This window comes from Andrographis paniculata, unplaced genomic scaffold (assembly GCF_009805555.1).
Source record: "Andrographis paniculata isolate CXL003 unplaced genomic scaffold, ASM980555v1 Contig9END, whole genome shotgun sequence".
NCBI lineage: Eukaryota > Viridiplantae > Streptophyta > Magnoliopsida > Lamiales > Acanthaceae > Andrographis > Andrographis paniculata.
In genome coordinates, this window is record NW_026137639.1 from 3,519,070 (window position 1) to 3,591,158 (window position 72,089).

At 36.5% G+C, this 72,089-nt stretch overlaps 1 protein-coding gene, 1 long non-coding RNA gene and 1 other non-coding gene across 3 annotated transcripts; 1 reads left to right on the forward strand and 2 right to left on the reverse strand.

Moving 5' to 3' along the window:
- Positions 1 to 19,236: 19,236 nt before the first annotated feature.
- LOC127244291 (uncharacterized) lies at positions 19,237 to 26,521 on the reverse strand. The gene is made up of 5 exons (XR_007837143.1): positions 26,340 to 26,521; positions 24,781 to 24,906; positions 19,815 to 20,144; positions 19,575 to 19,746; positions 19,237 to 19,477 (listed from the first exon to the last, which is right to left on the reverse strand). It is a non-coding gene; the product is annotated as an uncharacterized LOC127244291 (long non-coding RNA).
- A 528-nt stretch (positions 26,522 to 27,049) lies between these two features.
- On the forward strand, positions 27,050 to 30,263 carry LOC127244214 (E3 ubiquitin-protein ligase RSL1-like). Its single transcript, XM_051264649.1, has 3 exons — positions 27,050 to 27,671; positions 28,154 to 28,926; positions 29,832 to 30,263. The coding sequence occupies exons 1-3, from the start codon at positions 27,090 to 27,092 to the stop codon at positions 29,938 to 29,940; spliced, it is 1,464 nt and encodes a 487-aa protein (XP_051120606.1). The 5' UTR covers positions 27,050 to 27,089; the 3' UTR covers positions 29,941 to 30,263.
- A 30,744-nt stretch (positions 30,264 to 61,007) lies between these two features.
- On the reverse strand, positions 61,008 to 61,114 carry LOC127244475 (small nucleolar RNA R71). The gene has a single exon (XR_007837199.1). It is a non-coding gene; the product is annotated as a small nucleolar RNA R71 (small nucleolar RNA).
- Between the last annotated feature and the right edge of the window lie 10,975 nt (positions 61,115 to 72,089).

The window sequence follows — 72,089 nt, forward strand, 5'->3', positions numbered from 1 at the left end:
ACTTCGTGATCAAAAAAAAATTTGGACTAATTTCATAAGGCAGAGGGAGTATATTAAATTTTTTTAATATAAATTAATTGATATTAGTTATAGACATATAATATTTATATGTATTATATACTTCATCCGTTCAAACTTAAAGTACATTTTTTACTATTTTTGTCCATCTCATTTTAAATTATTCATTTTCTATTTTAGTAAAATTAATCGTATATTAATATCAAAATACTTTTAACTTTTACTTAAATTACAAACATACTATTACACATTTTCACTAATTAGTAAAGTGCTATTATTTTTTCATTAATTACAAAACTCCAAAAAAGGTCTCTTTGGAGTGAGCGGAGGGAGTATAATTATACACTAGAAAGTAATATTCCCTCCGTCCAAACTCAAAATACAATTTTATTATTTTCTTCCGTCTCACCGTAAAGTATCAATTTTATATTTTAGTAAAAATAATCATACACCAATACTAAAATACCATTTAACTTTTACCTAAATTACAAGCATATTATTACATATACAATTATTTTTTACATAAAGTCAAAAGACAAAAATATCAAAACATCTTACATACCTCAACCTCCACTAATTAATAAAATATTATAATTTTTTAATTTACTATAAAACCCCAAAGATTCCTTTGACCGACACGGAGGGAATATATTTTAAAAATATTCATTGAAATATAATTTTAAAAAATTTAACTTGTATTCCCTTTTCCATAATTTTTTTTTTCTTTGTTATTTTTTTAAAATATAATATATATTACGTGATAAGTAGTGTATGTTTCTTTTGATTTAATTTGAAATTTTTTTATTTGAGTATGATATTAAAGTAATGTATTATAAAATATTTTGTGATTTTTTTTTAAAGAAACACAAAGTTTAACTAATAGGGTTTGAGTGCAAAAGAAACACCACATTGACTACACAAAGTTTTTATTTCAAATGGTGACTGAATTTCTAGGAAGTGGATTCGATGCTGATGGGTGCCTCATGCTGATAGAATATAGATCGTCCATCACAATAAATAAATTTAGATGGTTTAGATTGAAGAGGGTAGGATTGTCTTTTTAAGTCTAAAAAAAAAATTGAAGGCTGAGTTTATATGTACTTAAATATCTCTTTCTTTCTACTCCATCTTCCTCTCTTCCCTTCCCCTTTCTCTCTCGCGATCGACCGAATCGCATCGAAAATCGCCATTGCACAGCGGTGGCAGCGCCACCCTCAGCCCTAGCAGCAACAGCCATATTCTTCTTCTCTATCTATCTCTTCCTCCCTTTCTTCTTTTTCCTCCGAACAGTTGACCACCAATTGTCCAGATCGCTACCGAAAACCGTTGTTCTTCCTCCAACCTAGGACCTGTCATGAACCACCACCGTTGTCCAATTGACCCGCCGCGAACCGAAGTTTATTTCGGCATTTTCTAATCTGGTATTTTGATGCTTCATTTTTGTTTGGATATTAGTTTAAATCTGCAGCGTATATGAAAACATATTTAGAGTGTTTTTTTGGGCAATTTCTGGATAACACTCATAATGTTTGATAATACAGTAACATGCTAAATACAATACATAGAGATGCCTGTTCATATTAAATAAAATGTTGGGTTCAGAATATCTAAATGCTTATTCATCTTTTTTCTATTTGTGTTAATAGATTTTGGAAAGTATGTTTAGAATTTATTTTTTATGGTATTTTCTAGATAACATTTATAATATTTGATAATATAATAACATGCTAAATATAATAAACAAATATGTTTATTGGTATTCAGTAAAATGCTTAGTTTAGTATATGTAAATGCTTATTATACAATGTTCATAATACTTTGCAATTAAATCATGTGCACAAAGACTGATATGTTGTTGGAATTTTTTCCCTTAGTGCTGGAGCCATAGTCAAATCTTGATCCGTAAAAATAATTTTTTGTGCATGACCACCCATGCACTTCAAAAAATTATTGAAAACTTACTTGAATGAGTCTTGTGTTTATTCATACAACAATGTTACCTCAAATATAAATGTTTGACTGTGATTATTGAATCCTACGAAAACACCTGATGTTGCAGTATTGTTACAATCCAATATATGAAAACACCTTACGAGATGCTTACGAGATGTTGTGTACATTGTATCAAGATGCTGATTTATAGAAAATGAAATGCTGACTATCGAAGTATTGTATTTGATGCGGATTGTTTTTGAATAATGGACAATTGATTTTGTTCGTCTCTATCAATTTCATCTATTTATTTTGTTGGAAGAGCCTTAGGGATTTTTCTACATGAAGAGACGAATGAGAATGTAGGTCTAAGTTAGTTATAAAAGTTAGGGAAATTTGATAATTACTATTAAACTCCTAAATTAATACAAGTCTTAGAATTAAAAATTGTAATCCAGTAATTAATATTGAATCAGCATCATGCTGAACTTTATAGTTCATCACCTAATCCCAGCCCAAATTTCTAACTCCAATATCAAACAAAAACCGCCAATCCTACATTTGTGGTGTGATTTTTCTTTTTAGTATTTAATTTTCACTAAAAAAAAAAGTTGTTTTCTTTTTAGTGTGTATTTTATGAGATTTTGATGGTTAGTTATTAAAAATTGTAAAAGTACTTTTAATAATTGTAATATTATTTTGGTCAAATAATTTTATCATATTTTATATTTTGAGAAAAAAAAATATATAAATAAAATTTTGAGTTTATTAAAAATGTGAAAACAAAACAACAAACTAAAGCATTCTACTGTCTCTATCATGGGTGCATTTGTACGAGGTTTGAATTTTGAATTGAGATTTGAATAGTAAAAATTTTGAGTTAGAATAGTTGAATGATGTGATATAAATAAATGTTGATGTGATATTTTGAATGTAAAATTATTTTTTAATATTAATATAAAAAATAAAAAATAAGTATTTGATTTGATGTTTTTGAGAGAAAAAATTTGATGAATAGTAAATTTTGGGGAAAACCCCCCAAGCAAACACACCATATACATAAAAGTGTTAATTGTTAACACAAGCATATTGTAAGTCAAATTTACTAGCATTACTGATTGGATGATTCCTACTCGTGGGAGCGGATCTACGATATATCCTATCGTGGTATATGGCTCCAGTTATTTTATTCTATCAAAACAAAATTTTATGATTTAATAAATGTGCAACCACTAAAAAATTTGAAGTGCTCCGCTTAAAATACGAAATATAATCATTATCCACTAGATAATGTTATCGAAAACGACAACCTCACATCTCATATGTTCTCACGTTTGTTTTCATTTGGGGCCATGGAAAACAACTTTTTATTCAAGTGCTTCAATTGAAGTGGTCCTACTTCGCACTTGCATAGGTGACATCTCAAGAGTATCTTGCCCGCTTCATTAAAAACTCAACATTTAACCTTCACCATTGATAGGAAAGTCAACACTCATTGCCCGCTTCTTTCTTTTGCGAGGAATGGTGGAAAACGTGTCTTTCAAGTGTTGCGACGTGAACTTCTGTAGCTTGGTTTTTCCATTGAACCAAGTTTGTAGGATCTCCACTCATCATGGTTGGCTCCACTACATTTGTTCTCAAGTGTGGTTTTTCAAACTCATTCCTCCGAGCAACTTTAGAAATTGATCTCAGTTTAACCTTTTTGGTTAGCGGATCCGCTAGGTTATCCTTAGACTTCACATAGTCTAACGAGATTATCCTTGTTAGATCAATTCTTGCACGGTATTGTGTCGATGATGTATGTGTCGTGACTTACCGTTGTACATCATATTCTATGCCCTTTCAATAGCCGCAAGACTGTCGTAGTGTATCGTTACTGTGGGCACAGGTTTCTTCCAATATGGAATCTTTTGTAACAGTTGTCGAAGCCATTTTGCTTCTTCTTCTGCCTTGTCCAAGGCGATAAACTCATATTCTATGGAGGATCGGGCTATACACATTTGTTTAGTCAATTTCCATGACACAACACCTCCTCTAATTGTGAAAATATATCCACTTGTGAAAAATGAGTCACTTCGATCCGATATCTAATAAGTATCAGAATATCATTTAAGCACTAGAGAATATTTCAAATAACATAACCCATAATTTTGAGTATGTTTAGATGCCTCAAAACCCTTATAATAGTTGTCCAATGATCCCTACTTGAATTGCCAATGTATCTACTCAGTTTGCTTAATGAGTACGCAAGATTATGACGAGTACAATTCGTCAGGAACATAAGCACTCCAAATTATCCTTGGGTATTCCTCTTGAGCTACAGGATCATCCTAATTTTTGCTCAACTTAACGCTTGGGTCAAGCAGAGTTTTCGCTGTTGGCTCATCATTGGCACCAAACTTGGTCAATATTTTTTTACACATAATGGGATTGTGTCAGGATGATTCCTTCTGGGTGCTTGACTATTTTGATCCTAAGAATCACTTCGGCCAACCCTAGATCTTTCCCGTCGAAATTTCTTTTCAACATCTATTTCGTCCAAACAATGAGTCTTTGATCATTTTCCATAATCATCATATCGTCTACGTAGAGACAGACCAACACAAAGCTATTGGGATCCCCATATATAGTAAACACATTTATTACACTTATTGTATCTGAATGCATTCGACAATATGGTATTGTCTAATTTCAAGTGTCATTGCTTCGGTGTTTGCTTAAGCTCATATAGAGACTTGACCAATTTGCATACCTTACCTTCTTGGTCAGGTACTAAAAATCATTCGGGTTGTTCTATATAGATTTTTTCCTCTAGGTCACCATTCAAGAATGTTGTCTTGACATCCATCTCATGAATCTCTAGATTGTGCAGGGCAACAATCACGAGAAACACCCTAATTGAGGTGATCCTAGACACGGGAGAATATGTGTAAAAGAAGTTATCTCCCCCATTTTGATTAAAGCTCTTAAAAACCAATTGGACTTTAAACTTCTCGACCGAGCCATTGGCATTGTATTTTCTTTTTAGGACCCATTTGCATCCTAGGGGCTTGCAACCGTTTGAAAGATCGATCAAGATCCAAATGCGACTTTACATAATCGAATTAATTCTTTATTTATTGTTTCATGCCAGAATTCAGCATCTGACCCCGACAATGCTTCTTTCATTGTCCTTGGCTCATCATTCAACATATATCAATATAATCTAGACCAAAGTCCTTGGATATTTTCATCCTCTGACTACGTTTCGGTTCTTTTGAGGAATTAGATATGGTAATCATCTCTCGTGTTCTCTTCTGATAACATTCAAGAATGCCGTCCTTATTTTTATAAGGGAATACATCTTAAAAAAAAATCATATTTCTTGATTCCATCACCGTCCCTTCACTAATGTAAGAGATTTTTTAACTTGTGAACGAGAAAATGACACGTGCTATTGTTAAGACCGTAGCCTATGAATGCCCAATCAACCGTCTTTGAGCTGATGGTGACTTTGTTTGGAAAATGTATTTTTACCTTGGCCAAATACCCCATCACCTTGAGGTATCCGTAGGAAAGCTCATAGTCTTTCACAAAATAAAAGAGATCCATATCCTTAACTCTTAGGGAAATTTTATTAACAATTTAACGTGCCTTCGATAAGACTCCCTCTCACATGAACTAAAGCACTTGTTGGAAAGGCTTGCAATCTTTCCACAATTCATAAAGAATTACATCCTTACCTTTTGGGAATATTATAACTTTGTCATCAATACGGCTTTCCCCCCCACATGTCCTAAGACAATTGGTGGAAGGCTCAAGAAGATTCTACAACAAGTAAAAATCATCTTTATTTTTATGAAAATTACTTGCTGTCAATAGGCTTCTCTTACATGTTTTTGAGATAATCTAGATCTTATCAGTAAGACAGTACATTTTTGTAAAATTATTTTTACCCTTTATGTTTTAATTTGATGTGCGGTGTTAATGTAAATTAAACTAGCAAAACCTAGGTTTTATTTGAAAGTTTTGTTAGATTTGGTTGATTTGAATTTGAAGTTGGATATTTAATTTTAAATTTAATTTAAATAGTATGTTAACAATATAGAGACAATAATTAACATTCTATCCCAAAAGATTTTAAATTTTTTTTATTTTTATTCATTCCAAAATAAAATATTTATTTTATTTTTAATAATTTTACTATTTACTAATATTATAAATGCTTTTATAATTTAAAATATAAGACATAAATATTATTTTTTTTATATTACACAATACTAATATAAATATTTAATTAGTATCTATTAATTTGTAGTACATTAAAAAAACTTATATGCAAAAAGTAAACAAATATCCTACTTTTAGATTAAGAAAATATTATTTTCGTTCCGTACAAATTTTATCAATGTTTCATAAATTTTTAAAGTAAGAAAGAAAATGATATAATTTTAATAAATGAAAAAGAAAATAAAACTATATTTTTATTAATAATACGCTTGCAACTGTAAATTTTGCTAAAAGCAAAATCAAATACCGCTATATCTTACACTTTCTTTATTCCGTCAAAAGTGATCTCTTTTGTTTTTTTGTCTTGTAAAATATGACTCATTATTTTTAGTAAATTTATTTATTTTAAACCTACTTAATAATATAAATTAATTTAATTAAATTTTTAGCCTTTATTTTACAAGTAGGATCCACTTTATTTTTATCATTCTCCTCAATAAACAAATATTTTTATCAATATTTAAAACTTTTTTTTTTTTTTTTATAAAATTAGTTTTAATTTAATTATTAATATATAAATATTTTTTATTTATTTGTATTATATAAAATTTTATATTTACAAAATAAGATCCATATTTTATATATTTTATTGAGATATAATGCTAAAAATATTTAAAATATCAACAACACCATTTATATAAAAAATAATAAAATTACATAATAACTTATTATTAATAACTTACTAATTTATACAATTTAAAATACCGTGTCTCAAACAAAAGGGGTCATATGACCCCGGATGGAGGGAGTATAAAAGATAAAGGGGAAATTATTTTTTTAGTCCCGTATCTGACTCCCTTTATCATTTTAGAACTTTAAGTGAACCATGTTTGAAAATAGTCTCATAAGTAAAATTTTTCCGCTAAAATGATCCTCCGGTGCCGGATTCGCCACGCTGGCAGCCGTTGCTGACATGGCGCTGAGGTGGCTGACATGTCATCGGCACGTAGATGCTACATCGGAGGACCATTTTAGCGAAAAAATTTTACTTGCAGGACTATTTTGAAGCATAGTCCACTTAAATGTCCTAAACTTGATAAAAGAGCTCATATAAAGGAAAAATATTCCACGTGTGCTGATGTGCTATCTACATGGCGATGACATGTCAGCCGCGTCAGCGCCACATCAGTAACGGCGGGCCAGCGTGGCGAGTCCGGCACCGGAGAACCATTTTAGCGAAAATTTTTTACTTATAGGACTATTTTAGACAGGGTCCACTTAAAGTTCTAAAATGATAAAGTGGGCTAGATACAGGACTAAAAAAACAGTTTAGCCAAAGATAAAACGTGTGTTTGGATGTGATTTAGTAAATAATGACTTTGTTTACATAATATATTTTATAATTTTAGCACTATTTACTTTTTAAAAAATATAATATTAAATATATATATTGACAAAATATTATATTATATATTAATTTTTTACATTTTTTATATTTTTAAAACATCGAAACCCTGAATACTTATAGTTGAGACATTCTTGTTGCATTCGATTTGGGAATGACGTGGTTATATTTATATCTATATGTATTATTGATATCCTTGGCAAGTTTGCATCAAATAGCAGTGGATGGGGATGGCAGGATGTTTACTTTAGCATTTTCTGGTACGTAATTTGATATTAACTACGGTTGTCATTTTGTCAGAGTTGGGTGTAGCTATTCTAGTGTAGTGTTCTTCGGAGCCGCAGGTTATATATTAGGTTACCGTTTACCCTTAGACAACTTTGGGTGTAGTATTTTGTTTTAGCTATTTGTGTGTGTTGTTCCCATGTGATCTCTTTGTTGTTAAATATATACCCGAAATGTTGTTTCGAATACCCTTAGAGCATTCCGATATGCTCTCTTTAGGCACAGATGTACCATCGTACGCTGGAAATATTTGTGCTTATTTGTGTTCTTATTTGCTGACTTGCAGTGGTGTCTACGGAAAATGATAAAAATTGAGAGTGGTTTAGCTGGAAGCTGCAATCTGTCTTGGAATGTGAGGGTCGCATGGATTGAAAACAATACACATTATTCTCGGATAGACACTCGGGTTTACTAAAGTCAAACCCGTGCGTCTTTCCCGGAGCAATCATGCGTACTGTCTCTGACACTTAGTGGACAACTTCCGTACCCATGTATATGTACGTCAAAATTAATTTACAATGAACATCAATAGTTATGATTAGACAAGGAAATTACTTTTTTTAAGGTTATGCGGAGATACTCAATGCATAATAAGCAACGATGGACCGTTGTCTTCAACAAGGCCGCGTATGCTCTGTTGAGGAGAGATTTCAAGAACCACATTACTTCTGTGGTTGAATCGATGCCATTGGCCCGGGACTTCATTACCCAATCACATCCAGAATGTTGGGCAAATTCACTATTCAGAGGCACTCGTTGGGGAATAATATATAATAACATTGCTGAGACATGGAATAGTTGGGTGAGATCCGTGAGGTCAATTCCATTTGTGATGGATACCATTAGAAGACAAGTGATGATAATGATAAATGAACACCGTGAAAATTCAGAGGTAATGCATGAGAGGCTCTGTCCAAAACAGGAGAGCAAGTTGGCACTGTCGTACATAGCCTCACGATGGCTACAGTGCAGCTCATCCTCTGTATTCAAGGTAACAGTTGTAACGAAAGATACACAGTCGATTTGGAGGCTCGAAAATGCTCGTGTCGGGAATGGTAAATGTCCAGACTGCCCTACAAGCATGTCTGTGCTTGCATTGAAAAATCTAATATATCGATTTATGACTTTTGAAATCCTTACTATATCATTGAATGCTATAGAAAAACGTACAAGAACTAGTAAATCTCGTACTGATGCACGACATGGACACGATTGTTGAAATTCAGGGGGACCCAATTCACCCTCCTTCGTACGTCCAACTAGGCTGTCCAAAGAAGCGATGATTTGAGTTAGCAGCTAAAGCATCCACAAAAATATGGTCGATGTGGACATCTCGGATATAATAGAAGAAGTTGTAAGCATCGAATAGGTTAGTGAATCTTTCTTTCATTGTATATATTTTTGGCATCTAGAGGAATATATTAATTCAATAGGTATGTATTCAATGGGTATTTTGTAATTGTTTTATGTGTCTCTAGGATGTAATTGGTTGGAACCAAAAACTTATTTGCAGTAGTAAGTGCTATGCAACTCTCTCACACAGGTATATAATGAAGTCGTGGAGGTTTGTAAATATACTCTGCAAGTATATTTTTCATGTACTGAGGCATTTGATGATGATGCCACTCTATAGGGACGAATGGTTAATATAAGATCCTATTGTTTCCATGTTATATTATCATGTTCCAGGTCTCCTGTTGTTTCTACCATATTTGAATTGTATTACCGTGTAATCACTTTGAGTTCTAGTATTGATTAAAAGTCGGCACACAACAAAGTACCAGACTTCCACGTGCCACAGAACTGTATTGTTGTTATATTATCATATCTACTCCATAGTATTTAAATTTAATAAACGAGTAAACGCTTAAAGTTTTATTTGTAGCCTAAAACACGCCATACACGTTGGAGTTGATGGGAAATACTACCATGGTAGAGCTGATACACGGTTAGCGCCATTCGGTGAATATTTCAAGAGAAAAGTCCGGGTCCCCACCCACAAGTTACCAGAGCATTTTAAATTGTAACGGAAGTATAATAGTTATTGTTGTAAGTACATAATATATAATATAGGGTATTTATATTTATGACTCCAGTATGTATGCATGTGAGCCGCATACCAGACTCGCTGTACGAGGTATATGAAATGAGTTCGCTGACATTAGATGTGTAGTTGCAGGTATCCTAAAATGTAGTTCATTATTTCGGTCAATTATACGTTGCGGGTCCTATGCGTGAACTGGGTGCGAGCACTTTCTCTCGCCAACTCGGTGGACCGGATGTTGTTTAGTGTGTTGCGCGGTGTATCAGTGGGGCTAATGTGTCCCAATAACTAATCACTCCATGTGAGGAATGTTATATGAGTAGCAAACCATAGTAACTATGTGTTGTTTAACACTTCGTAGTAAGATAGTAGATTATCATATGGAGTTGTAATAGTTGATTACAAGTTTTCACACAAGCAACTACTAGACACACACGTGCCACACAAATATTTTACTATTTTATTATCACGTTTCCATAGTGTTTGATTTCAAGTAACCGCTTGTAGTTGTACTGTTCGATTAGAATACAACATACACGAGGGGTTTACGTGAGACATTGACACAATTGAACTGATTCAGAGTTATCGCCATTTCAGTTATTAGATCAAGAGCAAAGACCGGTCCCACAAATGCAGTTACTGGAGCATATTATATATTCGTGGAAGTATATATTAGTTTATGGTAGGCATATAACACTATCAATGGGTATCTACAATTATGGTTTGAGTATAAAAACATGTGAGAAGAGTACTAAACGCGATATAAAAGGTATATAAAATGATTTTAAGGGCATCAACAGTGTAGTTTGAGGTAGTATGCTGATGCCCCTAAAATCATTTCATATATCTTTTAATCGCGTCTTCGAGTCGCGTATTTGACCCTCCGTGTATAATTGACCGAAATAATTATATGCGGAGGGTCCAATGCGCGAACTTAAAGAGGGCTCTTCCTCTCACGGACTAGGTGGACCGAAAGGGGATTTGTGGGAGTAATAGGTCCAATTATTCAATTGTCGTATATGAAAAACAATTCATTTTAAATCTAAGATTGTTTAGCAATCTGTAGTAAATAGTTGTTGTTGAGCAATCCATAGTAAATAGTTGTTGTTTAGGAATCTGTAGTAAACATGTGTTGTTTACCATACCATAGAAAACATGCGTAATCTACTATTCCACACTTTAGGGTGTGTCAGGAACGTGTTAGTGCCCATTTCAGTACGATAATACCCCATTCCCAAACCATAGATAACTAGGGTATAGATACAGGTTATTGGAGCATATGAAGTTGTATTGCATGGACGTCATAACAACGTTGAGGGTATTACAATAAAGTGTTGGTGAGTTAAGGCAATCCATGAGAGCATTCCCTTTGACAGTAAGACAGACCCATTTAGCAGATAATTCGGTGCCGAAGTAAGACAGTAACCAATTCCAGCACCTCCCCACACAACGCAAGCACTTGCCAAATCCATCCAAATTCATTACATAAGTTAACCTATCTTGTTTTTTCCATCGGAGTCTACGAATCCGATGGGGGACCTTTTAATATCCTAGCCGCAATCGTGCCATGGTAGCTCTTCACATCGCTGAAGTCCTCACCGATGATGCCCATGAGATTGACATCCAGACCCGCCTGGGCATAACACTCTGCGAGCATGCAGACTAAAGGTCCGCAGTCCAACGTGTCGCCATGATGTCGGCATCTAACATACTTGGGCACGTCGCTTAGCATAGGCCATAGTAGTGCGTCATTCATGTACAATGATAAAAATCGCATCTGCAGAGATGCTTGAGATAAAATACCCTGGTTTTGTTGGTATATACTATGACTAATCATCTATGAACCTTGGTATATATTTTATGTGCTTGTATTAGGTAATGTTAAAATCATGTAGCTATGCAGCGGTGTTCTTCGAAAATGATAAAAAATGGGAATGATTTTGCTAGAGTTTAAGGTATGATCTTCATGTTGATGGTCGATAATTGAAAAGAAGACACTCGAAACTTCTAAAGTCAATTTCTGTCTTATTTTCCAAAGCCCACAACGTATACTATCTTTGGCACCTAGTGGATAACTTTTACACTTAGGTATGTGTAAAGTCTATGTGTCATTTATTATTATATGTACAACAAAATAATTAAATTTCATATAGGTAATGCGGAGATATCTAATGCACAACAAGAAACGATGGACATCCATTTTCAACAAAACCGATTATGCCCCTCTACAAAAAACTTTTGAGCAGCGCATAACATATGTTGTGGAAGAGATGCCACTTGCCCGAAACTTTATTGCACAATTGCAGCACTAGTGACGGACGAATTATCTATTTCAAGAGACTCATTAGGGAATAATAAATAACAATATAGTTGCATTGTTGAATAGTTTGGTGCGCTTAGCAAGGTCATTACCTTTTATCGGGAGGCTTGTATCTATCCGGCAATATGTGATGTCTATGATGAACCCATTAACTTGATGCCGACCCACGATATGGATATAGCGCGTAACAACCTGTAGACAAAGATAATTTCTCACACATCATCTGTCCAACCAGGCCGGCCAAATAAATTGCAGTTTGAATCACAACAGGTTAAACAAACTAAAAAATATGATCATTGTGGTCATCTATGATACAACCGAAGAAATTCCATGGAGATTTTATCGTAGGTATTTCTTGTGTGTTTCCTATGACTGGAACTTTCTTTTGTTTATGGAAAACTGTACATTGAATGTAAATTTATATATGAGACCATTATTGACTGATTTGTAAACTTGATTATATCTCCTATATATTACAGGGCGTACACAACTATTATGTCAAGGTATATATCTGTCCAAACTAATTCTTTCAAAGTAGAAAACAATGGTACGTGAATTCATAACGAAAGTGCATTACAGGTTATTAAAATTATTAAAATATGATTATGAGTAATAGTTTTTAACAACAATACATTATACAGGGATTTGCTTATTAAATTCTACGTAATAATTGAGATCTTTTATGTTCCTAAAGTACTTATTACGGTATAACATGGTCCATAGTGTTATATATGGGACATATTGAATCCTCCCATCCTATGAGAAATGTATTAGTCATTGATGTGTACATAAAATGTATCCATCAGTGCTTTCAAATTTTTTGGTGAATACATATTTTCTCAAAATGTCGAATATGTATAAAATTATTTATAAAGAATATCTCTCAATGCGAGTATATCCATTCAATTCAGAAGTATGTAACTTAGTGAAATAAAGGAACAAATCTCATCATTGGGGATATGTCGCTTCCACTTAAGGGTCTCTCGACTTGCTAGCTTAAACAGTTATAGGTTGTATATATCAGTGCAATTTCATTGAATATTGGTTTCTATCAAACAATAAAACTGAAATAATTATTGATCATTTGTTCATGTATTCAAGGATGGATGTGAATGTCATATAAGATATGTTTGACATAACATATGATGTTGTGGATTATGATAAAACATATCGATGAATTGGTGGATAACTTTTGAGTATGTCTTGGTTTCCACACTCTTTATTGGCTTTGTCAATGTTAGCGTTTTGTAAACTAGAAAAAATATCCCAACGAACAAATATATTAGAATATATGAGGAGTAAATATTATGTATGCGACATATTAGAACTATTCACATTATAAGTATTTGTCATTGAAGTGTACATTGAACGTGTCCATCAGTGCTTTCAGGACAATATGATGAGTACACATCTTTTCACCACATGTCGAATATATATATATATAATTATTTATAAAGTCTATTCTTTAATAAGAGTACATATAATTGTTTCAGAAGTATGTTAGTTAGTTAAATGAGGAATACATGTCTTCATCAGGAGTATGTTGTTCAAATTTAAGGGCTTCTCTACACCCAACAATGAAATTTTGTACACCAAAGTATATTTTTTTAATTGTTTGTGTATGTACCCCTAATTCAAACAATCATACTTATAGAGAACCACACACATCATAAGTTAAATTAGAAACTATGATAATTCTTAATAATTTTGGCAATCATTGGGCATGAACAACATTTAAAACACATACATAAGTCTGTAAGAGTATATACGACACAGATTCAAATTTATGACATAATTATATAGGTATGTAACCTTTTTATAGAGAAACATCAATTAAAAACTAGGACACACATTATATACCATTTATTGTAAGTAAAAGCATTGGAAGTCATTAACCTATAATAGTAAAATAAACAGAATTTTCATAAATCGACAAAATAAATACATGAACAACCAACAATGTGATAGGGGTATCAACAAACACCTTCAGTACTTAAAAAGTCATTCCACATTAGAAAATCAGTTGTAGTCGCAATTGATGCCAATGTAGTTTTTTTTTCGGACAATTTAGAAAATACCCAAACAGTGTGAGTTGCAGATCTTTTAGTTGTTTATCATTAATCCAAACTTTAAGTTTAACGATCTTTTTATAGAAGAAATATATAAAAAAAATCTAAAGATAAGTCATTTTTATTCTTTTTCGGTCTGACATCATTTCAAAATAAAGATATGTCTTCATGAGTATACCCAACACAAATACAAATTTATAGCATAACTACAAAGTAAGTAATCTTCTATTTTGAGGCATATAAATTTACAACTAGGCACACCAAAGGCAATGGGAGACACTCATAAATAATATAAAGAGCAAATAACTTATTAATCGACAAAATAGATACATCTATGATCAACGCTATGCCAGAGATATCGTCTAACACCTAATACTTAAAAAACATCACCCGACAGAGGCACAAGAAAAAAAATATAGGAGCATATCAAGAATTAGAAAAAAAATACAAAATTGAAATATCAATTCTAACAAAAACAATAAATTTTAACTTACTTCTCGGAACTCTGTTTTGGAGATGAAACATTTTCGACATTTTCGAGTAAATAGCGTAATTTGGTCATATCTTCTCTTTTCATCTTTGATGCGAACAAGTTCCCTTGCAACGGTGTCGATGGTATTTAGGGTGATGTTCAATAGCAACGAACTGAAAATAGGAGGTGAATGATTTTTGAAGAAACAAAGTGATTGGAATAGTGAGATCATTGGTATTTTTTTTTTTATTATTATTTTTGTAACATATGGAAGTATATAAATAGAAAACTCATAGTACATTACTTCGAAATTATATTTGTACAACGAGATAATTTTAGAGTAGGTAAATAAAAGATATAAGTTTATGTAAAATCAACCGAAGTATATAAAAAAATTATTACACTAACTCATTATTTCATGGGCTAATTGGGTAGTAGGAAGTGCAGTATAATGTAAGTATTATATAAAAGTAGGAAGTGCAGTATCCTTTATTAATCTTGAGGGACTGAATTTAAATATTTATTAACTGACAAGGATTTAAATCAAAGTCACCAAAAGATATTTTTATTTTCCTTTTATTTTTTTTTTGCTCGTGTGACTCGTACATGGAGGAAAGAAAGTATCTGAGCAGTAAAGATACCCTATTGCTAATGATCTTATATGAACGAATCATTAATTATATTATTTTTTATTAATAGACTATTATATTAAAATTAGTTTGTAACTCGTACTAGGTATAAATTATTTTTATATTAAATTATATACCGATTTAATATTTATTTATAAATAATACTTATAATTTATATATTCTTTTCGTCCCATTGAAAGATTATCATTTTCATTTTCGTAAATATCCTTTTCAACTGACACTATATTACAAAAATATCATTACTTTTATATCATAATATTTTTATTTTTTACATTACAATCTAATATAATACTAATATTAAAAAATCTACGTGCAAAAAGTAAACGGTAACCTTTCTACGGAACAAATGAAGTATATAATATTACTCGAATTAAATTAATTTAAAAAATAATATATACAATAAAAAATTTAAAAAGAATAATTTATAGCAAATAAGAATAACATAAAAGAATAATTTATAGCAAATAAGAATAACATAAAGATAATTATATATATATACAATAAAAATATGTTAAAATTTTTCGTAATTTAATATATAAATTTCCAAAAATTTGAACTTAATCTACAAAATTAAAAAAATTATTAACATGTTATACCAAAAACTAAATCAATTTGAAAAAAATCATATAAAATAAAAATGAAACAATTGAGTAGTAAAAAAAAAATACTACTGCTATTTCGAGACCGTCACTACCAAAAAAATGTCTTTTTGTAGCAATCAAATATTTGTAACTAAAACTCATTTTTCGTGCAAAGTAGCTTTTTGTGTCGACTTTGTTACGGATTCTGACCGCTACGAAAAATCGCGGTACAAAAAGTTCGTGTCGCAACAAAATCCGTAACAAATATTAGGTGGTCAACTCTCAAAATAAGCACGTGTTAATTATATTTGTTACGTTTTTTGGTATGTAACAAAAACATCAATCATGTATTTGAACCGACAAATATCCGACACAAATACTGCGGAACAAAAGTTGAATACTGTCAGAAAAATATTTGTTACGACATATGTTCGAATCAAAAAATGCGTTACAAATGTCTAATATTGTCAGAAAACTTCTTGTTACAAGATGTGTCCGTAACAACAATACATTACGAAAGGACTGCCCTGTAACAAATAAGTTATTTGTTACGAAATTACACCGCAACAAAAAATCATGACAAAAGTCAGGCAACCATTCATTATCATTTGTACTGGCCACTGTCCGTAACTAAAAATACGATACAAAAGACGTCCCTGTGTGGCATATTAGTTTTGTCGCCATAAATAAATTCCATTAGTCTGTATTATTAATCTGCGAGACAAATAATTTAAAACTTAATCTTATCATAATTGTTTCTTAATCTATCCAAATACTACACATGGTCATCAATGCAACGATGTTCATAGTCCAGCGAAAAATAAAATATTAGTCGTCAACGGTGCTAACAAAACATCCCAACAAAACACCAATCCGTACACCAACATAACAACCTACTAAATAACGATACGCAAAACCCAAAAGTAATACGTAAATAGATAATTATGATATCATATGGAAGTACGATCTTAAGGGCAACTCATAAACACTACTATCAATGACCCAGCTAGTCGAGTGCAGAATCATGGAGGCTGCAATCACGGGCGACGAACCAACTGCAATGTGTTTTTAATAATATATAAGCATTTATTATCGAAATTGAAGTAATTTAATTTCGAAAAGAATAAAGTAAATAAAAAATTGCGTACATCCTGGTAAATCCACTCGATATTATCTCCATCGAGTACGTCACCGAGAATTTTCGCTCCAGCATTAGTTGGGAGGATAAGTGCGGTCTCCGGGACCATTACAGCTGTAACATACACCTTAACAATGGCTAGGGTATCACCTATATAAATAGGTTGAATGAGCGCTAGTTACGAGGATGAATATAATACAATAAAACTTACGCTTTAGCCTGATCTAGGGACCCAAACTTAGGAACAAGTATAATAACAAATAAACTCGAAATGCACTAATAAAATAGGCTGACCCCTGAACATTATGAAAATAAATAACACAACATGGACCATAGGGGCCAGCTCCCCTTACACATACACTAATAATTATAAATCACCGCGATCATAGATGGGCAATCCTTCAGTAAAAAAAACGAACACAGCTCCCCAATAGCAATAACATAACCACCAATCAAGCCCAAAATAACGTTCAACCTTACAACTATCTTAAACCCAAATAGACATCTCCTACAACAATAAAACTAGATGCTAGATATAACAATCTTACACATGATCAATTTTATGTCCATTTCACACCGTACAACTACACAATCAAAAGGCAACTTATCAAGAGCAAACGAACCTGGTGTAGGGAGGCTTAGCATCACTCCTTCGCCGACCACACGTTTCTCCAGTCCTCGAGAGAGCAAACGAACACGTGTTCCAATCTACGCCATAACATTTCTCACTATTATCAACATTCCTTTGTGTTAAGAGCATGAAACAAATTAAAGTTTACCGTAAACCCATTATACGACATTATTGTAGACATCAATTATATTAATAACACAAACCGTCATCAATTCAAGTGAACTAGTGCCAGCTGACTCGCCCCTCCTTCCAGCCAACCGGATAGTTCCCTTCATAATAGACATTGGATTCACATCAACTAGTAGAGTCGATATTTTTCCCCTATGTTACATATAGAGTTTACCATACTTACCGTGGCTTCTGGAGATGGTCCAATAGAAGGAGGTGTCCACGAAGAAATTTATGCCTTGTACATAGTCACTTCATCTCTAATAGCTTTAATTTCAGACAAGACCGCCTTCATCTCAGCAATACCATTGCGAAATTCCTCCATTTGTGATTGCATGGCTTCACTGTCGACATGGCTGGCAGATTGAGTCTTGGTTTGGGCAGAGGTTGCTGCGACATCAACCGCCGTTCGCCGTTTTCTTTTCCCAGCAAGCGCTCGTCGGTATAAAGATTCACGGACAGCTGGTGTTCTCTGATCTGTTGGGATTTTGTTGAGTTCAGAATTGAGATATTCCTGCATAACACAATGAGTTTGAAAACAAACGTAACAACATTACATGAGGGTGAAAACACAAAAAACTGTGTTGCTCTTAACAAATAAGTGTTGTTACCAAAATATCATCAGTCTCTTCATTATCCGCGTGTTGTCCCTTGGTGCGAGATGCCATCCATATTTCCAAGCTATCGGGTTCTTTGCCTTTGGCCTTTATCTGCAAGCATTTATCTCGGCCTTACTAAAAGTGGTCAACCAAAGAAAAATCTGAAGCAACAACATATACATGCAATAAGATTTGTAATGATAAGCTGGAAAATAGAGCAGAGACAGACTTCCTCAGCCAAGGCGTCAAATGATTTTCTGCCCGTTCTATGTGGAAAACTTCTTTTCACTGCATTGGCGGCATTTCTGCTAGCAATATCCTACAAACACCATTCCCGTAAGCACTTGATTGGTCGGGTAACAAGCCCTAAGAAAAAGTGCACTTTGTCGGGCACATACCTTTACTTTTTTTTCCTTCCAATACTGCACTAGCAATGGCCACTGTTCTGCAACAACACACTCTTTCGGAGCTATCTTCAGGGCCTCTTCATCATCCTCTATTGGTGTGAAATGTGATGCCTTCACATTGTATTTCCAATGGCGCCAGGCGTCTTTAAGGTCAGAGAGCACTAATTTCTCAGCATAATCAGGTAGACCGCAGTTTTTCTAAAAAACATTGACCCCGTCAAATATTTAAAATCCATTTAAGACTCAAAGATATTGGAGTGATGCAAATTTACGTGCAGCGAATATAACTTTCATTGTCCACAACATACCTGTACCTCAGCCATATCTCCTTTTTGGTTGTCTCTGGGATCTGTTGAAATGTCGGATAGTGGAGAGGAAGACGTAGTCCGTTTCTCGCAATCACCCCGAGAGAACTCTTATATCCATGAAGGTCAGTACCTATTATCCGCTTGCCATCATCGGACACAAACACCTGAAGGAATTTGTCACCACCCCAACCACGGGGCATCTTTGCGGCACCTCATCCAGTTTTCTTTTTCGAAAGAGGGCCTACAAAAAATACGTGACGGCCGAAACAGTTGTATGTAGTTATATATTCATATGAGAATATATAAACAAATCTACACAATATATGAACAAGCTGTACCATCATCCTGCATTGCTGTATCCTCTTCGCGAATGTCATTGCCCAATGTCTCCCGGAGTTCCTCAGCCTCTGCTTCATGTGCTCCACCTTCGTCATCGAGATTGCAATTAGTCGGGACCTAATCTTCAGTTGGACCAATCATTTCATCATCTTCCGAGTCATGGCTGTCCAGCTGTGACAATAAAGTTAACAATTTAAATAATAGTACTTAAAAAAATAGAAAAGGGAATAAGGTTGCACCTCTTCCTGATCTGGTGCTTGTGATTCCTGAAGAAGACTCCGTCGGACTGTGGATGGAGCTGCTGCTGAAGGCGACCTGGAATCACGCTCTTTTTCCCACTCTTCAGTAATCCTGCGTAATCGGTCCATAAGAGGTGATACGTGTGCCCCTGGCCGTTTACTCGTATTCTTCTTTGTTGGAACCACTGTTGGCGAAGAAGGGTTACTTGAAACAGCCTTCGCCGAGGGTGATGGAGTGGCACGTGCAAGTGACCTAGTGACACGGCGCAACGGTGAGTTGACAAGATCCTGAGATGCATTTGCTTTTCCTCGAGTGGTTTTTGCCATTTCCTGAAGTCAAAGATGGTATATACATTTATAAGCAAACGAATGTCCTTGCAAGAGAATCTATAATGCGTAAGTAAAATGGAAACACAAAAAAAACACATAAAGCATGTAGATGGAGGAACATCCATTATAACGACCTTGTAGTGGTAATAAAAATGACTGACAATATAACAACATACACAAATAATATGAATGTACCTGAAGTTTGGTTTAGGAGATTGGAGTATCCTACATGTACTACGTAGTTATTGCTTCCCAACTCTATAATTCAGCCAAAAACCCCAAAAATGTGGGAGGGTTTCCAAAAAGTCGTCAAAAACAAAAAAGACTACACTCTATTATAAAGAAACGCAGTCGGATTCTTCGGAAGAATCCTCTTCAACCATCCCTGGTACGCAAGTGCCTACATTCATATTGGCTTCACCTTCCACTACTACCCCCTCTACATCCTCCCTCGGCCAATAATCAGCCGCTCCTCTAGATATGCAACCATCGTCAAGGTTAAACCTTGTCCTGAAATTATCATCTATGGTCTTGTAAACATCATAGGTATCTCTCCTAGACATTGGAACAACAATACTCCAGTTTTCATCTGCGGGATCATTGATGTACCAAACCTGTCTTGCTTGCGTAGCTAAGGTAAATGGTTCATCTGTTGGGAGATTTGTTGTGTACATCAAGTGCTGAAAGTTTACCATCTTATACTTGTACTCATCATCCTTAACACCCTTCTCTGGGTCAGCCCAATCGCATTTAAATAGAAGGAAGCGGATTTCATTACTGTACTCCACCTCTATAATGTCAGTTACTAACCCGTAATATGCGACCGAACCTGCCCGAGAATTTAGGTCACTTGCACTTGCATAGCTAATTGTCTCTGCATTGACCATCACACCAGCACACTGAGTCTTTTTTCCTTCGTCCCTTGATTTAACTCGAAACCGGATTCCAGAGACGATGCAAGACGTGAATCTTGTTGCATGCGTGTAAGGTCCTTGTGCTAGTGTCTTCATGTGCGCAGTGATTGTGCCATCAACATTGTCGGTAGGATCCTCTACCTACAGACAAGTTAAGTGTATTTACTTTCGCAGTGAATTTGTTATTGACTATAACCCCAACTCTAAATTGTGATATTTTTGTACCCACATAGGTTTGAAACCACCCTGGAAATTGTTTGATGTGAATCTGCTGCACTTCTCGGGGGCTTGCATTGGGTCGCATTCTCTTAATACTTTCAAGATGCACACTGCGGATGAACAAGGGGAGTCCCCAAGGATTTTAGACATGGTAACCCATAATAAGACAAAATATCCTTTATTGAAGATACATACCTTCTGAGTGGACCAATAACTTCGACATTGCCTAATATGTATCCGTGTATTTGTTGCAAAGTGATGGAATCGAGGTTACACCGGGACCCAAAAAGACCACGCCCCCTTATTTCTCCAAGATCGTCATGTCGCACAACACGATTCTCTTTAGTCTCTAAATCCCCAAGATATCTCGAACAGAATGTCATACACTCTTCCACGAGGTATCCATGTGCAATTGAACCCTCCGGATTCGCACGGTTCCGTACATATCTCTTGAGAGTACCTAAATACCTTTCGATTGGATACATCCACCTATACTGAACAGGTCCTCCAAGCATCGCCTCCTCCGGTAAGTGAATCGGAAGATGTTCCATGACATCAAAGAAAGAAAGTGGGAATAGTTTCTTTAAGTGACATAGCGTCAGAGCAATTTTATCTTGTAGCTTCTCAAGATCCCGTACTGTGTTGTTTGTTGAACACATTAAGTTGAAGAAGGTGCAAAGTTCCATCAACACAACGACAACGTCTTTGGGTAAAGCCATACAAGAATAGAAAAAAATCATCTCTCACAAAGTCATGCAACTGTAGTGCCAATAGTACAGAACGATGGGTTGGGTAGTGCATAATGTACCGTCTAGCTGCAACACCAAGGATTCGCTGCATTAGAATGTGGCAATCATGGCTCTTCAACCCCCATATTGTTTGTTGTTCTATTCTGACCCGACGAGCTAAATTAGAACTAAAACCATCTGGGGGTCTCAAAATTTTCAAAACTGATAGGAATGTTTTTTTTTTGGAACACGACATGGTGTATGCGGCTGCCGGTAAGTAAACCCTACCATTGGGCTTGGAAACTGGATGCAAAGAACTCTGTATATTCATCAATTGCAAGTCCTTCCTCGTACTAAGGTTGTCCTTTGTCTTCCCCTTAGTGCCTAACAATGTATGCAAGATATTTTCACAAACATTCTTTTCAATGTGCATCAAGTCCAGATTATGTCGTATATCATGATCAGCCCAATATGGTAATTCAAAAAAAATGCTTTTTTTCTTCCATGTGGATGATTGTCTTTGTTCTCCCCGACGCCGTTTTCTAGATTGTTGCTCCGCTTGTTGCACAACCAAATCCTCCTTACGGTAGGCAGTAGGAACATCCCTCAACTGATCATGTAACTCGGCCACGGTTATGCGTGTGACGCTGGGCTCAAAGTTCATCGTTCCATCAAAGGAATGTCGATCACGTCGCATCCTGTGCCCATCAGGTAAGAAACGCCTATGGCCACAGTAGCAAAATTTGTGCCCATTCTTCAAATATGTAGAGTGCGTCCGTACACCACAATTTGGACATGCATTTCCCCCGCGTGTCGGCCATCCAGATAACATAGCATAAGCTGGAAAATCACTAATGGTCCATAGTAAGGCAGCACGCATTTGGAAGTACTGTTGACTTACTGCGTCAAATGTTCTCACGCCAATGTCCCACAACTCCTTCAACTCAGCCACAAGAGGCTGCAAAAACACATCGATCCGATCTCCCGGCCCTTTAGGACCGTCTATTATTGTAGAAAAGAGGAATGATGGTTGTTTCATACATAACCATGGGGGTAAATTATAGATCACGAGCACCACTGGCCAAATGCTATAATTAACACTCATGTTACCAAAAGGATTGAAGCCATCGGACGCCAATCCCAATCGTACATTTCGAATGTCATTGGAAAATAATGGATTTCAAAGATCAAACCTTTTCCATGCCAAACTATCAGCCGGGTGCCGCAAAACGCCATCATCAACACGAGATTCAGCGTGCCACCGCATTGACGCTGCTGTTTTGGAGGACAAGAACATTCGCTGTAAACGGGGAATTAATGGAAAATACCTCATCTTTTTTACAGACACGGTGGAGCTCCCTTCGACAAACCTCTTTCCACCGCATACAACACATGCCTGAAGATCTGCATCCTCTCCGGTGAATAACATACAATTGTTCATGCATGCGTCCACAGTCTTACAAGTAAATCCCAACTCTTTTGTTATTTTGTTTGCCTCGTAGTAAGTCTTCGGCAACACCACATCATCGGGTAGAGCATCCCTCAACAAGGCAAGCAGAAGGTCAAATGATTTATTTGACCATTGACACAAAACCTTCAAATGCATAAGGCGTGCGATAAATGATAACCTACTCAATTTCTTAGACCCCGGTATTAGGTCCTTTTGCAGATCTTCTAATATGTCTTTCAATCCCTTCTTACCGCTCTCTAACCCCTCTGCAGGATCCACATCATTTATGTTTGCATGACTGTTCTCTGGATTTACGTCGTGTGAGAAAACACACTCGCGCAGAAGCAAGTCTAGTTCATCTTCCCGTTGCGAAGTCATCTCATCTTCAACCAAGTTGCTAGTGGTCGTCTCACTCCCCGCTTCCCCATGCCAAGTCCACACCTTGTAAGAGGTGTCAAACCCGTACCTGATACAATGGAGCAAGATCTTCCTACGGCTATAACTTGCACGATTGCCACAAATTTTACAGGGGCAGTGCACAACTGATTCCAGTGTTTTTCCGGTGAAAGCATAGCTTAAGAATTGGATCACTCCGTCAAAGTATCTATTGGAAGTGTAGTCGGATTCTTCTATCCAAATCCTATCCATCTAATAAACAATTTTGGAAAGAACCCAATCAAGCAGCCACCAACGTAGTTACGGGGTAATGACAACACATTATATGCTAGTTATGTATGTATCGGTTGTGCGACAATAATTTGACTTATCTGTTTCAACTTTCAATTATATGTGGATATGAAGATGGCTATCCTTGTAAGAAAGCTTGCATGTTCCTTAGACAATTCATAACTCATCAATATGTTCTACAATAAAACAACCGGTAATGTAATACAATGCATAGTGTGTAATGTATCAGCAAGCAAATAAAAAATACAACTGCAACAAACTGAAAAACACCGCCCTTGCATTAGACATGCGAAAAACATCGTTATGAAACAAATATTATTTAGTTGTTATGAACTAACTAATGAAATAAGACTAACCGGATCAAAAGAAGACACTAGATGAAAATAAAGAACCAAAAATAAGACATATGCCTCCAATGGGGCCGAATTTAAAGTATGAAAAAATAACAGCCCCTCAAAACCAAAAATGATAGCAGAATCATGTTTGTTCGATCTCTCCAAAAGGAAACTTATCTCCAAACCCATATATCCTATAAGCTCTAAGCATAGGGATGTACCACTATAATTATCATATTGTTATGAAGTTCAATTAACACCTTTTAAGGCCATAAAATAAAAGAGGAGGAATGAATAACGTACAGAAGTTATTTGGCAGAAGCAGGCACATGTACGAATACGGTCCTCTACCCGTAGGTGATCTCCAAAGATAATACCGACCCCCTAAGCACCTTCACGCACAAAATTTTCTGCCACTGGACACCATTCCTATTGGAGAATCAGAAATACAGTGTGAATTCATAACCAAGTATATATCTACTACTTGCAGTAATCACATAAGCTCAGAAGTAGAGGGCAAATAAATTGTAAAAAATAAAAGTCAAACCAAATTTCAGAACCTCCAAAATAATGACAATGGAAGTTACAACACACTTTTTTTAAAATTTCTTATCTTCAGAACTGATAAAATCATAGTGTTCCTGAGGATGCTGGTTGAGCCGCAGGTTGATTTTGATTCTGATTTCTATAACCCTGTAGAAAAATTGTTTTGAGCACTGTTTTTGTGCTGATAAGCTGAACTGATAGAATCAGATCAGCTTATCAATCTAATACTATTGTCATATATAGATTTCTTGCAGGGATTTGAAAGCTTTGAATTCGCTTCACAAATCAACTTAAAAGCACCCTCGGCTCTAGGAAATTGGTTAACTTGTCGGGATGGAGACTGAGGCCCGACCGCAAATATTGTTTCTTGATCTTCGATTCATCAGCTAGCTTCTCAACTTGCAGGATTCCATACCAATCCTTTTCAGATCCTAATCTATTTTGAGTTGAACACTGAACATCACAAATGCTTAGCAACTGGCTAATACTGTCAAGTCCTGGGGAAAGGTTTTGCGCTTTGAAAACAAACTTTGAAGCAGCTTCAAACACATTCTCTTCCATCTTGTGCTAAACAATTGACCTTGCCCGTATAGCCTCATATTTGTTGCACTCCATTCTCTATATGAAGATCGGGAAATTTCAAAGAGACAAGTAATGATTAATTCCTCTTTTTGCTTAAATCAGGTACCTCGGCAATAAAAAAACTGAAGTTCAAAAATCTTTTTGGACTTATGATTGTTTGAAGCAGTGCAATGCCATCCACAGCCAAGAACGTGGCAGTCCATTGCATGCTAAATGTTATGATAATCAATTAATCATCACCACCGACTTCACCAACTTGAATATCAAGCTTGTAGTTTCCCAATTGCAACTCGAGAGTTTGAAAGTGGCAAACCAGCAATATGGTGTTGGGAGTAGATTGAGACAAAAAAAAATTACTTCTTAAACATATCTAAATAAGCTCTGCACTATGAACTAGCTAATACGATTTGTTTTATACAAATCCTGCTAATCCCCTCCAAAAATTCAAACATTACAGTAATTCCGTCCAAAAACTTGAGGAAGCCCTAATACCACTTCTTTTTTACCTCCATTACATTTTTGTAATTACTAACAAAATAATTTCAACCATAACGAAATCCAAAAGCCACAAAATCGATTTTTGCGCAATCAATGGAAAATCTAGGTTTTAAATCCAAAAACCTACATTGCAAAAACTTAATCGAACAAATGAACATCAACTAAATGAGTATTACACTATATAAAAAATCCTCAAACACACAAAGACGTTAGGTTAACAAATCATTTTAACTCACCCATCGATTATGCGTCCTAAAACGTACCCCGAACGACCGCCTTCGAACCTACGTGACAAAGGTCGCTAGCTTAGGGTGAATTTTGGGCTGCCGTCCACCAGCAACGGCGGCACGAAGGTGGAGGCGAGGCGACGGCGGAGTGACGGTGGAGGCAAAGGAGGCGCGAGTCTGAGGCTTCTCTGTAAATTCGTCTCGGGAGAGAAACACTTAGAATAATTTTATTTGATTTATTGTATATGTAAACGTTGGCAGAAACATAAAAGCGCATTCACGCTTCTTCATTTTTAATTTTGTTTTGGTAATAAATTTTATATTGAATTTATTTTAATTTAAAAAAACTTAATTTTTTAATTTATAATACTTATTTTTTTTGTTACGGTCTGCCCACGTAACAAATATATGTAAGATAACAATTTGTCAAAATTGTATTTGGTACGGATAAATTTTTGTAATAAAAAGAAAAAGGTTGACCATCGCCCGTTTTTTTTTTTTTTTTTCTTTCGACATAAATTGTAACATAAACCACTTTTTATGATACAAATATTGTTGCAAAACATTAGCCCGTTACGAAAAGACATTTTTTTTTTTTTTGGTAGTGCGTATGCCTTCCCAGGGTGTAATTACTGAAAAGTCCCCAACGTGCCAACGGTCTGCATTCTCTACGTTTTCAAACAAACAATTTTTAAGCGTCGACTCGATCCTTCGTTTTTTTCGCTTTAATTTACCGAGAGAGATAGAGAGAATTAAGTCATGGCTGAAGACGACGGCTCCTTCGATGTGGCTTTCAATCTGCAGATTGAGGAAGCTCTAACGGCCTCTCTGCTTGACAATCTCACTCCACCACTTGAGGTTGAGGTTGAGGTTGAGGATGACTATCTCTCCCAGTACGAGCAGTTTCTCCTCGGGCACTACAAGGCCGAGGCCGAGGCTAAGCGCATGCGCCTCGATCTCTGCCATCAGGTTCACGATCGTGCTTTCGCTTCCGAGATTCTCAAGGTTCCCGATGTGGAGTGGGCGGCGACTGGGGATCATTTTCACAGGCCGTACGGCGAGGGCTCCTCTTCGTCTGGCGGCCATGGCTTGGAATTTCGGGTTTATGCCAAGGGTTTGGTTGAGGGGTCGGTGGGTGCGATTGGGGTGGCGATTTGCGACGAGAGTGGTTGTTTGATCTTCGAGATAAGTAAAGGGCTCGGTGTTGGTGGGGGAGGAGAATTCCAAGCAATTCAGGAGTGGGTTGAGATGAAGGCTTTGATTGAAGGACTTGACATAGCAGCAGTTCTGGGCTTGAAGAGGCTCGCCATTGTTACTGATTCTGCGCTGCTATATCGACATGTTGGTTCTGTTTTTTTTTTTTTTTTTTTTTTTAATTTTTTTCATCGATTCATTACTGCCTGATTCATTTAAAAGCATAATTGTGTTTGCTTCCCTGTTGTGGCTTTATTGTGATATTCAATAGTGACACACTTTAGTTAGTAAGTGTTTGATGGATATCAACCAAAGGTAGAATGGGCACTTAATCTGTTTAAAGAAAGAAAGCAGATATGGAGTTATAGAAGATGCTATTGTAATATTAAATTTTTAAACAGGTTGACTTTAATTATGTAATCCAACCAAAGTTATAGTATAGCTTCCAAGTAAAACTTAAATAATTCATCTATTAGACGATCTTATATAGGTTCTTGAGCATAAACTTGCAGCTGGGAAGTTCCTTGCATTGTTGTTCTATCATGGGGGGCAGCGATATACTTGTTTTTGTATCCTTACATTTAATCGATATAGGTTTGATTGTTTGATGGTGTTACTCCTATGTGCAGATAACAGGTAAAAACCAAGTAATGGCTGCAAATGTTGTCAAATTATATGAGCAAATCAACCTTCTTCTAAGAAAATTTTCTCAGACTCAGGTATCCCTTGAGACCCCTGAGAATATTAAGCATGCCTTTGAACTTGCACGGAATGCAATAGCTTTGCAGCTCAATCGTTCAGATGGAAGTAGCAGTACTGATAACGCAAGTGAGAGTTGTGCTATATGCCTGGAATTTACAAATGCAAAGCAAATGTTCCAGATTCCGAGTTGTCTACACAGTTACTGCACTTCATGTATGATGAAGCATGTCGAATATAAATTGCTTCAAGGGCTTCTACCTAAATGTCCTGATGTAAACTGCAATACAGAGTTAAAACTTGACAGCTGCAAGAAGTTTTTAACTCCTGATTTATTTGAGATAATGAGCCAGCGGGTGAAGGAAGCATCTATTCCTGTAACAGAAAAGATTTATTGCCCAAATCCAAGGTGTTCTGCCTTATTGTCTAAAACCGAACTCAAAGGGTTGCCGGTGGAGATTGATATTATCGGTGGCACATTGGGGGGCAGAAAGTGCCCAAGATGCACCAGTCTTTTTTGCATCCATTGTAAGGTTACCTGGCATGAGGGCATGTCTTGCTTTGATTATAAAAGGTTCAACCCAAATCCATGTAAAGAAGACAAAAAACTTGAGTCGTTGGCTAATCTGAATCACTGGCGTCAGTGTCCAAAATGCAGTCATATGGTTTCACTTGCTGCGGGATGCTACCACATCTATTGCAGGTATTTTCTTACATGCTGACAACTATGACTTTGTCTCGTTTATTCTTGAGAAATATTAGATGTGAAGAAAAATGTATGCCCTTTTGATGACTCTCTATGTTATTGTACTTGTCAGTGTGCCAATCTGATGCATGTTAGATTTCATAAGCATTGGTAGGAAAATCATTTTTATTTTTATTTGTTTTTTCAAGTAGTTTTGAGTTAGGGAGGAGTGGGGTGGCAGGGGGCCTACTCTTCTTGGATGAACTACTTTGAATACGAAATAGAAAGAGAATCTTGTCTCTTTTGGATGATATGAACAATACAGCAAACTCAGCAAGGCCCTATCAAGCCTTGCCCATCTATCTTCTTATTTTATCTATTAAGTGTGGTGGAGAACTATATAATGTATAATAATAGTATATTTTTCTATTGGTTTAAATTTTTAGATAAAATAACCATTTAAAATATTATTGAGCGAAAAGGTCTTATATTTGAGTCCCTCTTACACGTTTTGTGGGGGAGTGAAATAACCATTTAAAATATTATTGAGCGAAAGGTCTTATATCTTAGTCCCTCTTACACGTTTTGTGGGAGAGGGGGGGAAATTTGTATCATGCAAAACTTTGTTGAATGAATTTGGTCTATACTTGAATAGAAGATTATATAATATATAATATATAATCTATTTTCAAACTTTTAGATGAGATAGTCATATAAATAGAATGTAAAAATATTTAGCAAGTGCTGTTTTGTAAGTTTCATTATTATTAATAAGTTTGCTTAGTTTCCCTTTTATGTCTTTTGCGAGTCATATTGTATGCAGTTGGAGGAGTACAAAACAAACAATTGCTTATAGGAGTTGTTTTTCGAAGATTTTAGCATAGCATAGCATGTTGGTGTCTATTGATTATTTTTATTTGCAGATGCGGTCACGAGTTTTGCTATACATGTGGAGCTGATTGGAGGAACAAGAAACCAACATGTCTTTGTCCTATTTGGGATGAACGTAACATCATCGAATCTGAGCACTAGACGGTCATGATTTGCGTATCCAATCCAATCCATCCTCATCAATTCGTATTCAATCTATCTATCTATCTACTTATCTGTGTTGGTTGACTGATGATAATGTTGCCGAGGATAGGTGATAGATAGATGCATAGATAGTGTTGAATATATCTCACATTGGAAAAATATGAAATTTTTTATCCCCACTTGATTTTAGATTGAAAGTCTAGATCCTTCTGTCAAGGATAAATGCTTTTGAAATTCAATCCAATGCCAATGCCACTCTGATTCAGTTTAACATTGCCTAGCTCCATAAGAGCTCAAATAATTTGCTTTCCCTTGACAAATTTATTAGTGTGAAACTGAAACTTACATCATGTCTTTTTGACTTCTAGATCAAAGGCCAGTTTTGGCAAAGAAGGCCTTGAAGCTTTGTATAAACTTGAAACTTACATCATGTCTTTTTGACTTCTAGATCAAAGGGCAGTTTTGGCAAAGAAGGCCTTGAAGCTTTGTATAAACTTGAAGAACAGTTGACTAAAAGAGGATTTTAAAAGCTTGATCTCTTGCCCTGCCACAAAGAATATTAATTTACCACTTCATTGATTGTTTTTCCAAATTGAAGACTCTTGAATAATGCTTTAAATGCCAGAAACTCTTATTTATAATTAGGCCGAAACTCTTACTTACATATCAGAGGTAAACTATTGCCTAAATTATTATTCTTCCGTCCCACATAATTTGTTCCTATTTTCTATTTTCGTTCGTCCCACATAATTTGTCCATTTTTTTTTTTGGAAATATAATTATACACTTTTGTTGACAAAAAAATTGTGTTATATTTTTATAAACACAAAATCGTACAAATTACATGTAATTTAAATATATGCGGGTCCTATTCTCTATTCGGATCCTTTGATTCTCTCTCCGGGTCGATCCATTTTTCCAATTTGGATTTGGGTGGCTTCTTTGATCCGAAGGGATTTTGGTCTTCGGTTTGACTTCGCCGGCTTTTGGAAGACTTTAGTCTCCGCATTGGCGATTTGATCATCAGCTTTGGATTGATGCCTCCTTTGGATAATCCAGCGGAATTTGATCTTTGAACGGGGAGATTTGGTGCTCCATAACGCTTTTGGCAGCGTGTTCCTTCGACTTTTGGATCAAAGAGGGTCGAGTTTGCGCCTTTTATGAAGAACGCGATGAACACCTCGAAGCTTTGAGAGCGACTTTGGAGGCTTTTCCTTGGCTTTGATGGATTCCTCGACGGCTTTGAGAGCTTTGATCCTTCCTCCGGCTCGGACATACGACGAAGAACGTTAACTTTATCGATTCGTCAACCAATATTGGATCATTTGTCCAAATTAGTGACTTTCGACGAAGAACGCTTCGAAGGATACGAAGAACATGAAGAATAATACAGAGAGTCTAGAGACTTACCCCTTTGCTTGAATCCTCGATGCAACTTCGGTGTGTAAATGAATTGGCCAAGGCTCCTATTTATAGGGGAGGGCGGCCTTGGCTTCCTTTTCGGATGGTGCCACGTGGATGGAAAGATTTTATAATATTTCATTTTCCATCGGATGTCGTTTTCCATTCTTGACGGATTTGATTATGCACCTTCCTTTCTCGCCAAAATCTTTATATCATTGTCTTTTTTGGAAGATATTAATTTATATACTTCATTTATTGACAAGATCTTTATTTTTCCGCCAAATTTATTATGGCTTTATTTATGCACGTAATATTTGTACGATATCTTCCATTTTAAACATATTTTTGCATTAATAGTTGATATTTATTGTACAAAAAATTAACATATGTGCATAATTAAATACCATATATTTATATTATTGGAATTTTATTTTCTTCCAAAATATATGATATCTAATTGATTTTAGACATATATTTTTAGTGTCTACAAAATGCCCCCTCGAGACTCTTTTAAGCCTAACGCAAAGCGTTTAAGGCTTGAATAAGTCTCGAAACATAAGTCAATTTATTTTTTTTGACTAATTTTTTTTTATGGCTATCATTTTTTTATTTTCTTTTTAGCCAATATTTTTTTCAGAGGACTTTTTTTTTTGACGAGATTTTTTTTGTCCAATTGATTTTTTTAAGCTAGATTTTTTTTGAATTTTTTTTTTCAAAATTGGCATTTTTTTGCCATTTTTTTAATGACGTTTTTTTTTTTTTTTTGCAAAATTGGCATTTTTTTACCTTTTTTTTTTTGACGTTTTTGCCTTTTTTTTTTTTTTTTTTTCAAAATTGGCATTTTTTTTTGCCATTCTTTTTTTCAAAATTGGCATTTTTTTTTGCCATTCTTTTTTTCAAAATTGGCATTTTTTTGCCATTTCTTTTAATGACATTTTTGCCAATATATATATTTTTTTATTTTAAATGGCGTTTTTGCTAAATTTTTTTTATACATATCATATATATATATATATATTCTTTCCTTATTCTTTATTTTTATTTTTATCTTCCTTCCTTTTTTTTTTAATTTCCTTTTCTCTTTATTTCCTTATCTTCTTTCTTCCCTTATTCATGTATTTCCATGTCTCAATTTTTTAGACACTATATAAACGCCTCACCATAAGAGAACTTTGTTATTCTCAACTTCTCACAATCTTGATTTCTCTCATTCTAGCGTAGGTTTCTCTCTTGTGTTTTTTTTTTTTTTTTTCATATTTCGATCTTTGCTTATGTTTTTTTTTTTTTTTTTTTGTAGGCGAGATGGCTTACTTCAAGGATGTCTCCTCCCCCTCTGGAAACGCCGAGTTGGTGATTTGCGAGTTTGAAGGTCAACCGTTGGACAAGGCGACTCGTCTATTGGTGCATCCACCACTCATAGGACGCGGAGCTGCTCGCCCTCGCTTGGAGGTCCCAAATTTCCCAAAGACGTGGTCTCGGAATGTCGTTGGCGGAAAGCATACTTTGCAATCCTCACTCCATCAACACATGCCAAACGATGTTCTTCCACTTCCAACCTTGGGGCGGCGGATCATGGAGGGAGCGTGCGTTTGGAATGGTCTTCCTTCCTTTGATGGCAACTTTTCGTATGTGGCCGGCTATTGGGAATGGGCGGAGGATGTGCTGGATCGATGCGAGATTCAACTAAAGAGAGGATGCATTTACGATGCGCTCTATGCTTCCTTGTTCTTCTACGACTATTCTCCGGAGATCGTGAAGGCCGTTTGCGAGGCGTGGTGTCCCAGAACCAACTCCCTTTTGACTGCCGCCGGTGAAGTGTCGATCTCTCTCCGTCACTTGGCGTCCTTGGCGGGCCCCTCCATACTCGGCTCATTTTACGAAGAGGTGGTACCAAGCGCAAAGGAGCTATATGGCAGTAAAGAGGATAGGAAGCTGGTTCCCCGTTCGTGCCGATACCTGTTGCATGCCTATCACCTTCTTCGGAGTCGTGACAAAGGTCGACGTGGCGTCAGCGCAACCGATTGGATTTCTTTTTGGTGCAAAAAGACCGTCAAATACGAGCATCCTCAAATTCGTCGTGGCAAGGAGTCTACTCGTTCTTCTCGGCCTGATGCGACTTACAATCCTACCGGAGAGATTGGTGCCCACGAGCCATGGTTGAAGGCGCAAGAGTCATCTTTTGCCAAACTCAAAGTTGGACGGGAGCACCTTGAGGAGACTTTTCTTGCAGCGTTCCTTTCTTGTTGGCTTTGCATCTTTGTGCTTCCGCTCGACGATGTTGGCTTTGCATCTTTGTGCTTCAACTTTCGTTGGGCTTGCACCATGATCACGAAAGATTTCAACGTACGGTTTGTTGATGACGGGAAGCGCGAAGACTACAAGCAAGAATACTTCATCTCCATTCGCTCTTGTTTTCTGACTTTGCGGGATGGATTTTGATGCTTCGTGGAGCCGTATAGTCCCCACCGTTTTTGCCGTCAATTCGGTTTTTTCCAAGAGATTCCCGAAGTTCTTTTGAAAGACGTCCGTTGCTGCGCTTTTGAGGAAGGCTATCAAAATTGGCACCAAAGCACTTACTTGAAATCTTCAGCCGAAGTTATTCTTCCACGCTTTCCTGCGATTCCGAGGGGATTTTCTTCCGACGTATACAAGAAGTGGTGGACTCAAGTTTGCGGGTCTTTCTTGGATGAGTATATCCCGCCGGTACAAAAGACCACCGATCAGACCAAGCCATCGGATAAAGCTCGAAAAATGCCGCTACTTATCTCGGGTGTTCCTGAGAGAAACAATGGAAATTCAAGTACTCCCAATGTTGGTTCTTTAAAGCGGGCGGTACCTTCTGTCTCTGAACGAAGCAGTAGTGAGCATGATGTTCATTGGAAGCGAGCTCGTCGAGATCTCCATATCATCAACCCGTCGAGTCCTCGTTCGAGCCAACACCATTCTTCGAGTGATTTCGCGAGAGAGGTAACTTTTATCTTTTTTTTTTTTTGACATGATTTTTTTTATCCCATTTTTCAGTTGGAGCAAAGAATCCCGAGTATGGATGAAAAGATGGCGAGCTGAGATTCCATTGTTGAGGTGATTGGGGAAAGCAGAGGTGTTTGCAATGAGAAAGTAAATGATGCTCCAACCAAGCCCATAGTTGTTCATTCCGTTGTGCCCGCGGTTTCAGAATTCTGTGGCGCGGATTTTGTGAAAGGGATCTAACGCGAATATATAGGAAAAGTATGGTCAGATCTTCGGGGTAAGCTTTTGAGGACACCAGCTCGTTTGCTTTCCTCGATTAAGGACGAGGTTGACGTAGTGCTCCAATCAATGAAAAACTTTAAGTATTCTGACATTTCTCATATTGAGGACCAAGTCAAGGCCCTTTTTGATGACGCTGCATCTTTTGATTAGGCATGTTCTGACTCGATCGATGCCGTATCCTTGGCGGCTCGTAACCAACATATTTCCGAGATCAAAGATCGTTTGTCGCACCTTGAGACGAGGCATATTGAGGAGTGCGAAGCTATCAAGGAGTTAGAGGGGTGTGTGGAGAATATTGACGTGAAGCTTCGCTCTTTACAAGAGTAAAAAAGAGAGAATATTTCCCTTATTAAGCGACGTCAAGGAGTTAAAGAGAATATCACAATTCAAAGTGCTGAAGTCAAGGATGAACTCGCCGCCGTAGAGAATGTCCCCGCGCAAGACGAAGAATACTTAAAAAACTTAGAAGAGTTGTTGGATATTAGCAAAGAAGAGTTTTATAATCTTAATGTTTAAGATCAATTTGTACTCTTCATTTTGATTGCTAATCAATAAATTTAAATTCTCTCTTTTTTTTTCTTTTTTTTTCGAGCATTTTTTTACCCAAATCCTTTATCACTATTTTATTTATTTATTTATTTGACTGAACTTGAAGGTATATCTCAAGCTGCCTACGTACCCGGTAAAGGGATCAAGTCATAACGTAGTTCAAAGCAACTTGAATTTGCTTTTATTGTTATTTTGCAGTTTATCCTCATGCTAAGGAGTCTTGATTTGATTTGAAGGTCTCACGCATAATATCTTTTGAGGAACCTCCCGTTGATTGGCCCTGTCCGGAGTCCGTCTTGAGATGTCAACTTGTATGCACCATTTGTGTAAACCTGAGTGACGACGTAGGGTCCATCCCACTTGGATAAAAATTTATTTCCCGAACGAAAGTTGATCACAATGGGCCTTCTCACAGCAAGAACCAAGTCCCCGATTTGAAAGGATCGTGATTTGACTTTTTTATTGTAAGCTCGAGACAATCGTGCTTGATAACACTCCAGTCTTTGTTGAGCTTGTAGTCTTTCTCGTCGAGAGCCTCTAGCTCTTCGAGTCTTAATCTGACATTTTCTTCAGTCGTCAATTCTTCCTAGAGAGCAATCCTTAGTGAAGGAATTTGTCTTTCCAATGGGAGGACAGCTTCGACCCCATATACAAGTGAGTATGGTGTCGCTTGTGTTGGAGTGCAGAATGTAGTACGATAGGCCCACAAAGCTTCACCAATGCGGTCATGCCAATCTCTTTTTGATTTGGAGACAACCTTTTTCAGCAAGTTACAAAGTGTTTTATTGAATGCCTCTGTGAGTCCATTTGCCGGTGCATAATACATCAAGGACTTCTTTTGTTGGAAGCCAAACTTTTCACAAAGCTTGTCGATGTAAGTATTGGCGGAAGATCTTCCATTATCAGTGATGATGCACCGAGGAACCCCATAACGGTAAATGATGTTGACTCGTATGAAGTCAGCTACCGTCTCCTTTTTGACTTCTTTCAAAGGAACTACTTCTGCCCATTTGGAGAAGTAGTCTGTTGCGGCCAAGATATAGAGATGTCCAGCGGACGACTTTGTGAGTGGTCCTACGACGTCCATGCCCCAGGTATCGAATGGCCACGAAGCAATAGTTGGGTGCAATGGTTCCGGTGGTTGATTGATAAAGTTAGCGTGAAATTGACACAGTTGGCATCTCCGTGCAAACTCTATACAGTCTTTAACCATGGTTGGCCAATAATACCCCATCCTCTTTATTCGGAAGTGTAACTTTGGGCCTGCTTGATGAGCTCCACAGATTCCGGCATGAGTTTTCTCCATAGCTTGTTTGGCTTGATGATTGCCGAGGCATCGAAGGAACATGTTGTCGAACGACCGACGATAGAGTATGCCGTTGAAGTAGGCATAGCGTGCAGCTCTTCTTCGGATATCTGCTCGTCTGCGCGGGTCACTCAGGAGCTTGTCATATTTTAAGAAATCTAATATTGGTTGCCGCCAATCTTCTTCTTCTTCTTCAATTTCAAACATCTCGATGAGGTGATTTACTTCTTTTTCAACACATTCTTCTTCTTCATACTTGCAGAAATCCACCCAAACTTTGCGTATCGGAATATACACCTGTTGATCCGGGATGGATAGAGTCGATGCCAATTTAGCCAGAGCGTCAGCTTGCCCATTCTCTTTCCTTGGGACATATTCAATAGAGACATCCCCGAGCAACTCAATGAGTGCCTTAGCATACTTTAAGTAAGGCATTAGTTCTGGTTTCTTCACTTCAAACTCTCCAGTGATTTGATTTACAACCAGCTTGGAGTCCCCGTATACTTGAAGTTGGCGTTGCTTGATGTCTACCGCCATTTTTAGGCCGAGGATGAGTGCTTGATACTCAGCCACATTATTTGAACACTTTTCTTTTAAGGCAAAAGAGTATGGAAGGACTTCTCCTTGTGATGTGACAAATATTACTCCGGCTCCAGCTCCATTTTTGTGTGATGAGCCGTCAAAATACATTTTCCACGGTGGGGTGATTTCGAGAAAAAATGCGTCTTCATCAGGGAAGTGGTCAGACAACTCCCACTCAGCGGGGATGGGATGATCAGCAAGGAAGTCAGCCAATATTTGTCCTTTTACTGCTTTCTGTGGTACATAAATGATTTCGAATTGTTGCAGCTGCAGGTACCACCTCGCGAGTCGATCAGAAAGGACAGGCTTTGACATGACATATTTTAAAGGATTTGCTTTGGACACCAATCGGATAGTGTGCGCTTGGAAGTAATGCTTCAACTTTTTTATGGCGAAGATGAGCGCCAAGCATATCTTTTCCACCGGTGAATAATTTAGTTCATTTGGTGTCATCATTCTACTGAGGTAGTAGAGGGCATTTTCTTTCCCTTTATTGGCTTCCTGTGCTAACAAGGCTCCAACTGAACGTTCTTGTGCAGCGATGTAAAGCGTCAACGGATGTCCAGGAATTGGGGCTATCAGCACTGGTGGCTTTGTCAAGTAGTCTTTGATACTTTGGAATGCCTTCTTGCATGCTTCATCCCAATGGAAAGGCACTCCCTTCTTCATGATTCGGCTGAAAGGTTGACATCGTCCAGCGAGGTTAGAGATAAATCTTCTTATATATGCTAATTTCCCTTGTAAGCTTTTTAGCTCGTGAATGTTACGAGGCTCAGGAATTTTTGTGATGACATCTATCTTTGCCTGTTTAATCTCAATTCCACGACTATGGACAATGAATCCGAGGAATTTTCCGGAGGTGACTCCAAAAGCGCACTTGAGAGGATTCATTTTTAATTGGTAGCGCCTCAACCTTTCAAAAACCTTTCTTAAGTCTTGCAGGTGATCTTCTTTTCTCTTGGATTTGACAACTAAGTCATCAACATAGCACTCTACATTTTTTTGTAGCATGTCATCAAAGATCTTTTGCATTGCTCTTTGGTAGGTTGCCCCAGCATTTTTCAATTCGAAAGGCATAACTTTGTAACAGTAGATACCTTTTGGTGTACGAAAGGCGGTTAACTCTTCGTCTTCAGGTGCCATACGAATTTGGTTATATCCAGATGATCCATCCATAAAAGAAAACGCTTCATGTCCTGTCGTTGCATCAATCATCAATTCAGTTATGGGTAAAGGAAAATCATCTTTTGGGCATGCTTCGTTTAAGTCCCGAAAATCCACACAAACTCGGATTTGTCCATTCTTCTTCTTTACAGGCACGATGTTAGAAATCCATTGGGGGTATTTGACTTCCTGGATGAACCCCACTTCAATGAGTTTGTTGACTTCATTTTCAATTGGAGGGATGAGTTTAGGACGGAATCTTCGTTGCGCTTGCCTTACAGAGCGAGCTCCCTTCCTCACACCTAGATGGTAGACCGCAACTTTGGGTCTAAGCCGGGCATTTCTTTATATGACCAAGCGAAGACATCTTGAAATTCGTTGAGAAGTCGGGTGTAGGCATTCATATCATCCTCACCCAGCTCTTTGCTGACATAGACGGGTCTTGGGTGATCTTCAATTCCCAAGTTGATTTCTTCTAACTCGTCCACTGCAGCTTTGACCCATTCTTCAAGCGCGGCGGGTGCATTTCCTGCATCTTCTTCAATCATTGTCTCTTCACCCCCTTCAGTGATGTAGCATGATGATGCAACACTTTCTTCATTATCTTCTTTGGGTTTGGTGAAGACAACAATTTGCCATTTAGCCTTTAAAACTTTACCGCAATGTATCGTCATTTTTGTTTAACGCGTCATGCGGGATGGAAAGCGGCTTTTGATTTCTTCATCCATCTCTACATATTTTGTTGATGTGGAATTCGTCTTGTTTTTCTTCTTATTGATCTTTGGTCCTAACCTTGTGAAGACAGAAGGTTTTAGCCTCTCGAAAACCGATACTCTTGCATTCTTCCCCTTTTGAGGTGAATTGGAAGACAGTCTCGCTTTCGGTGATATGATGATTTGCAGCCCTTTTGATAGCGATACGTACGGGAGCTTGTGGCATGTACCCAAGACCAGCCCTCGAACCTTGGGTTGTCTGTGGTGGTAACTTTCCCAGCAGTGACTCCTCATTTGGATTATATCCAGCTTTTGTGAGAAGTTTGTAGGCTTTTGGGCCAAATATTTTGTCCTTTTGCAATCGCATAGCCTCTATTTTTTCTTCTTTTCCGTTCCTTATCTGTGATGGGGAGATTGGGTTGAGTGGGGTCTTCGGAAGAGTCAAATCTTTCAGAGGCTCAATTAATGAGTCTGCAGAACCTGAGGCAGGTGTTTTTTCTTTATCTCTTGACTTTGCCCCCAAGTTTGGTTGTGGTGCTTTGACATCTTCATGTACCTTGGATTTTTTTGCTTCTGTAGAGAAGTATTTGGCGTCCGCAAAGTGTGACTCTGCTTCTGCATATGGCTTTGTGTCTCCGAGAACTTTCTTTGTCACTCCATTTTGAGTGTATTTGAAGCATTGGTGCCACGTTGATGGAACTCACCATTCTCATGTATCCATGGTCTTCCCAAAAGAACGTTGAAAGATGTCTTTGCATCTATCACGTAGAACAAATGGTTAGTTTCCATTTCATCGGTTAACAGTCTCAATCTTATGGTGCCAAGTGCTCTTTGCCCCTCTTGATTGTATCCATGTATTGTCATACGACTCTCGAACAACTGATCTACTGGTATTCCCAATTTTTGCAATATGTATAGAGGAAGGACATTGACTGCAGCTCCTCCGTCTAAGAACATCCGGCTAATCCTTTGTTCATGGATATAACCCACGACCAGTAATGGACTATTATGGGGTTTGGATCCTAACATCAAATCTTCATCAGTGAAAGTTATTGTGGCACATTCTTCACTCGATTTGTCTCTGATCGCCTTGCCACCTTTCTCGGTAGTGAGGCAATATGATTCTTTGTCTTTTATGTCAACTTCGAGAGACCCGAACGTGATTGAAGTGACATTAACAGAAACAGAATCGTCTTCAAGGGTGATCTTTCCTTCATGAGCCAACTCCATGACTTTGTCTTTAAAGACGAAACATTTATGGATGGGATGTCCTACGACATGATGGTATTTGCAGTATCTTGGGTCATCAACCTTTCCAGCTTCCTCCGGTCTTTTTGCATTCGGAAGTTCAATGAGGTTTTCTCTGAGTAGATCGTCAAAGATGCCCGAGACGTCAGAATCCAGGAAAGGATAAGTTTTGGATTGCAACTCTTTAAGGGTTGGCCTTGGCGGTCTTTCTGTCTGAGTTGACTGTCTTTTCCTTGCAACTTCCTTTTCTTTACTTTGGATCTTCACTGGTGTTTTGGTCGTCGCTTTTATGGCCAAGGCTTCTTTTCCGAAAGACTTGATAGGGGCGTTGTTCCCCTTCTTTACGGCATCATATCTTTCATATCTTTTTGCTTTTGAAGATTTTTGAACTGGTGGTCCGTGCATCCCACTTGAAGCCATACTTAACTCCATGTCATGAGCGTGGGTAGCAAGTTCTTCGAAAGTGTGGGGTCGAATCCCTTGCAGGATGTATTTTAACCCCCAGTGCATTCCTTGGACGCACATCTCTATACCGGAGGCCTCAGACAACCGGTGTTTGCAGTTCAAGCTCAGACTCCTCCAGCGGTTGATGTAGTCGATTGCTGGTTCATCTTTCCATTGACGAGTATTGGTGAGTTCTATCATACTGACGGTCCTTTTCGTGCTGTAGAACCGGTTCAAGAACTCGTACTCCAACTGCTCCCAACTGTCGATGGAACCAACCTCCAGGTCGATGTACCAGTTGAAGGCGTTGCCTTTTAATGACCGTACGAACTACTTCACCAAGAGATCGCCGTATGTCCCAGCGTTGTTGCATGTTTCCATGAAGTGTGCCATATGCTGCTTTGGGTTGCCTTTGCCATCAAATTGTTGGAACTTCGGCGGTTGATATCCCAACGGCATCTTGAGGGCATCGATCCTTGAAGTGTAAGGCTTGGCATACATATTTGTTGGCCTTGAACTTCCTTCAAACTCCCTTTTGAGAGCTCCTTTGATATACTCGTCAAGTTGGGATAGATGGATGAAGGAGTCAGATGATGCTTGAAACGGCATTGGTCCCGCCATTTTTTCTTTACCGTGGCGTTGATCCATGAATGTTTCTGCTTCATTTTGGGCCTCTGAAGCATTCTGGTTGGTTGGTTCCGGCTTGTCTAATTTTTCAAGCAGTTTTGCGATGACATTGTCTTGTTGCTGCATGTGTTGAGACATCCCTTCAACAACTTTGGCCAGTGCAACAAGTTGGTCTTCTATGTTTGAAGCATTCATGGTCATCACCGGGGCATAACTCGATGCAGTCGAACAAGTTGCAACTTCTTGAGGGGTGCCGGTGCGGAGGTACTCTTGAAGCTTTCGTCCTCCTCATAGAGTGAGTTTTGCTCTGTGATTTTCGGATGTGCATCCTCGGAAAATGACAGTACTCTTTTAGCCATGCTTCGTGTCATCACTCCAGCATTCGTTGAAGCACTTAAGGTTCTTGATGTAGTAGCAGCGACTCCTTTGGCGGCGCTGGCTAGAGCATCAGCTTTCGACACAGCGTTGGAAGTCTTGATTTTGTAGGAAGCCATTGATCGTTTGAGAATTCGACGGAAAGAGAGATGAAAGGTAGAGTAGTCCCCCTGGGCGTGCCAAAAATCTGTAGACAAAAAAATTGTGTTATATTTTTATAAACACAAAATCGTACAAATTACATGTAATTTAAATATATGCGGGTCCTATTCTCTATTCGGATCCTTTGATTCTCTCTCCGGGTTGATCTATTTTTCCAATTTGAATTTGGGTGGCTTCTTTGATCCGAAGGGATTTGGGTCTTCGGTTTGACTTCGCCGGCTTTTGGAAAACTTTAGTCTCCGCGTTGGCGATTTGATCATCAGCTTTGGATTGATGCCTCCTTTGGATGATCCGGCGGAATTTGATCTTTGAACGAAGAGATTTGGTGCTCCATAACGTTTTTTGCGGCGTGTCCCTTCGACTTTTGGATCGAAGAGGGCCGAGTTTGCGCCTTTTATGAAGAACGCGATGAACACCTCAAAGCTTTGGGAGCGACTTTGGAGGCTTTTCCTTGGCTTTGATGGATTCCTCGACGGTTTTGAGAGCTTTGATCCTTCCTCTGGCTCGGACATACGACGAAGAACGTTAACTTCATTGATTCGTCAACCAATATGGGATCATTTGTCCAAATTAGTGACTTTCGACGAAGAACGCTTTGAAGGACACGAAGAACAATACAGAGAGAGTCTAGAGACTTACCCCTTTGCTTGAATCCTCGATGCAACTTCGGTGTGAAAATGAATTGGCCAAGGCTACTATTTATAGGGGAGGGTGGCCTTGGCTTCCTTTTCGGATGGTGCCACGAGGATGGAAAGATTTTATAATCTTTCCTTTTCCATCGGATGCCGTTTTCCATTCTTGACGGATTTGATTATGCACCTTCCTTTCTCACCAAAATCTTTATATCATTGTCTTTTTTGGAAGATATTAATTTATATACTTCCTTTATTGACAAGATCTTTATATCATTGCCTTGTTTGGAAGATATTAATTTATATACTTCATTTATTGACCAGATTAATTTATTTTGCTGCCAAATTTATTATGGCTCTATTTATGCACGTAATATTTGTACGATATCTTCCATTTTAAGCATATTTTTGCATTAATGGTTGATATTTATTGTACAAAAAATTAACATATGTGCATAATTAAATACCATATATTTATATTATTGGAATTTTATTTTCTTCCAAAATATATGATATCTAATTGATTTTAGACATATATTTTTAGTGTCTACAACTTTAATCTCATTTTAAATTTTAAATTTTATAATTTTTTTAATCTTAATTAAACTATTTAGTTATCTTAATTTTAATCCACAATTATTTTTATTATACGATAATTATTTTTACTAATACACTTCTTAATTACTTACTAACACTTTACCTAAATTTCCGTATCTACAGTAATAAGCCTATAATACATGGGACGGAAGGAGTATAACTTTGTTTGATTTTTTTTTTTTAAATATGTAATTTATAATTAATTTAAGATAATTCTTTTTTAATGCTTACAAATATTCTATTAATATTTATTTAAGTTAGACAAAACATGAATGAGACTCAAAATATTTGAATGTTAGCTGATTTCTTTTTTATATTTAGGTAAAATTGCTGGTTTCGAAATTCAGCGTAAAATCTCCCTATATTTTAAAAATTGCATGATATCCTTATACTTTAAAAAATGTTGCATGAAACTCCATCACCATGAAACTTTCCTCATGTGATAAGAAGATGATTTCCTATCTATATGTTTTCTATGGCAGGGGATTTTATGCAATTTTTTTGAAAGTATAAGTGAGTGTCATGCAATTTTTTAAAGTAAAATGGGAATTTATGCTGAATTTCAAAACCACAAAAAGTGGTTTCATACAATATTTTTTAAAGTATAAAGGGACGTCATACAATTTTTAAAGTAGAGGGGGAATTTACGCAGAGTTTCGAAACTACAAGAGAATTATGTGCAATTTTGCCTTATATTTATTTTATTTTATTTTTATATCTATGCATAAAAAACTCTAGCTTGTTTGTATTTTTATTTAAAATAAAAAATACTATTATTCAATTCATACAATTTTCCAGTAAAAATATATTATTTTTTCTCAGTATCGCGTATTTAAATAAAAATTGTAAAAAAAATTCTTTCTTAAATCAATTTCAAAACAATTTAAATTTATATTATTAGTTTGGGAGTTTGTTTTGAATTGGTACCCGAGGCTAAAAATTCAGTAATTATTTTGAAAAGTCTAAAACAATTCAAGGCTAGTTTGACTAGTCTCAAAATTTATGAGACTACTCAATTTATTTGGGAAATTGGATTGAATTTATACTATTCATCTAATTTTTTTACCCAAAAATATTAAATCAAACACCTATTTTTTATTTTTTATATTATTTTAAAAATTAATTTTACATTCGAAACATCACATCAACATTTGACATCACCGCTATTCAAATTTAAAATTTTTACTATTCAAATTCCAACTCAAAATCCAAACCACCAAACAAACACACCCTAAATTTGGATAGTCTAGAAATTTTTAATTTATTTTTAAAAATATTTATATAATACGGAATTTCCGCCACTGCTCCGCCGCCGCAGGAGAAGAAGACGAAGGAAAAGGTAGCTCCGCCGTCGCCCGCCATCGCTGGAGAAGAAGAACAAAGAGGAAGAGGGGCTGCATCAACTGCCGCCGCTGCAGCTGCCGTCAACACTCCGCCGGCCCGCCGCTGGAGAAGAAGAAAGAGGTTCGGAGCTGCTGCCGCTGTCGCCGGAGAAGAAGAGGGAAGAGAAGGCTCCGCCGGCTTGCCGCTGCCATCATCTCCCCGTCGCTGTCGCCGCAGTCTCCGTAGTCGTCGCATCGCACCCGTCTTCGACTTGCACATATAGGATAAATCTTTTCGATCACCACTTCTTTTTATTATTACCACTTCCTTTTATTACGACTTTAAAAATAACAAACAGGATGCGGGAGAAGGAAAAGGCTCTGCCGGCCTGCTGCTATCGTCGTTGCAGCTGCTGCTGTTGTCGCTGTTATGCCGGAGGAGGAGAACACGTCATTGCCGCCGCCAGCAATGTTGCCACCGCCGCCGGAGAAGAAGATGGAGGAGGAGGAGAACAAGAATATATAAGTAGAAAGAAAAAAAAACTGAAGGAAGAGAGAAAAGTTTTGAGAGAATAAATTATTTTGAATTTGGAGAGGGGGAAAGGGCATAATGCAGTGATAGAAAAAATAACGTAGACAAAAAGTTAGTATAATTATAATATATTTATAATTTAAGGTTATCATATATTATTAAACTAGAGGGAAGCTGCCTTATGCACTGTGATTGTGATTAAATTTTATTGAATTGTTAAACCTAATTATTGTTATTAACTATATAATAGATTAAATAAATATATTACAAAAATAATGTCTATATATAATATAAGTTGGTGTTTACTCATTTTTATAAATAATTTTAAAATTATAGTTTAGTTGAAATTTGTATTGGCCAAATATTGAAAATATTTGAAAAGAATTAAAGTTGAATTTTATTAACTAGTCATTGTCATTTTAATGTAATTATATTACAAAATATTTTTTCCGTTTAGGATAATTACATTATATTTTTATCAGTTAAACTTATGTATAATTTATTTATAATTAAAAAAATTATGCACTCATAATTGTATTATCCTTTTTTAACTAAATAATGATCAAATTTGTCACTATTTTTCTTACTTACCCCACTATACTATTAAAATATAACAGAATGGTAGAATGGTGTGTTTGTTTGGGGTTTGGATTTTGAGTTGGGATTTGAATGGTAAAAATTTTGAATTTGAATAGTTGTATGATATGATATAAATAGGTGTTATGTGATATTTTGAATGTAAAATTGATTTTCAGTATAATATAAAAAATAAAAAATAGGTGTTTCATTTGATTTTTTTGGGAAAAAAAAATGAGATGAATAGTGGATTTTAAATCTAATCCCCAAACAAACACACTCGAAATGTTTTTCCCAAAAAAATATCAAAATATATACTACCTCCTTCTATTTACAATATTAATATTTATTTTTTACAGGTTAATATTTGAATATTAATTATTATATAAAAAAGTAGTACAAATTAAGAGGAAAAAAAATGACAAAAATACTAATATTAGTGTCTTATAATAAAATATAATGATATTTGTATAAAAAATTATACAAATATAATTACAATGACGCAAAATATAAATATAAACTTATTAAGTGGACAAAGAAAATATTTATTTAATATAATATTTCCTCCGTCTCTGCAAAAATGAACTATTTTGTTTGTCTATTTCACTTTATTTATCTTTTTATATTTGGAAAATAAAATTATAAATTTTTATTATATTTTAAAATTTATTATTTATTAATATTTTTTAATCTTAATTATATTATTTAATTATCCTAATTTTAATTTATAATTATTTTATTATACAATAATTATTTTTATTAATATATTTTTTAATTATTTATTAATTATATTTTATTTAAGTTAAAGAGAGGGTAATAAATATTATTATAGTATTTTTTATTCTTAAAGTTGATAATAATATTAAAAAATATTTAATTTATATTTAATATTAATTATTTATTAATTATATTTTTAAAATAAAATTTATATATTTCATAAAAAATAATAAACATATATACATAAAAAAATTTATATAGATTTAAAAACTTAAAATATTACATTTTTATAAAAGTAAATACTCCCTCCGTCCCAGAATTAAATATTCATTTGTTTTTTTGCACGTAGCTTTAAAAATATTAGTATTATATTAGAATATAGTAGGAATAAAGTAAAAATGACTAAAATAATCTTATTAGTATATGTGATATAAAGGTAATGACATTTGTGTAATATATTATAAGTTGTAAGAGTATTTGTAATGTTAGGTAGATAGTACAATTATTAAAAAAGGAAATAGATACTTTGTTATGAGACGGACTAAAATGGAAAAATGAATAGTTTATTATAGGATGGAGGGAGTATTATATTTTTTTTTATTAAATATAAAATATTATAATGTATTAAAGATATATTTAAAAAATATATGTTATACCCCCTCTGTCCCGTAGAAATGTTACCGTTTATTTTTTGCACGTAAATTTTTTAATATTAATATTATATTAGGTTGAAGTGTGAAAGACAAAAATATCCCTATTAGTATTGTGTAATACAAAAGTAATGATATTTGTGTAATATAGTGTAAGTTAAGGATATTTATTATGTTAGGTAGGTAGTATAATTACTAAATTAGGAAATAATAACTTTGTTTTGGGATGGAATGAAAAATGACAATATTTCATGAGAAGAAGGGAGTATAAAATTTGTATTAAATAAAACAATAAATTTGTTGATGTGAAAGAGAGGAAAATTTTAAAAATATTTGTTGATGCAAATTTTCAACAATAAAAAAGTAAAACTCGAAAATTGAAATTATCTTCTAATTTGATAAAATAAATGCATGAGATTAAGAATCCCTAAGCACCGTACGATACATAAATAAAATAGGAAAAATAAATACTACAGACTGTAAAAGTAAAATGGTGATCCCCAAAAGAAATTCACTGAATTTGATGTCGATTGAAGATGGTTTCTTTAGGTCATAAACAGACCTATTTAAAACCTATGTCAACCGCCACAACCAGGTCGTGCCTTCATATCCGTTTGCCGGTTGTAACTTCTCTTAACCGTCTTAGAACCGCTTTTCGTCCGACCGGCACACCTGCTGCTACGTCTTCTCTTGCCCGCCTTCCACTTGTCTGATCCGCTCGCCGGTTGTAACTTCCCTTATATGCCTTCTAAGTAAGTTATTAGATCGTGCACTACCAGTTACAACTGACAGAGAAACCTCCACGTGTTTACAACCATCTGAAAAACTGTCTTTGGTTGCATTTATATTTAACAACCGTTTGCTCAACTCTATAACTTTGAAAACAACCTTCGCCTTTTCAGACGGATCATAAATCACCACCCAACTGAGAAATCGTCTGGACCATCCACCGACTGAACCTACCGAATAACCCAACCGACCAATCCAGATACAAACTGGTCGCTAGGCCAAACGACTAATCAGTTTCCCACTCGAGCGACCATCATTCGGTCCCTTCAAACAGCTGGACAATCATTTGTCCAGAAGATTCATCGATCGCCCAATCAAGCGACCAACTGACTGCCCTTTCAAGCAACTGAACTACTGTTTGACCAAATAACCGGCCAATCGATCAGTCGATTAACAGGTCACTTAATTAAGCGACCAATTACCAGACCTTTCCTTTTGTCCGACCTCCGTGCTTGCCATCTCATCTTTCTTCGTCCGACCTCCTTTTGACCGACCTCCGTATCGGCCACCTCATCTTTCTTTCCCCGACTTTCTTTTGTCCGACCTCCGTGTCTGCCGTCTTATCTTTCTTCGCCCGACCTCCTTTTGTCCGACCTCCGTGTCTGCCATCTCATCTTTCTTCGCCCGACCTCCTTTTAACCGACCTCCGTATCGGCCGTCTCATCTTTCTTCACCCGACCTCCTTTTGTCCGACCTCCGTGTCTGGCATCTCATCTTTCTTCGCCCGACTTCCTCTTTTGACCGACCTCCGTATCGGCCGTCTCATCTTTTTTCGCCCGACTTTCTCTTTTGACCGACCTCCGTATCGGCCATCTCATCCTAATCACAGGTTTCTCCCGAAAAAACCCATTTCTTAATAACACTTGGGCCGTTTGGCTTATATTAAAACCCATTTAGGATCCCACTGCTATTAACAGACCCATTGAACAATACACCAGTCCACAGCCCTAGGCCCATTCTCGAAAACCCTGCACATTGCTTTTTTCTTACTCAACAACTTCCCTCCTCCCGCCCGACTCCTAAGCGTCACTTCTCGTGATGTTTAGGAGTTTGCAATACAGTGCTATCATTACACTGTTTCATGTCACATCGTGAGGTTTATGTAAAACCCTTCTCTCACCCTTTCGCACTCAAAATCTTGAGATTCTCCTTTTTATAGGACAACCCCGGGTCTCTATCGGCTGTCCCTCAACTGACCTCCATCATCCGAGGCCACGTCAGCCTCAGATCTGGCCTCCATCATCCGAAGCCACGTCAGCCTCAGATCCGACCTCCATCATCCGAGGCCACGTTAGCCTCTGATCCGACCTCCATTTATCGCGGACTGGTGGTGGCTTGCGCATTGGTCGATCTCGCACTACCATTTTGTCTTTTAACTCCACTTCGAAGGAGCCATCCTTTTTGTCCCACTTTTCAGCTACCCTAGTTTCGCAGGTTTTAAACCTGTCATCCTGATCGAGCTCCCTATCTTTGGTTTGTGCTCTCTCCATTTGTTGTCTCTTTCATCATCATCCTTTTGTGGGCTTTGTGAGAAGCGCACAAGAAATCACCGCTGCAGTACTTACTTTTGGGAAAGGCTGCTGCTCCACTCCCATCGTCACATATTTGAATCTTCTAGCTTTGATCGCCCTCTGGATTTTCTTTCGGAAGTGCGTACACTGGTTTGTGTAATGCGTAAAAGAGTTATGCCACTTGCAGTATAGTCTTCCCTTTATCTCATCCTTTGTTACCAACCGTTGCCCCTTCGGTATGTGAATTTGCCCATCCACCAGTAGAATATCGAAGACTTCATCTGCTTTGGATGCATCAAACGTCCGTTGTTCCCGCTCTTCTGCCCCTAGAAAGGGCTTCAATTTGGAACATACATAGGGCTTGCTGTTCATAATTTCAACCACCATTTCTTCCACACCTTCCCCATGTTCGTCGTCTGGTGCATACATACGGAAGTTGTGATCCTTTTCTCTAAAAAAGGATTTTAACCTCCCCGCCTTGGATGCTAAACTGGCCAGATCTTGAATGTCGTGGGCCGTTAAAGCCTCCCGCAGTCGTGTATGCATATTCCTGACCACCAGGTTGGTCATCTCGCTCTCCTCAATGACTGTCGGGCAACGTCCCTTCATTAGATGTATCCTCTCTATAAACTGATAGGCGGTCTCCTCCGGCATTTTCCGGATCTCCAAGAGATCTGTGAGTGAGACCGTCGGGAGAGGATTAAAGAACCTTGCATGAAAAGCTGCCTCCAAACCTTCCCAAGTTTGCAACTGTCCTAGCGGAAGATTGGCAAACCAGGAAAAAGCTGTTCTTGTGAGAGATAATCCAAACAACTGTATTTGTGAAACAGATTATTGCCCACTTCCCCCAACTGTGCCGTGAAGCGTCCCACGTGCTCAATGGTTGAGGCTCCGTCTTCCCCCGAGAAAGAATGAAAATCTGGTGGCCTATAATTTCTCGGGAGATGATGCTCATTGATAATTCTCTCTGGAAATGGCCTCTGGTAGGCCGGCCTGTTCATCGTTTGAGGATTCATTCCGAAATGCACCCGCAGAACTTGAGCGATGTCTTCTGGATCCACTCGGGGTGGAATAGGGTCGAACACTGGAATGGGATTATGAGCCTGACCTCCCAATCTTTCTTCTCTTGGGAAGGTTGGCTCGGCTCTGACACCCAATGGAACATTATTTAGGTATGTTAGAGGAGTTTTTCCTCTATCAACCCTAGTAGTAGCACTTCGAAGAGTGTTGTCTACATATGATGGCCCTGCAAAATTTGATTGTAATCTGGATGGTGACATTCCTCAGGGAGATTGAGTGGGTTGAAGAGTAACCCTTGATAAAGCTATGATCTAACATATTCTGCATGAGGTTTTGTTGCTCACTCAACATGTTTTGCATAGCCAGAGTTTGTTGATTGTTCAAGTGTTGAACATAAGACACCCAATCTGCAGGTGCTTGTGGTGCTTCCCATATGGATCATTCCGATTATTCGGCCGAATCTCAGTCGTATGAAATTCTCTCTTGACGTAGGATCAGCAATCTTGCCTTTCTTCCACTGTGGTCGCCAAATTGTTAATGCAAATTTTCAACAATAAAAAGTAAAACCCGAAAATAGAAATTATCTTGAAATTTGATAAAATAAATACCTGAGATTAAGAATCCCTAAGCACCGTACGATACATAAATAAAATAGGAAAAATAAATACTACAGACTTTAAAAGTAAAATGGTGATCCCCAAAAAAAATTCACTGAATTTGATGTCAATTGAAGATGGTTTCTTTAGGTCATGAACAGACCTATTTAAAACCTATGTCAATCGCCACAACTAGGTCGTGCCTTCATCTCCGTTCGCCGGTTGTAACTTCTCTCAACCGTCTTAGAACCGCTTTTCGTCCGACCGGCACACCTGCTGCTACGTCTCCTTTTGCCCGCCTTCCACTTGTCCGGTCTGCTCGCCAGTTGTAACTTCTCTTATATGCCTTCTAAGTAAGTTATTAGATCGTGCACTACCAGTTATAACTGACAAAGAAACCTTCTCGTGTTTACAACCGTCTGAAAAACTGTCTTTGGTCACATTTATATTTAACAACTGTTTGCTCGATCCTATAACTTCAAAAACAACCTTCGCCTTTTCAGACGGATCATAAATCACCACCCGACTGAGAAATCGTCTGGACCAATCCACAGACTGAACCTACCGAATAACCCAACCGACCAATCCAGATACTAACTGGTCGCTAGGCCAAACGAGTAATCAGTTGCCCACTCGAGCGACCACCATTTGGTCCCTTCAAACGGCTGGACAACCATTCGTCCAGACGATTCATCGATTGCCCAATCAAGCGACCAACTGACCGCCTTTTCAAGCGACTGAACTACTGTTTGACCAAATGATCGGCCAATCGATCAGTCGATTAACAGGTCGCTTAATTAAGTGACCAATTAACAGCCCTTTCTTCGCCCAACCAATTAACAGACCTTTCCTCTTGTCCGACATTCGTGTCTACCGTATCATCTTTCTTCGCCCGACCTCCTTTTGACCGACCTCCGTATCGGCCGTCTCATCTTTCTTCGCCCGACCTCCTTTTGTCCGACCTCCGTGTCTGCCATCTCATCTTTCTTCGCCCGACTTCTTCTTTTGACCGACCTCCGTATCTGCCGTCTCATCTTTCTTCGCCCGGCTTCCTTTTTTGACCGACCTCCGTATCGGCCGTCTCATCCTAATCACCGGTTTCTCCCGAAAAAACCTATTTCTTAATAACACTTGGGCCATTTGGCTTATATTCAAACCCATTTAGGATCCCACTGCCATTAATAGGCCCATTGAACTATACACCAGTCCACAGCCCTAGGCCTATTCTCGAAAACCTTGCACATTGGTTTTTTCTTACTCAACAATATTATTTTTAGGTTCTACAATGTGAAAAGAATTTAATGGATTTTTAAAATGTTCTTAAGTTGATGTGGCGTAACATGGCATAAAGAGAAATATAAGAACTGTTCTTATATTATTTGCATTGTGAATGGTGTAATGATATTTATTATGTTAGGTAGATAGTATAATTGTTTTTAAAAAATAGTACACTTGTTTTTTTTATAGACGAATAGAAATACAAAATAAAACTCTTTTTATAGGATGAAGTATCAAAATTCAATATTATTTACTAATTAATTATTACTATCTCAAATATTATGTCATTAATAAAAAAAATATCAATTATTCTAAAATAAAAAAAATGATAGAATTTATTTAATTTAAATTTTATTAATCAATTTACATAAAATAAAATAAAATAAAAAAAAATAATCTCTGAATTCAAACAAAAATTATATATTACTAAAATTATTACATATATATATATCATCAAATTATTAAACGTGGACTCTACATAAAAAATAAAAAAATAATAATAAAACAAAAATTGAGTAATAGAGCATTCAAATTACATATATTATTATATTATTACATATATATATTATTAAATTATTAAAGTGGACTCTACATAAAATATAAAAAAATAATAAAAAAGCAAAAATCGAGTAATAGAGCATTCAAATTACATATATTATTATATTTTATTACAGGTAGGATACACCACCAAAAATTGAAAAAAAAAAAAAAGAAAAACAAAGAGGGCGATGTGGCAACACAGTTTCGTAGCTTAATATTATATATATTAGTGGAGTGCCGCGCTATGCACGGCGTGATTATAAATTTTATTAAATTTTTAAATTAATTATTGTTATTAAAATATTTTTTGTTTTTATATAAATTGTACATCATTTTTATTTTGGTCTCTTCTATCTAATTTGTCTTTTTAAAAAAAATATATATAATTATATATTTAAGTATATTTTAAAATAATAATTTATAATTTATAATTAAATTATTTAATTATTTTAATTTTAATTTATAACTATTTTTACTAATACACTTCTTAATTACTCAATATTTAAAGTGAACAAATTAGCTGAGATGAAGTGAGTAAAAATTAATAAATTTTATCACAAAGTATAAATTTTAATAATAATAATAATAGATGTTGATATATATGATAGCATTAACATATATAAAATTATGTTTATTTTTCTTTTTTTTGTGAGTATATATAAAAGAAAATCCTAAATAGACAAATATATTAAGAAGATGGATAAAAAAAATAATAACCTGTAAATTAATTAATGTTAAAAATAATATTCAAAATTCAAATAAATAATTTGTATATATATTATTCTTTTGCAATTAAATTATAAAAATAAAATAAATTATTTATATTTGTAAGTTAATAGTATATAGTAGCAATCTATCTAAATTTGATTGCATATAATTTTTTTTTTTTTACAATTTATAATTGCAATAAAAAAAAGTTCGACAATAATATTTTTATTTTTTGTATTTTTCTAAATTTTTATTTAAATGATATAAATAAATAATAATGTATCAAAATTATGGAGTATTTGTTTATTTTATTTTCAACAATTTGTTTTTATTGTTCGTTAGGAATAACACATACTTATCTTATTGGTTTGAAAGCTAACAATTTTATAATTAATTCAACATTCAAATATAAAATATAAAATTCTTTTACTAACTGTAACTTTATTACATATTGCAAATATTAGAAAATTTGTTTTTATTTACCTCAATACATTAAAATATTATAGCAATTTCGATAAAAAGAAATATGGTGACAAAATAATATATATTTATATATAATAAAATAAAAAATTACTATTTCTTTCGTCTCACATATAAATATCACACATTTTATTTATTTATGTCTCACATCTCATATATTCTCATATTTACACTTATTATAACATTATAACGGATAGAGATAATATTAAAATATAAAAGAATTTTTTTCGAAACAATATAAATTTATTTTATATAATATATATAATTTTCATTTCAAAATATCACTTGTATTTTATTTATATCAAATTTAATAATTATTTTAATTTAAAATTTGATACACAAAAGAATATCAAACAAATAATACTCCCTCTGTCCACTTAGAAGGTTGACATTTACTTTTGGCGCGGGATTTAAGAAATAATAATATTTTAATTATAGTGAGTAGTTAAAAGTAGTGTAATGACATTTTTGCCCTTACTTTTTTTGTGTAAAAGTAATGATGTGATGTAAAGTAAGGGTATTTGTGGAAAAAAGTAAGATATTTAATGAAATGTTAACTTTGTAATTGGACGTCCCAAAATAGAAATATGTAAACATTGTAAGTGGACGGAGGGAGTATATAACATAATACTCTATTTGTCCGTCAAAATCATATGACCATTCATTTTTTTTTTTTTTGTCTACTAAACTTATATACAATACATTTATAATAAATAATTTTATGCATTTTTATAATTTTATTACCCTTATTTTAACAAATAATAACTAAATTGTCATTGTTTAAAAAATTATTCAACTATTTTTTTTATCAATCATTTTAATAAATTTATCATAATACTATCACTTTATCTTTTACATACATCACTTTAACATTAAAATTTCATTATTCCTTGGTCTCAATGCCTAAGCAAACTATCATTTATAGGACGAAATGAATATAATACATACTATCGCGACTTACATTTTAAAAAATAATATGATTTTTTTTTCTTTGATGTGATTTTCACCGCTTCATTTTCATCTCGAGTATCACATAGTATTAAAAGTGAAATATCATTAAATGATTAAAATGAAAAAGGATATAAGATCCACATGCAATTTTTTTTTAAAAAAATAGACAAATAAAATAATTAAAATGAAAAATTATCCTCACACCACAAAAAAAAAAAAAAGGATGAAAAGTGGATCTTATACCAAAAAATTAAATTGTATTCTATCCGCTATATACAAATAATATCATTTCCATTTTATCTATTTTATAAAAAATGAAAATTTTCTATATTTAATAATATTTACTAATTTAAAATATATTTAACAAATATAAATCAATTTAATTGACTTTATAATATATAACATCTTGTATTATGGAATCTACTTAAAATTCTTTTATTTCTATGCCACATATAAATAAATAAATATTTTACAATTAAAACTCTTTATCTTTAATAACAATTATTATTTTATTAATTATTTATATTTATTCATTTGTACTATAAGAATTTTATTATAAAATGATATACATATTGTATAGTATATTTATATTAAGTTATAATATTTAAAATATTCAAATACATATTCTATATTTCTAATTATATTTTATTTCTATTTTAAACTACTAATAATATTTCTTATATAAAAAAATATAATAAAATAATACTCTTTTTGTCCCATTTACCTTGTGCACTTTAATTTTCGATTGTCCTACTTATTCTGTTATTTTATTTTTTCGGAAAAGAATTATATATTTTAATCTCATTTTAAAATTTAAAATTTATAATTTTTCTTAAATTTTAATTAGACTAAATACTTATTTTAATTTTAATATAAAATTATTTATACTATAATTATTTTCACGAGACACAATTTCGTCACTAAATATTATATATATACGATACGATTGTTATAAAAATATTAATATTAATAAAAATAATAATTATTAATAATATAATATAAGATAATACTAATAATAGTATTATAATGTATATTTATATTTTAAATTTTGTAATTTTTGTTATATAATTAGGGTTTGTTTGTTTAATGTTTCAATTTAAGATATTTTTTATATGATATAGAAAATTGTATCGATAATATAAAAGATAATATTTTTGGTTGAATTGTTAATTTTGTGAATGAATATAATATAAATATTATATATATTGAAAATAGTGTCAAGAAAAAAAAATTGGTAAAATGAACACATTCTTATTAATTCAAACTATCTTATTATCTATCTACTACATCAATATTTTTATATTTTATATTTATTTATTTTAATTCAAATATAATTTTAATTATTTATATATTTTTTACACAATAAAGAAATTATAAATATATATCTAAATAAAATAAAAATTAGAATTAATTAATTAAAATCAAAATCAAAATTAATATTAAGACTAATAAAAGTTGGCAGTTCTAAGATCTTCTAACGATGATCTCAGGATGATTAAGTGATTGGGGAATCAAACTATAAGATTTCATAGTTGGTCTATCTTCGGAAGTCTCTTCAATAATGAAATTCATAGCATGATTATCCAAAACAACTAACATAGAATATCAATAATTATGGATGTCTCTTCAATAATGAAATTCATAGCATGATTTCTCGTCGGGAGTATTGGTGGGTTCCCGGGCAACTCGATGCGAATTCCTGGTGATATGCGATAAATTTAAAAACAAATAACACAAAAATAATTGAAGAAAGACGGGCAAACGAGTTGTATTGATGCAAGATCGATTCCACATTATTCTACAAAAACAAAAGAAGAAAAAATGCAAGGAAAATGTAATGAAAAGAAAGATAATTTTGTGGATTTAGCTCTCCTTCCGGCACAGCTCGGCTAATCTATTTTATTTCTTCCCAAGCTATTATGTTAATTTTCGTAACGCTCGCATTCAACACTTCATTTAGTGTCACTACCCTCCTCTTACTTGGTGGGCTAATGGTCATTTGATCTCTTTATAATGATAAGATTAGTGGCCGGTAAATCCATATTATATAATCCATCACTAAATCCATGTAACCTCCTTATAATTGCTTATTTCATTGCTAATGATTAATGCCATGTGAGGCCTTTTTTTTTTTTTTTTTTTTTTATGGCGTGGGAACCCACAGCCGCTATCTGAAATTGCGCACTGGATAAACCTCCGGCCGAACCTAATACCCTGCAAATTAGGCCCGACAGGCAAGTCACACTAGACGAACCATGTGTGGCAGGTGACCTGAGGTGTCGGGGGTTTGAACCCATGACCTCACGGTCAAACGTCCAACCCCCATACCAGTATGGACCACATTATGGAATATCAGCAAAGTATGATGCAACAGCTGGAGACGGTGGATACAGAATGTATGGAAGCCTTGGAACAGATGATCCGGCAGAACGAAGTGCGGACACGATATTATGGGAAGAAGGTATCTCATCGAACTCTTTTGGAAGGAGATCTAGTATAGAAAACAATATTACCCACATACAAGAATGTTGATCAGCTGGGTAAATGGTCCCTGAATTGCGAGAGGCCTTTCATCATTCACAGAAAGATCGGGAATAGAGCTTTTATTATTGTGAATCAGGAGGGGAAATTGGTACATGAAAATATTAACGCTAAGTATCTGAAAAGGTATTTTCCTGCCTTTTCAGAGCACTGTCGTTAGTTTTTATTACAAAAAATCTAAGAACTCTTTGAGGTTTTGAACCCATAGGGAAGGGTTTTATTCGTCATCCAAAAGGGTGATACAAACATGATCATCTTCTAGTTCAGAATCTTCGTCCCAATTGGCAGTAACCACTTCGGGTTCCTCGTCAAGGAGATCTTCCAGGTCAGGACGATAACGATCCCACTAGTTTTGCATTTCTTGAAGGTCTTGTTTGGTATGAATCTTTATATCTTGTAAAGAATGACGTTCTCGCTCGACAAGAACGCGCAATCTGGAAAGTGTTGATCTTTGCTGACAGAAAATGTTGTTCCATTTAAGATCAAGAAGAACCGCCATAACATGATGGTCTATCATATCCATGTGATGATCAAGGTCTGATATGCGGGTGAGGATGCCAGTGAAGGGTTATAGCCAGTGGACACACGTTCCATTACGCGAATCGTACGATGTATGATTTTTCTACCCCTGCCAGAAAAATTGAATTTAAAATCAAGTTCTTTGAGCACTTGTATTAGGTTTCCAGCATGATGGCCTATGGGGTGTTTGCCTACAAAAAATGGTTGTAGGGAACTTTCCCAGTTGGTGGAAAGAATACGGATTCGGGGAGAAGCCATGTGTTGAACGGATCGAAGGTTTCCTGTGATTTGTTTCTTTGAGGTGTGATTTAAATAGGTAATTTCTGTTTTAATTATGTGGTGCAAATTCGTGGATCAGTGATCCGAAAATAGGATAAAATTAAGGTTAGAGGTTACATTTATGTATACAAGGTTTGACATTGTCTACATTTACAAAAGAAGAGCTCTAAGGGCGGTTCGTAGGTTTGCCCATTTTTGCTCAAATCGAGCCGTCCTCCATTGTTGAAAGGCCGTCTGGTGTTCTTGTACAAGCCTCGACCGAATGCTGGCTTATAGTTGGCCATGGAGCCTTGTTTTGGTCTGGCGATGTTCCGTCACCAGATGACCTCCCTCCTGAATGCATCTGTCTAGAGTCTCCAGCTCCTTTTGGAGGCCTTCAAGTCCCTTCATCTTCTGGGAAATCTCGGTGGCCAAATTGTGTCGCATATGCTGGAGCCCACTCAACCGGGTAGAGCCTTTATTAAGGTCTTCTATCGCTTTTGACAGAGAGGCCTCAATGGCAGCGGTGTCAGATGGTGGTTGTGACGGAGCAGCGTCGGACGATTGAGGTCGGATCAAGGGTAGGTCGGCCTGAAGCTCAGTGATCCTCTCCATCATCCGAGTGAGTATTGGGACTGCCGCAGACTCAGCAGGAGTCTGCACCAGCAAGTCAATGGCCACTTGAGCTAGAGAATCAAGGTCTCCAGGACTCAAGTCGGCGAATGACATGTCGGCGCAACGCATTACTACTGGTCGGGCAGGCGCCAACAACGGCACTCTTGTGAGAAAGTTGATCTCATAAGTAGCCTGTTAAAACAAATTGAAGTGATTAGAAAATATAACTCAAAATTAATTTAGTGGAGTGATGTGGAAGTTACTTGGTTGAGGATGGTCGTGGCCTCGGAAGAGGCCAAAAGAACTGGGGCCAGTGGTGGAGGACCAGAACGGATCCTCGTCCTGGCAACCGATACGGCGGCCGCAGAATGGGGACTAACAAAATCTGGCTCCGAACCCTGGAGGAATAAAAATTTGAAATTAAGAAAAGTTGGAATTTGAAAATGAAATACTACAGAGGAGAGAAATACTAACCACAACTTTGAGATTCTGGTTGACGGAGGCATCACCCGACTCCGAATAGGAGAGTTGGATTGTTTCGGGGTTTTGGATTGGTTCAGGGTTTGGTTGGACTGGTTCAGGAGCCGGCTGTGCTGGTTCCGGGTTTGGCTGAACCAATTCGGGAGCCACCGATGGATTGATAGTTAGAAATCACATTCGTTAAATGTTCATATTATAAGCGATATTTGTTTGATTTTGATTGGATTCTACCTAATTTATATGCGTATTGTTTATTTGCTATGTGCACATAGAAAATATCAAATTTGGCGTAATTGGTAGAAAAAGTAAAGAAAAATTCAGATTTGCACAACCTAGTTAGTCATGGCCATGACTAACTACATCCTCTTGACATGAGAATTTATTTAAAGGCCCAAAAGCTCATCTACAAAATAATTAGGGCAAAAGTTAAATAAAAGGAGGGGAGTCACACGCAGAAAAAGGGGGGAAATGGCTAGAGCAGATACGCACAGGAGTAGGAGACTGACAGACTCATAGATCGCGCAGGAGCAAATCGATGGAGAAGATTTCCCCCTTCCACTATGACTTTATCTTTCTATTTTGTTCTTTGTTATTTGATTATGGAGTAGATAATTTTCTGGTTTGAGGGGTGATAATCTTTTGGTTATTTTGTTTTGGAGACTCTTGATTTTCTTTATAAAAGTTCTTTTTGATTAACAATATTAGTCTAATTCTGAGAATAACGTTTGTGATTGTTAGATTGATTGAATATTTTTGTACCGATATTTAAATGAGTCTGATAATCTAAAGTCAATTCAGGTAGGATATTTGTAATTGTATTCGCACTTGAATAGGTGACAACCGGGTTGAATAGTTCCTTCCCGGGGGTTAGACAATCAAATTTAATTGCTCGTCTTAGGTAGTAATTTTTTTGAATTGGGTTTTCTAGATTACAATGCGGTTAGGCAATATTCTTATGGGCGCACCTAGGTTTATTTTCTTAATTAGGGATAGTTAACGGTCATACCTTAATTACCTACACTGTAAGGAAAAATTGATTGTCAGAGTTTGTTGATAACTATAACCAATTTATTGATACTTTAATAAAAATTAACTTTATTGAATTAATGATAAAACACAAGTGCCATAACTGCATCATCCCTTAAGTCAGACATCCCTTTGATAGTCAGTTCCCCCTTAATTTAATTGCTTTGTTATTTTATTTTCATTAGATAATAAAAAAAAATTCCCCATTTATTTACTGCATTAGAACACAAAAGAGTGAATAAGACAATCCCTGTGGAGACGATCCCTTCCCCTGTATTACATTAAATTGTGATCACGAATTAGGTGAAATATTTGATTGACCGCGCGACAGGTCAATTTTTAGCGCCGTTGCCGGGGATTGGCTCTTTGTTTTACTCTTTTGTGTTATTTTTATTTATCCTTCTGTTTATGTCCCGTTCTTCTCGTACAAGTGAACTGATATTTAATCTTGAGATCGAGAAGGTTGAGCGAAAGCTACGAAAGGAAGCCAAACAACGAAAGGCTGCTCAAGTTGCGAAGCTGACAGAATCTTTAAACCACCTCAAAATCTCTAGCTTTAGCGACTCTGAAAGTGATCAAGAGGCTGTCATGGTTGAAGATACCCGCACTCTAAGATAGTTGGCTGCTCCCGACTTGGTGCAGCAGCCCTTATGCATTAACTTTCCAACTCTGAATAACACTATTGCTTTTGAACTGAACTCTAGCTTAATTCATTTGTTGTCTTCTTTTCATGGACTTGCAGGTGTTACTGACGAACAGATCAAACTCAGAGCCTTCCCATTCTCGCTCAAAGATGCTGCAAAGGATTGGCTCTACTATCTCCCACCTAGAAGCATCGACACGTGGAACGACATGAAAAAGAAATTTTTGGAGAAGTACTTTCCAGCTTCCAGAGCTGCGATCCTGAGGAAGGAGATATGTGGCATCAAGCAACAATCAAGTGAAACGCTCCATGAATATTGGGAGCGGTTTAATAAGCTTATCATTAAATGTCCACAACATCAAATTCCTCCTAAATTATTGATTCAATATTTTTATGATGGTTTGTCATTGATGGACAGGAACATCATCGACGCTGTAAGTGGTGGAGCTTTAGTAAATAAGACGTCGGCATAAGCTTGGGATCTTATTGCGAAGATGGCTGAGAACACGCAACAATTTGGTTCGAGGGATGTTGGACACAGTAGTGGAAATAGTAATGACCATTCTATCCAATTGATGCAGCAACAACTTTATGAGTTGACGAGCTTTGTTTGCAAAATGGTCGTGGAAAAATCTAAATCGAGTGTCCAGGTCAAAGCGTGTGGAATATGCACAAGTGTAGGCCACCCTACGGATGTATGCCCGACCCTCCAAGAAGGCTATGCAGTGGATGTAAACGCTGCAAACTATGGTGTTAATGGACCTCCAGTGTACAATCCATACTCCAACACCTACAATCCAGGTTGGAAAGATCATCCGAACCTGCGTTATGCAAACGCACAACAGAGTAATGTTCCTCAATCATTTGGAGCTATGCAACAGATGCAACAACCTCGTTTCTATGAGAAACAGCCGCCCTAAGCACCCACAAGCAACTCCAGTCCGTCTTTGGAAGACTTGGTGAAGTCTATGGCTACCACTACCCTACAGTTCCAGCAAGAGACGAAAAAGTTCCAACAAGAGATGAGATTGACAGTTGACAAATTACAAGGTCAGATCAATCAAGTGTCAGAGGAGGTGAGACAACTACGTGAAAGAGGACAGTGGCCTGCTCAGCCTGAGCCAAATCCAGCAAATGTCAGCGACATCACTATCTACAGTGATACGATGATTGAATGTTCCTCCCGGCCTAATCCAAGGAATACGAGTGCTATAACCCTTCGTAGCGGAAAGGAATTGGAAGGTCCACCTCTTATCTCAAAGGAATAGAATGAGGATCAGATTGAGATGGAGATTGAAAAAGAAGTTGAACTTCACAAAAAGGTACCTCCTAACTCTGTTCCTCTTACTGAAGCTAAATCAGCTCCTTTTCCTGACAGGTTGAAGAAACCACAAAAGGCAAATAAACGAAAAGAGATGATGGAAATATTCAAGAAGGTGGAACTTAATATCCCGCTCCGGGTGGCTATCAACCAAATCCCCAAGTACACGAATTTTTTGAAAGAACTGTGCACCAACAAAAGAAAATTGCGAGGGGACGACATATTATAGCGGGTGAGAACGTTTCTGTTGTTCTCAAAAGAAAGATACCACCTAAAACAAGTGATCCTGGTATGTTTTCTATTCCTTGTAAGATTGGAAAACCTGAGATAACTAAGGCTATGCTAGATCTGGGAGCTGCTATTAATGTCATGCCACGATCAATATATGACTATTTAAATCTAGGGCCTCTAAAAGAAACAGGAATTATTATTCAACTTGTTGATCGAACCAATGCTTATCCTGATGGTGTGATAGAAGATGTACTAGTTCAAGTGAATGAATGAATTTTTCCTGTTGATTTTTATATTCTGGATATGCATGATGCACACTGCTTTAATCCATCGCCCCTTTTGTTATGAAGACCTTTTATGTGCACTGTAGGAACAAAGATAAATGTTAAAAAGGGCATACTCAACTTGGAGTTTGATGGAGAATAATTTCATTTCAATATTTTTAATCCCATCAAATTTCCTGTTAAATCTGAATCATTATATGAAATTAATGTTATTAATTTTGTGGTGCAGAAAACTCATAAAGTTGTTAATGAGAATAAACAAAGAACTGTGTTGACAAAACAATTATAGAAAAGACCAACCGGAGAGAGTAAGAGAAGAAAAAAGATTGTCGAAAAGTGGAGATGGATTCCCAAAGGATCACCATTGCTGGCAGCAAAAAAGTGTCATAAGGAGAATCAAAATTTGAAGCCGAAGAAAAAGTGTATGGCCAACAGACATCACTTCAAATCATACCACGAGGGACCCTCACTTGATCCTATAAAGTCCATCACCCGTTGCTGATTTCGATGTTCATAATTGATGCGAGGCGAAGTCTAGCTCAAAGACTATAAAGAAAAACGCTTTTTGGGAGACAATCCAAATCATTTAATTGCTTTCTTTAATTTTATTTATTTTTATTGTTTAATTGCTAATAATACTTTTAATAATTTTGTTTGGTTTTGTGCAGGTCTTTTGGAAAATAATTACTGGCTTGGCGAAGGCGCGCCAATTTTCTTTAAAAAAAAAATCAGATCAAGAGGTGATTTTTAGTGATGATCATGACTAATTAGCACCTCGCATGCTTTTTTTTCTTTTTTTCACTCAACCTTTCCTTACCCAACCAATTTCCAGAATAAGAGATAGTGTTTAGTCATGACTACACACTACCTATCACAATGCGCATTCATTCTTTATATCCAATTTCAACCCTAAAATCCCCAAACTAAAATAAATAAATAAAACAAAAAAAAAAATCCCTAATCCCTTTCCCCCTCTCCCTCTCTCTCTCGCCCCTCCGCCAGAAGATGCCATGCCGACCAGACTCCGCCCGCGCCTCCGCCTCCGCCTTTCTTCCTTTTCTTCTTCTTCTTCTTCTTCTTCTTCTTCTTCTTCTTCTTCTTCTTCTCCACCAGTCCCCCCCTCTACCAGTCGCCCTCCACCAGCAGCCGATTCCCCCCTCCACCAGATTCCATCGCTCCACCAGACGCCCTTTGCCGCGCCGATCGCCGCTGATTCTCCCTCTCCGCCGCAACTCCTTCCAGACGGCGATCTGCGCCTCGACCTCCAGCACGCCAACCAGACTCCGCCCAGCGCCCCCTGCGACTCCATGCCGCCGCGGATTCCACACTTCCAGCCGCCGCCGAACAGCCTTGCGCCGCCCCCCGCCAACGCCGATCTTCATTCTTGGATTGGGTATTATCTATTCATCCCTACCACTACTTTCAATTTTTGAATAATATGTTGAGATATGGGATTGATGTTTCAGAATTGCCAATTTATGGACTCCGGTTAATAGGAAATTGTTGTGAACTTTGTGTCGCTTAGTGATGTTCGTAATGTTAAGCTTGATTTGTTTTGACGTAGTTCTATTCTTGGATATTCTGTCTTGGACTAGGTGTTCTGAACTGCAAGTTAACTTTATATGGTGAACCTTTTGGCCTTAATTGTTCTGAATTGCATTGCCTAATATTGTGACTGGCTATTGGTTGTTGGTTGTTATATAGGACTGTTTTGAATACGATGATTTGGTTTGGCATGTTTGAATTGAAGATCGCACTCTCTTTGCATAATCTTTTGTTCTTGTTTTTGTGGCTGATTTTTTGGTGCAATTGGGTTTAGTCACTTGAGTGAATTACTTTGTTTGGATACATTGTTGCGTTTGGCTAATCGTTTGCAAGGATAAATTCCAAGACTTATCTAAAGCTGGCACACGACCAAATGAAGAGGCGTTGGCAAGGCTCCCAACTACTACACCCCTCTACGGACTCCAGGGAAGTCCCTCTTTTCTTTTATTGCTCTCTTTACATTGAGAACAATGCATACTTTAGGTGTGGGGAGAGTTATGCAAAATTTTGGGCAAATTTTTCATTTTTTGTGCTACTTTTTATGCCTTATTTTCTATCTTTTCGCATGTTTTTGATATTAGTCTGAAGTAAGTCAAAGGTGATTTTTGTGATAGGTTAGTTTGGCATGAATAATGACATTTGATTGGTGATATGTTGAGTCAAGTCGACGTTTGAACCCTGTGAGAATTTGAGCCTATGTTCCAAAAGTTACATTAGAAAATAAATTGCATATATTCAAGCTTTTGGAAATTTGTTTCATGTGTGATTTGTAGTGCTCAATTAGATGACCTAGAACTTGAGTGATTATGCATGTTGTACTTGCAACTATCGAGTCTTACGTTTTGAAAATGATAAGGGTATTAGGTAACCCTATTAAGCCTTTCTTTATTACCTAACACAATATATTCCCCTAGTTAGCCTATTTGAGCCTTCTTAGCCTATTTTTTCTCTTATAATAACCTGTCTTTTAGCCTCATACCATTCTTTTAATTAAGCCTTCTCCGATTTGAACCCTATGTTAGAAAGAATTACTTTAAGTCCATGTTGTGATGCACTTTATTTATTCGGCACTAGTTAGAAATGAAATTTGGGTACAAATAAGTCATATTATGAAGGAATAATTATGGATAGTGAAAGTATATATATATATATAAAGACAAAAACCAAAAAATCAAAAAAATCAAAAAATCAAAAAAATCAAAAAAACAAAAAAAAAAAAAAACAAAATAAATAAATAAATAAATAATAAAATAATCATCTTGATGAAGTATTTTCATTTAATTTCATTATTAAAGTTTGGGTAGTGAATAGAGTAAGGATTTCATTGTTTATGCCGATTTGTTTTTCATGTGCTAGCATCGTGTTCTTATTGTATTCTTTTCTGACATTTTTAGCCATTGTTTATCCTTGTTTTCCTACCCTTGACCATAAGCCCCGCTACAACCCTTCTTGAAAATCTCTTTGATTCTTTATGTTAGATTTGAATATTTAAGTAAGAGAGATTTGATTTTTACTCAAGCCTATAGGATAATCTTTTTTTTTTTTGATCGGAGCCTATAGGATAAACTTTTGTTGCACTACTTGAGTGTTGAGCCAATTATACACTAATTTCTTCAGAGAGCATGTGTGAATACACCCTATCTTGTGAGGTTGATTTGGCTTGATGTGTTGGATTTCAGATTGAATTGATTGTGTTGGATTCTCTTGTCATATTAAGTTGCCTACGATTTCTTTGGCTTATTTCGAATCTATGCTTGAGGGAAAACATGATCTAGGTGTGGGGATATTTGATAGTTAGAAATCGCATTCGTTAAATGTTCATATTATATGTGATATTTGATTGATTTTGATTGGATTCTACCTAATTTATATGTGTATTGTTTATTTGTTGTGTGTACAGGACAAATATGAAATTTGGCGTAATTGGTAGAAAAAGTAAAGAATAATTTAGATTTGCACAACCTAGGCCATGACTAACTACATCCTCTTGACATGAAAATTTATTTAAAGGCCCAAAAGCTCATCTACAAAATAATTAGGGCAAAAGTTAAATAAAATGAGGGGAGTCACACGCAGACAAAGGGGGGGAACGCTAGAGCAGATACGCACAGGAGTAGGAGACTGAAAGACTCACAGATCGCGCAGGAGCAAATCGACGGAGAAGATTTCCCCCTCTCCCACTATGACTTTATCTTTCTTTTTTGTTCTTTGTTATATGATTATGCAATAGATACTTTTCTGGTTTGAGAGATGATAATGCTTTGGTTCTTTTGTTTTGAAGATTCTTGATTTTCTTTATAAAAGTTCTTTTTTATTATCAATATTTGTCTAACACTGAGAATAACGTTTGTGATTGTTAGATTGATTGAATATTTTGGTATCGATATTTAAATTAGTCTGATAATCTAAAGTCAATTCAGGTAGGATATCCGTAATGGTATTCGCACTTGAATAGATGACAACCGGGTTGAATAGTTCCTTCCCGGAGGTTAGACAATCAAATCTAATTGCTCTTTTTAGGTAGTAATTGTTTTTAATTGGGTTTTTCTAGATTATAATGCGGTTAGGCAATTGTTACGTACGAATTTTATAATTAGGGTAAAGGCCCAAGATAATATGCAATGTTGATCCGTCGTTGGGCCTGCCAGAGTGTTTAAAGGGCTTTTTCAGGATAGTTTGTTGAAAAAGCTGGCCGTCTAAGGAAATATGGAATCCAGAGCCCGTCGGTTGGTTCTCAGTTTGGTTGGTTCGGCGTCGGTTGGTTCTCAGTCGGTTGGTTCACCATCGGTTGGTTCGGCGTCAGTTGGTTTTCAATCGGTTGGTTCTCAATTCGGTTGGTTCGGCGTCGGCTGGTTCTCAATCGGTTGATTCTCAGTCGGTTGGTTCACCATCGGTTGGTTTTCAGTCGGTTGGTTTGGCGTCGGTTGGTTGTCATCGGTTTGTTTGGCGTCGGTTGGTTCGTCGTCGGTTGGTCGCCATCGGTTGGTCCGTGGTCGGGTGGTTCGCCATCGGGTGATTCGCCGTCAGTCGGTTCGCTGTTGTTTGGTGCGTTTTCAATGGGTCTGCGATCTGTGGGTTCGCGGTCGGTTGGTCCGTAGTCGGGTGGTCTGTGGTTGGACCAAGTGTGGTCGGTTGAGCCAAGCGATTTGATGATGAGTTCGGACCAAGCGGAGGAGGAGATCGGCTGATGTGAAAATCGGTTGGTATGGAGGTCGGGCTATTTAAGTTTGGGAACTGGGGGGAGCGTTTGGTGGAGCGGTTAAAGACACGTGTCATTGAAGAATGAGTTAGTAGGCGGTTGAGAGCAATTGTTGTAACCGTCTGGGTTATGGTTCCAAGAAAGCGTCTCTTCAGGGAATACTTAAGGATTTGGGTCGAAAACTGGCAAGGGATCTTCAATCATTTTGAAACAACAGCAAAGTCAGTGATTCGGGGATCATCCTTTAATTTTTAGTCTGTAGCATTTATTTTCCAATTTAGTTATGTATTGTACAGTGTTGAGAGATTCCTAATCTCAGGCACTAATTATATTAAATTCGGAGATAATTTCCTATTTTCAGATTTTACTTTTTATTGTTGAAAAATTTGCATCAACAAATTGGCGACCACAGTGGGAGAAAGGCAAGATTGCTGATCCTACGTCAACAGAGAATTTCATACGACTGAGGTCTGGCCAAATCATCAGAAGGATCAATATGGTAGGTTCACAACCTCAATCATCTTCAGCGCCGGTGGGAGAAATTATTCCACCACCTGCCATGCCAAATGCAGGGGAAATCCCCCAAGCACCCGCTGACTGGGTGTCTTATGTTCAACAATTAAACAATCAGCAAACTTTGGCTGTGCAGAATATGTTGCGCGAGCAACAGAATCTCATGCGGAATATGTTGGACCAAGCTTTATTAAGGGCTACTCTTCAACCCACTCAGACGCCACCAGGAATATCACCATCAAGAATACAAGCAAATTTCGCAGGGCCATCATACGTTGACAGTACATTGCCAAGCGCCACAACATTCAACCGAACAGATAGGAGAAAGACTCCTCTAACTTTCCCTAATAATGTTCCTTTGGGATTAAGAGTTCAAAATGTGCAGTTGAACACTATAAGGGAAGAGAGGCAAGGAGCACATGTGCAGGATCCCATCCTTATCCCTGATCATCAACACCCTCGTTTTGATCCTGAAGAGATTGCGCAAGTGTTGAGGGTTCATTTCGGTTTGAATCCTCAAATGGCCAACCGTCCTGCTTATCAAAGACCTTTTCCTGAAAGGATCATTAACGACTATCCGCTTCCAAGGAATTATCGACCACCTGATTTTCATGCTTTTTCAGGGGAAGACGGATCCTCCAACATAGAGCATGTGGGTCGTTTCACAGCACAATTAGGAGAAGTTGGAAATAATCCTTTTTATAAACTGCAACTATTTGGATTGTCTCTTACCAGAACAACTTTTTCATGGTTTGTAAATCTGCCACCTGGGCAAATACAAACTTGGGAAGGTTTGGAAATGGCGTTCGATGTTAGATTCTTCAATCCTTTACCAACTGTTTCTCTTACCGATTTGTTGGAATTGAAACAATATCCAGAAGAGTCAGCCTTACAGTTTATTGAAAGGGTGCGATTGATGAAAGGACGTTGTCCTGCTATAATCAATAAAAAAGAAATAACCAATTTAGTGATCAGAAATATGCATGGCCGCCTAAGAGAGGCACTCACTGCTCATGATGTAGAAGATTTGGCAAGTCTTGCTGCCAAGGCAGGACGTTTAGAGTCTCTTTCAGAGAAAATGATCAGAATTTCAGGCGTAATAAAGTTCAACATATGGCGAGTATGGAAATAGAAGCATACGACTTTGATTTTGATCAGACAGAAGAAATGGCAGCCGAAATCATTTCAAGAAAGCCTTATGTGTGCTCCAAATTAAAGCCAGTGCCAGGAACTGAAGGAAGAGAGCAACCCACATTTGACAATTCAAAGGCTGATGAAATTTTTGATATTTTGCTAACTGATGGCCAGATCCGAATTCCAAACGGGCAAAGGTTGGCTACTAAGGAAGAAATTAAAGGAAGACCATATTGTAAGTGGCATAACTCCTTCACACACAATACAAGTCAATGCACTCATTTTCGAAATGAGATCCAAATGGCCATTAAGGCAGGTCGGCTCAAATATACCACTTTAGGTGTAGAGCAACAACCTTTTCCAAAAGTAACCACAGCAATGGTTGATATACAAGCAAGTCCCAGATCGGAAAAAGGAAACCCATCAAGCAGTGGCCGACCAGAAGAAAAACTCAAGGTTTATGAAAAAACAGTGGCCGAAAATGGGATAATCAAGATGGTTCTTTTAATGTGGAATTAAAGGGTGAAGTATTGGTCCGGGACCACCCGACTAGAAGGACTGGGTTGGTCGGGAGCAAGTGGGCTCGAAATAAAAAACCTTTACCAGTTGATGTGGATCCTCGTTTTCCGGGCATGAATCATACTCAAATTCGTAATGCCAAGTGCAGGTTTGCTGCGAGGTACAGGAATAGGTCTCCTCATCAAAGCAGTTGAATGATATGTGAGGCGCTGCTGATTATCTAGAGAGAGGTCGGTCCATAAGGGTCACCTCATCAAAGCAGCCGAATAATATGCGAGGCGCTACTGATTATCCAGAGGGAGGTCGGTCCATAAGGGTCGCCTCATCAAAGCAGCCGAATGATATGCGAGGCGCAACTGATTATCCAGAGGGAGGTCGGTCCTTAAGGTTCGCCTCATCAAAGCAGCCGAATGATTTGCGAGGCGCTGCTGATTATCCAGAGGGAGGTCGGTCTATAAGGGTCGCCTCATCAAAACAGCCGAATGATATGCGAGGCGCTGCTGATTGTTCAGAGAGAGGTCGGTCCATAAGGGTCGTCTCATCAAAGCAGCTGAATGATATGCGAGGTGCGGTTGATTATCCGGAGGGAGATCGGTCCATAAGGGGCGTCTCATTAGGGCAGCCGAATGATGTGCCAGGTGCTGCTGATTATCCGGAATGAGGTCGGTCCATAATGGTCTCCTTATCAAGGCAGCCGAATGATGTGCGAGGCGCTGCAGATTGCCTTGAAGGAGGTTGGTCCATAAAGGTCTCCTCATCAAGGCAGCCGAGGTATGTGCAAGGCGTCTTTGAGTACCCTGAAAGAGGTCGGTCCATACAGAAGAGGGGTAAAAGAGCATCAGATGAGAGAATTGAAGGTTTCAGATGTCAGTATTATGGACGGATTAACATCAATCCATCTTTTGAGGAATTTCGTTTAGAATCTCTGACAGCTCAAACTGAAAGTGAGACCAGAGAAGAAATTCTTACCTCGGAAACAGATTCAAGGTCTGTCAAATCTCGGCTAGGGCCACGAGTCCCCTGCCGAATGACAGGAATTAATTGGATTGAAGAAGAACCCCTGTGGGCAAGTCTGGTGGATGATATTATAGAAGAGCCAGAATGGGCAAAGATTTCAGATCCTGATTTTCAATCAGAAGTTCCTCCGATAGTCTTCCCTCCCATTCCAGAAGGGACGGCGTCTCATTTAAAGCCTCTATACGTTAATGCTCATATTTGCGGGAAACCAATCACAAAGGTTTTTATAGACAATGGAGCCGTCTTCAATGTGATGCCATTAAAGACTCTCAAGAAGTTAGGGAAGGATATTCACGATTTGTCTCCAGTAGATTTTGAGATGACTAGCTTCACAGGGCAGCCCACCAAACCAGAAGGTATGATGGTCGCTACAATTGAAGTCGGTCCTAAAAAGATTTCTTCTGTTTTCGTTGTGGTGGACGCGGACACTACATATTCAATCCTACTTGGGCGAGACTGGATTCATGCATCTCAATGTGTACCATCAACACTGCATCAGCGATTATTGTTCTGGCAAGGCAATCAGGTCTTCAAAATGGAAGCAAATGACAACCCTTTCGGTGCATCAGAACAAGTTGAAGAATCAGTTTTTTATTCCAGTCATTTACCCCCCAATGTCTCAATTGTTTATGGCTAGTGAATACCCAAAGAAGGGTTTTAAATTCATCAGCCAGAATTCAATGTTCTTCTAAAAAGAACAATTTTACTGTATGGCTCATAAGGAAGCCACATCTGTCTGATAATATATCTTTTATGGAAAGTACAATCTAAAAGATTGTAGTTTACTTATTAATCAGTTTTATTTAAATCAGCTTTTAAAAAAGGCAGAAAAAAGTAAAAACATTGTTGATGTTCATTCCTAAGAAAATGAACAATTTCGTTGGCCCGACTTATTAGAGAAGACAGAACCAACCTTTTCAGCACAAGATCCTTTGTTGAAATTCAATTTAGGATCTGACTTGGTTCCAAAAATAATCAGGATGAGTGGTTATTTGTCTGAAGAGCAACAAATATTGATGCTCGAGGTTCTAAAAAACAGTATTGATTGTTTAGCTTGGGATTCTTAAAAAATGCCTGGTCTGGAGCGAAGTCTAATAGAGCATCGGTTGCCTATTAGAAAAGTTTTTAAACCCTACAAGCAACCTCCAAGGCGTATGAGTCCTGATTTGATGCCTCAAATCAAAGAGGAAATTCAAAAACTTCTTAAAGTATCCGGCCTTGCCGTTATGGAGATTAGTTGGCAAATATTGTACCACTGGTTAAAAAGAATGGTAAGATCAGGATATGCATTGATTTCAGGGATCTTAATATGGCCACTCCTAAAGACGAATATGTGATGCGTATGGCTGACATGCTAATTGATTCAGCAGCAGGACACAAAATCCTCAGTTTGATGGATGGTTATGCAGGATATAACCAAATCTTTTTGGCAGAAGAAGACATTCATAAGACAGCATTCAGATGTCCAGGAGCTTTAGGTATTTACGAGTGGACGGTTATGCCTTTCGGTTTGAAGAATGCAGGGGCAACTTATCAAAGGGCCATGAATTCAATTTTTCACGATCTTATTGGTAAA

What these genes read in the sequence shown, in the direction of transcription:
- LOC127244214 (XM_051264649.1), top strand. Translation starts at nt 27,090, where the DNA reads ATGGCTGAAGACGACGGCTCCTTCGATGTGGCTTTCAATCTGCAGATT. An exon ending in CTGCGCTGCTATATCGACAT is followed by an intron (nt 27,672 to 28,153) that starts GTTGGTTCTGTT and finishes TCCTATGTGCAG; the next exon opens with ATAACAGGTAAAAACCAAGT. An exon ending in TGCTACCACATCTATTGCAG is followed by an intron (nt 28,927 to 29,831) that starts GTATTTTCTTAC and finishes TTTTATTTGCAG; the next exon opens with ATGCGGTCACGAGTTTTGCT.